This window comes from Adiantum capillus-veneris, chromosome 19 (assembly GCF_014529385.1).
Source record: "Adiantum capillus-veneris isolate H3 chromosome 19, ASM1452938v2, whole genome shotgun sequence".
NCBI classification, from domain to species: Eukaryota; Viridiplantae; Streptophyta; class Polypodiopsida; order Polypodiales; family Pteridaceae; genus Adiantum; species Adiantum capillus-veneris.
In genome coordinates this window covers 106,073,025-106,145,113 of record NC_140949.1, presented here as the reverse complement: position 1 = coordinate 106,145,113, position 72,089 = coordinate 106,073,025, and the positions used below count along the sequence as shown (strand labels likewise).

At 41.1% G+C, this 72,089-nt stretch overlaps 1 protein-coding gene across 1 annotated transcript in view; it reads right to left on the bottom strand.

Moving 5' to 3' along the window:
• Positions 1-2,159, bottom strand: part of LOC147434607 (uncharacterized) — a 2,863-nt gene extending 704 nt beyond the window's left edge. Inside the window, exons 1-3 of the mRNA XM_086489992.1 lie at positions 1,889-2,159; positions 1,223-1,352; positions 1-779 (exon numbers count right to left, since the gene is read on the bottom strand). The exon at positions 1-779 is cut by the window's left edge and continues 704 nt beyond it. Coding sequence (XP_086346118.1) covers positions 1-779; positions 1,223-1,352; positions 1,889-2,021 — 1,042 coding nt within the window. The 5' untranslated portion in view covers positions 2,022-2,159. The remainder of the gene's footprint in view (positions 780-1,222; positions 1,353-1,888) is intronic.
• Between the last annotated feature and the right edge of the window lie 69,930 nt (positions 2,160-72,089).

The window sequence follows — 72,089 nt, the reverse complement described above, 5'->3', positions numbered from 1 at the left end:
CTATATTATCTTCATCTTCATATTTCAAGGATGATGGAGAATTTGTCAAATGGTTGTAAGTGACTCCAACTCCCGGTGCTGATACTTGCAACGCTAGTGGTGGATGTTGCATAGGGTGGGATATCTGCGAGGAGTGCAACGCATGATGTATGTGCATCTCATTTTGAAGCATGTGCATTGGTTGTGAGCATGTGTATACATGTCGGTGAGTATTGGGTAGCATATAGTTATGCATGTGTAGCCCATATTGCTCATCATGAGAAATAGGGAGCATGTGTGGTTGAAGACCATCCTTACCATCGACTTGAGATGAGAAGATCCTTTGAGACTCACCTATGAGCCCCTCATGTGTGCTCGATGCATGCACATTCGTCGAGCTAATGGAGTGATCTTGCAATTGGCTAGTAGAGTTTGAGGAGTTTTCGTCGTCATTCTTTGTCGGCGGTGATGTTTGGGAAAGACTACTTGTGGCATGAGTGGTTATGACACTCCTGGGAGATGCCACAAGTGAAGCCTCCTGCAGCATGTTAAGGTAAGTAGCTGCATTGATGGTAGGGTTTGCAATATGTGGGAAGGCAAGATGTCCCGAAAAAGCTTCACCCTTTACACATGTTCTTTGGATGAAACTTGGAGATTCAGGTGTGCCAACCGTGTCAATGGGCTTGTGGGTGGCCGGATCGACTCCCATTTCTCGCAACTTCTTCTTGATTCTTGTATTCCAGCAATTCTTGATTTCGTTGTCTGTTCGTCCAGGCAAGTGCGACGCAATCTTAGACCACCTGCAAAAGAGACATGTCCATAAGAACGGGCTGGTGGTCCCCTGCCCCCAATCGTACCTAGCTAGGTATGTGGCGCCTCTTGAGCAGAAGCTCATGATGTTATGCATTGTATGAAAAACACTGAGAAAGACTCCGTTTTCCTACATGAGAAAATTTCTAAATCTTCTTGTGGTCTCTTCTTATAAGTAAATAACCATTCCATTAAGTCAAATTTTTCTAATTTCTCTAAAACAGGTGGTATTGGAGTGTCCTTGAAGATCAAAGACTAAAAGCTTGTGACTAATGAAATTCAGAGTTTTTTTTTCTTCCAAAAGTTGGGCATTTTTGTAGCTGCATGCACTATGGAAAAAATCTTTTCTTGAACTTCATTATTTTGAAAATCAGTGCAGCTAAAAACTAAAATTTGACTAGAAGAAAATGGAAAAGGAGAATAATTTATGTACTTATTTCCATAGCATGCATGGAGGTGAATGATGAGACTCTCTTCCTGCGTAGAGAACATGCCACGCTTCAAGTCGGGCCTCAAATAATTGATCCACCGCAGGCGGCAACTCTTGCCGCAACGTTGCAACCCTACAAATACCAAAAAGAAGAGAGAAAAATATAATTATGCACCGGCTAACTCTCATTATTAAACAGCTGCTATATATCTTGGACAAATTCTCATGTGCAATAATTCCCACATTGTGACTTATCTGAACATCGTGAGAGGGAGGCACCCCATATCTAGCTAGGTACGATTGGGGGCAAGGGACCGCCGGTTTGGTGGGGGGGCCGATGGTCCCGTGCCCCCAATCGTACCTAGATAGGTATGCGGTGCCTCTCGAGCAGAAGCTCATGATGTTATGCATTGCATCAAAAACACTGAAAAAGACTCCGTTTTCCTTCATGAGAAAATTTCTAAATCTTCTTGTGTATTGTTAATCAAGATGTATTAAGCAACCATTAGAACTAATTACTGCAGACGGAAAAGCAAAAACATAATTACCCCTGTGAAAAACATAGCAACCATTCAAATTAATGCATGCAGACCGGAAAAAGCATGGTAATAACTGCAGAAGTAATTAAGCAGAAATCAGGTAATCGAGGCTCAGAAAGCAAAAAAATACCTGCTTGCTTGGGAACCTCTCGCCAGCAGCCATGGCCACGTGCGGCGATGAAGGCCACCAGCTTCCTGTCCTCCTCTGCACTCCAGGGCCCCTTCTTTACCTCTTCCTTCTCACAACAAGGTTGCCTTCCCATGCTACCTACTATCACATGGAGAGAGAGAGAGAGAGAGAGAGAGAGAGAGAGAGAGAGAGAAGGGGGGAGAGACGGGTAGAAATAAGAAACGCTGCTGCCGCCTGCGTTTACTCCAGAGAGAGAGAGAGAGAGAGAGAGCGAGAGAGTTTTGGTCTTGCAGGAGGAGTAGCGGCGAGTCGCCGGCGACTGTCAGTTTTGAAATATATTACCTCGACGGGCCGCATTTTTTCAAAAAGGACAATAATAATTGTAGTGGAAAAAAATCACCGCCACAGTAAAAAGGCACTCTCAGCCTGCCATTTTGACTGGTCCACATCCGGCGCATCATGTAAACGAGGTGTTAAAACTTAAGAGCTGGTCTCACCATGAATTTGTGGTATTACTTAATGACTTTAAGGCTTCAAAAGGTGTCCCACTAGTGGGCTTTGGAAATTTTGGGAATGAAAGGTTGCATGAGCAGTAGTAATATGCCATATGTCCCATTGATCTTGATTTTGGTGTAGGGGAATCTGTTCCCCTTCAATTTTAAAGAAAAAGTCAAATTGAATAGGTAAGTGGAAGCAGCAAGGTCCGTGAGATGAGTTTGCAGTGCATTTGCTAGTGTGGGCATAAGTGACCAGCGAGGCAACGTGGCACTCGTTTAGGGAGGTAGGTGCAGCTGCGAAGCATGTCGGGCGACATGTTGTCGTAGAGGCAATGCCGATGTCGTGGGCTAGCCACGACAAGCTAGCAAATCCCCTCCCCTTTTTTTCACTGAGTGAGGTGTTATCAAGAAGCACAAATGGTTGTCATGTAGACTGATTAGCATTGAACTCGGTGGGCTGGCCACGGTAGGCTAGCAAATCCCTCCCTTCTTTTTACTGAGTGAGGTGTTGTCCAAAAGCACAAATGGTTGTCGTGCAGACTGATTACCGACGCAGAGAGTAGAAGCTATTATCCTCAATGTATTTTCAAAACCTGCTCAATGCCGCTGGTGATTTTGCTCACCATTATAGAGGGAGAGGAAGGGTGTGATGGAATTTGCATAGATTCCCATTAGTAAATTGGGAGTATAGCAAGTATGTGCCATGATCTTTGGAGTAGGTCACTTGAATGTAATTAATTCTACGTGTCCCACGATAAAATTGTAGTTTTGTTGATATTCATAGTACGATTGTGTGACCCGTCCTCTCGACCAGAGGAGAGTGGGGGGAGAAAATGAGAGGAGAATAAACGCAATCTTACTCTCTCTCTCTCTCTCACACACACACACACACACACACACACACACACACACAAAAAAAAAAGAGAGAACCATTTTGGGAGTGCAATTTAACACTATGAATTCCATGTTCTCCCTCCACGTTTTGGTCCATGCGAAGGAGGCCTTCATGATATGCGACTCTTTTGCTCCCTACCACGATCTGTTACAATTTGAAAAGATTCATGTTCTCTCTCTCTCTCTCTCTCTCTCTCTCTCTCTCTCTCTCTCTCTCATCCTCATCGCAGGGGGTGCCTTGTTGCATGTTCCCAGTTGAGATGGGTAGCGTGAGGTAGGGCACGTAGGAAAGCAAGGGTGCATAGCTAGAGTGGGGAGGATGCAGACTAGGGCGTCAAAGCATGTAGTGAGCAGTCCATTCTGAAGGATCTCATCATGTAGATGCATTCCGGTTTGGATATCCAATTTGAGAGAAGTATAGGCGTGAGAGCAGGGCGACTCGTTGTGAAAGGCACGAGAGACATAAGAAGGTGCGGGCCCAAACAACACGTAGAAGGGGAAGGACGTCCTGATGGGGTGTATGTTTTTTTTGTTTTTTGTTTTTTTTGGGGGGGGGGGGGGAGGGGGTTCACTTAATAATTATGTGAATATCACGTGAGTGCAACAGAAGGGTTTATTAAATTTGATTTTTTCTCACATTTTCACATACACAAGGGTACCATAAAATGGAATTTAAAAAAAATACAGATTGGATATGAAAGGGGTGTATTTCATGTATAAAAAATTCACAGATAAGGAGTACAAGAAATAGTCCTTGAAGCACACAATATACACAACTTTTACATAGTGACCCTCTCGAGGGGCCCATGCAAACTTCGTCCTTGAGAAATTACCTTTACTTTGTGACTTTCATTGAAGATTACACCAGGCAGGCATGGGTGTATGTGCTTAAAGCGAAGTCCGAAGTGTTTCAAAATGTCTCAAAATGTACTATGGGCACCCTCCATTATGATCAAGGGGGAGTATATGTCTTATGAATTTAATGCATTTTTCGCTAGTCATGGGATTAAACACCAATGTATACTGTCGTATACACCTAAACAAAATGGCGTTGCTGAAAGGAAAAATAGGTCGCTCACGAAAATGGCACGATGTATGGTCAAAAGTCAAGCTTTGCCACATTCGTTTTGGCTTGAGGCTATCATGTGTGCCACTTATGTACTTAACAGGTGTCCGATGAAAGCTTTGCAGTCAATGAATCCATATGAAGCCTGACATGATAGAAAGCCTTCTATTGATCACATGCACGTTTTTGGTGTACTCGTCAACCGTGAGTTTTAGGTTCTCTCACAACCAAGTATTTTTGGTGTATCCTTAACCTGGTGCTAGGTCAGTAACCCTCCCTTGAACAAATAGGGTGTAGGTCAAAAATTAGCTACCAAAAATGGAGTTTTTGGTTCACTGCCAAACCTTGGGTTTAAGGTGTACCGAGTAACCTCATGAGAAGCGGTAAAAACAAGTCGAGAAAAAAAAAACTAATAATTTGGGAGATCTTACCACATATGTGTGGCAATGTCTATAACCCGTACAAAATTTGGACATAGCTGTAATTGACATTTGATAAGGTAAAAAAGGCTATGACTCAAAAGGATAATTTGGTTGACAAAAAATAAACCTTGAAAAAGAAAATGATAACACTGAATTGGCAAAACATGTTTGAAATATGCGAGTAGAGTGGTGGTTGTAGTCGAGAAGTATCTTGATAGGAAACCCGCTCAAATGTGAAAAGCTTCTAGAGGCTTGGTAGTAAAACACACTCCAATTGATAATGTAAATTGGCCACTGTTGCCAAACTTTCAAATTTGAATGACATATTTGAATTTGTTGAATTATTGAATCGTTAATCTTCAAGCTTAATTGCCTATGTACTTGCATTTTAAATGCTTGTCGGAAATACAACTGCCACCCACTAGAAAACTTAGTCTCATACGCTTTACAGTCGAGATTGCAATTATAATGGAAATGGCCTATGAACTTTGAGAGTGGCGGAATAGGAAATTAGGTGAAGCACTTTTGAGAGATTACTTTGTGAGCATATCGGGTGAACTTAATTGATGGTAGCAACATAAACATGGAACTTAGTTAACTTGGCATGAACAATACTTTTGCAAGAGAGAGAGTTTAGAGAACATGACAGTAGTTGAGGACCGGATTCATATGGAGCCAGTCCCCCCTCCAATAGGCATTTGTATTATAGTTTCTCCCATCAAGAGAGACTTGTTACAATACAATCTTTGTGTTCCTTGTGACCTACATGATGCAATGAAGATGGAAAGCTTCATGCATCACAAACATAACATAAACTTGTAGAAAGCATTAACTATCCCAAGCCTCAGTCTCAAGGCCTTAAACACCTTCGAAGGTGGAGAGAGCTAGCGGGGAATGAGGATAGGGAAGAGGAAGAAGAAACATTCAATAGGAGAAAGAAAAAGTTCCTCACTTATCATTACTCTTCTTAGCATACATAATAGCATAGTAATGAAGATGGAGAAGATGGCAAGCTTAAGCATTGAAGCATGACTCTTGGTTGGATTTGCATTCCATAGCCAAGACTATTGGTGTAGGCTTTCACTCTCACAAGCTTGGAGAAGGAGGTGGTGTTCCTCAACTTTCACCAAGTGAGAATGGCCTTGCAAATGAGTGTGTGTGTGTGGAGTATATCCCCCAAGCACCCCCCTTCCTTGCTTTGGGTGATCTTATTTTGTGCTCTATAGTCGACACACATGTGATATGTGTCGTCTTTCTTTTTGCACTAAAAGCAATGGTGAACAAAATGAAGAGGAGCTAGACCTCACCATTCCCTTTATTATCTTTTACGAATTCATGCACTTGCCTCATGATCTCCTCTTGTTGAGCTTGTGAAACTCAATAAGGAGGCTTGTTAGGCGGTGAGTTTCTTGATAGGAGCTCCATTGCATGGTCATCATGCCTCATTTTAGAGATAGCTCACTAGGGATGTCATCAACGAAAACATCTTGGAATCCATTTAGAAAATTAGACAATTCTAATTCCTCTTGATTCCCTTTATTGCAGGGATATGGTGTTCCCCAACTCATTAGCATCTATGTACATGCTCTTTTCCCTGTAGGTGAAGTAGATTCTCCTTTCAAGGAACTTCATGTTGGAAGCCATGCGGTTAAACCATGGTGACCCAATGATAACATTCTCATGTTTGAGAGAGAAGATGAAGAAATCCTTTTTGTCCACATAGATTTGGACATGAAGCCTTAATTTTCCAATTAAGGAAGTAATTGAGATTTCTTGTCCCTTGATCTAGTTCCATTGGCTTTCAATGTATCTCCCATCTCGTGGGCTTAAATGCCTAGCTTAGTGGTCAACTCCGTGGATATGAAGTTGTGAGTTGAACAAGGGTCAAACAAAATAAAGGAATCATACTCTTGAATCTTTCCCCAAGCATAGGAAAGGAGAAATCCTTGGCAATGAGCATCCTCTTTTTGGAGCTTCAAACATAGAGGCTCTAGAAGTCTTATTGCGGGAACTTCTCTTGGGGTAAGGACGATAACCATGGCATTGCTACCCACACTTAAAACATTTGTGGTCCTTACGAAAAGCTTCTAGCTCTTTAGGAGAGAGTTTATATTTACCTTTGTAAACTCCCTTCTCCTTGGACCGATTGTTTTTGTTGTTGTTGGAATGGCATTGGGAAGAATTTTGGGCATTGGATTTCCCCTTGGCATCACTTTTGTTTTTATTTTCCATGGGTTTGACATTCCATCTAGACCCTTGTTGGAAATTGATGCGCTAAGCAAACATGGTGTGGTGGATTACCTTGGTGGTAGAACCATGCCGTTGAGAGTTGACATACTCGGCCATCTCTTTGGTTAATCCCGCACATAATTGTTTCTTTTGCACGGCAAAGTCTATCTTTTGAAGGATAGTAGTCTTGAGATGTAAATCCCAAAACTTGTCCACATATTTGTGGATAGACTCATGAGAGAGAAGCTTTAAACTTCACCATTTGGTAAGCACTTTGTCCTTTGCATCACTTGCAAGAAATTTCTTCATGATGGAAACTCGTAGAGTTTTACATGTCTTTTTGGGGCTTCGCCGTTGCCAGGAAGGCTAGCCCACCATTGATGAGCCAATTTTTGGAAGTGCATAGCTACACGGTGTAGCTTGGAGGACTCCGTAAAGCCCTCATCTCCAAAGGACGCATCAAATTGTTGGATGAAGGCCAATACTTTGTCGGTAGAACCAAAGATTCCATCATAGGTGAGAAAAGAGATACTCTTTCCTCCCTCTTTGAACTTCTTTACCTTTTGTGACCTTCGCCATGCAGGGTAAGATTTGTGATGTCCTCCCCTCTTGTATTCTCTAGGAGAATAGCCATAGCTTTCATCGGTAGAGGAGGAAGGTGAAGAAGAAGGAGAAGAGGGTGACCTCTTTCTTGCCCTTTTCTTCCTTTGTTTCCTCACTTGCCTTTTGGAGTGACGAGGAGAAGGACTATGAGTTAACCGTTTCCTCTTGGGAGGAGTTGGCGATCGTCTAGAGCGCCATCTTCATGGAGCCACATCTTTTGAGGAACCTAGGGAGTCATTACTTTCTCGTTCTTTGGATTCCTCCTCTCGTATGGGAGAGAGTCTTCTTTTGGGGGTCTCACCAAGAGGCCTCCTAAGCCATGTTAATTGAACTTATGTGTTTACTTAGTGTATGCTTTGGCAATTCAAAACCTTAGTTGCTACTCCTCTTAGCCTTTGAAAATAGGCACTTAAGTATCTACACCCACAGCTCGAATTGGTTAATTATAGAGAGTAGTGGAGTGAGTCTAACATAGCGAAGTTGCCGAGGGATAGCTCCTTTATGACTTCTTATGGCTAAATAATGGTAAAGCCGCAGGCAAGTCTAAAAAGACTCCATTATTAAAACCAAAGCTCCCGAGGTGTGCACCATATCCCATATACTGGGCTCATTAAAACCGATAATAGTTCCCAGACCCACTTACCCTAATATAATTAACAAAAACAACCATTAATAGGCTACTTAAGGACCTCTCTTCTTAAGCAAGAAAAGAGAAACCAAATTCTTTGATACCAATGTAATGGAAATGGCCTATGAACTTTGAGAGTAGCGGAATTAGGAAATTAGGTGAAGCACTTTTGAGAGATTACTTTGTGAGCATAGCGGGTGAACTTAATTGATGGTAGCAACATAAACATGGTACTTACTTAACTTGGCATGAACAATACTTTTGCAAGAGAGAGAGTTTAGAGAAGATGACAATAGTTGAGGATCGGATTCATATGGAGCCGGTCCCCCCTCCAATAGGCATTTTTATTATAGTTTCTCCTATCAAGAGAGACTTGTTACAATACAATCTTTGTGTTCCTTATGACCTACATGATGCAATGAAGATGGAAAGCTTCATGCATCACAAGCATAACATAAACTTTTAGAAAGAATTAACTATCCCAAGCCTCAGTCCCAAGGCCTCAAACACCTTCGAAGGTGGAGAGAGCTAGCGGGGAATGAGGATAGGGAAGAGGAAGAAGAAACATTCCATAGGAGAAAGAAATAGTTCCTCACTTATCATTACTCTTCTTACTAGCATACATAATAGCATAGTAATGAAGATTGAGAAGATGGCAAGCTTAAGCATTGAAGCATGACTTTTGGTTGGTTTTGCATTCCAATATAGCCAAGAGTGTTGGTGAAGGCTTTCACTCTCACAAGCTTGGAGAAGGAGGTGGTGTTCCTCAACTTTCACCAAGTGAGAATGGCCTTGCAAATGAGTGTGTGTGTAGAGTATATCCCCCAAGCACCCCCCTTCCTTTCTTTGGGCGAAATTTCTACATGTTGCAAGCTCATTGGACCCCTCTCTTCTTAGCCGATCACATGCAGCATGCAATCAAGCACATGGGTAGTCTTTTGACAGGTGTCCTCCTTACCCCTTAGAGAGAGAGAGATTGAAAATATCTAGATATTTGTTAGATGGAAGTAGAAGCTCATTGGACCCCTCTTTAGCCGAACAAATAGCATTCAAGCACACCATGTGGTTAAGCTTAGTGAGAGTCCGACATGTGTCCCATATACTCTTTAGAATTTCCCTAACTTTGAGATTTTTATGCATATAAAGTTTCTCAAGCAACTTCCTCATTAAGTGTGTAGGTTCTCTTTTTGACTCAAGCATCTTACCCCCCATGCATAGGAAGCTTCTCAAGCAACTTTCTCATTAAATGTGACAAGTACCTCAAGTACCTTAGTCATCAAGCATGACAAGCACCTTACGTGGAGTTTCTACCTCAAGCATAGCCCTAGCTTATTTAAGTTTAGGTCTGTTTCCCACCCCAAGCACAACCCTAGCTTGCTTAAGTTTAGGTCGGGTTCCCACCTCAAGCATAAACCTAGTTTGCTTAAGGTTCCCACCTCAAGCACAGTCCTAACTTGCTTAAGTTTATGTCAAGTTCCCACCTCAAGCTCAACCCTAGCTTACTTAAGGTCAAAGGACTTTTAACACTAACCATTGGAGGTCTTTAATGAAGCTAACCCTAAGGTCTTTTCAACTTCATTAGTTAACCTTTCTCTTTGAAAAACCATCTCTCATTTGGGCCTCTTTACCATTGGCCCCGTGTTGAGATAGATTCGTAAGCACATGTCTATATTCTAACCCTTGTTCCCATTTATTATCCCATATTAAATGATCAGTTTAATATGAGAAAATCATTTGGGTTGGTTAGATATTAGATATTTAATGACAATAATACTCTGACCGATATGCTGGACTGCAGGGTGTGAATGACCTCTTGATTAGAGGCCTATTACCAAAGAAGGTGGCCACTTTGAACAAGTGCATGAACACAAAAGGAAAAAAAAACGAGCTTTGTGCAGAGATGGCGCAAAAACAGCAGGACGACGCAGAGATTCTCATGGTGGGCTGTAGGGAGGGTATTAGCAAACCTGCAAGAGTCAAAAATTACTTCTCAAGCCAGGGCGTTCACGTTGATGGTGTTTGTGCTTGGTGTGCTACAGGTTGTCATGCTGCTTCTTGTCTCTGTAAGCTACGGTTCCCACGCCGTGTTGACTCACACCGAGACCAGGCGGCTATGATACCAGTTGATGGGAGAGAAGCTATGGAGGATGCTGACTGTGGACAACCATGGCAAGATGCAGGTTTCAGCAGAACGTGAGTGAGAGAGAGAGAGAGAGAGAGAGAGAGAGAGAGAGAGAGAGAGAGAGAGAGAGAGAGAGAGAGAGAGAGAGAGAGAGAGAGAGAGAGCGAGAGATCTTGACACAGCAAGAAGAACAAAAACAACACGCTATGATTAATTGATTAAAGCCTTTACATATATAGCTTTCCATGCTTGCCATGCAATGGCTATGCAGACTAGAACTGCCTGCTCTATAGGCTGTGCCCACGGGCTTGACATACCTAACACAATGCATGGGACATCCTCAACATCGCCTACATCCTCAGAATAAGGATGTACATCAATGCCTTGCACAACATTCCACACGTTCTTTGACACAAGAACACGTTGCATCATGTAAGACCACATTGGATAACTGTCTCCATCCAACTTATCCTTAACAAAAAACATCTTGAACACATCTGTGTTGTTGTTAGCCATGGCAAATTCCTTGACCTATGTGAAAACTGTCCAAAAAGAGAAGAAACAAAGTGGAACTAACGTTACTATATAGCAAAACCCAAAGAAGACGTAAGGACATGTTATGCAAAAAAATTGCACTGACAAAAGTTTTGCACAAAAGGATGAAATTGTTTGCGCAGTAGTGCATGTAGTGGAAACAGAGGCCGAAATGAGTCCGAACAAAATTTTTGAGTAGACCCAGCTCTACAAGCTAACCCAAAGTATTTGTCAACCTACTGATGCTCACCAAAGCTCACAAAAATATGAGAAAGTGAGCAGCCGTATGCTAGTGATGCTGGCAAACAAGCCCGAGAGGACGCAATCTTCTTTGATACCAATTGTTGGAAACAAGGTTGCAGGGAAATACACATAGCTTGGAGAAGATGAAGGAAACTCAAGGCACACAACATAGAGTATATTACTTCTCGGGGAGGTCACCTAAGAAAAATGTAACCTATCACGTGAGTTCAACAAAAAGGTATTTAAAGTTCTTGAAACTTACAGAAATATATATACAGAAGGACATTAATTTTCCATATTTGAAAAAAATTTACGGATTTTAAAAGAAAAGGGTACATTATATTCCTAACAAAATTTACAGAGAAGGGGTTTTACAAACATGTCTTGAACGCACGTGATATGGTAGTTCTACACATAGTGAACCCCCCGAGTATTACTTGGTGTGGAATGGAAAGATAAGTTAGCCCTAGCTGTAATAGTCGTATATAAAATGCACAGGGGAAAAAAACCTCCTAGTGAGGGAAAAAATGCATTGGCGGTCCTAAGTGTGTTCACACACATCACTACCACAGGTATATGGTAATAACCCAATGGCAGAGGGGCCATGGGGCATCCTTGCTTGATAGATCTTCTGGTAGAGGGTCTTCAAATAGGTGTGCCCTAGTAAGTAACAAGAAACTTCTTACTCCCTTTGGGGGCCTGCCCCTTCCTTTTGGCTTTCCTGAGTTCCATGTGTACATGTAGATGGTCTTACATGCTCTTCGTTGTCAGCACCTTCATCTCAAGTAGCGACGGGGTCTAGCTTGCTTGGTGAGAGCAATAGCACTTGTCAAGGTGGAAAGCCGTACGTACATACTATAGGCTTGTGTAAGTTAAGCTCGACGTGCTGTTTCGGGGACCCACCTCCCACATATCTATCATAGCCCATTTCTCATAGAGACCAACCCATTTAGTTTTTTGAAAACCTGTCAACAGGTTGGTTGAGCTTGTTCTATCCTTGCTCTTCTCCACCATATAAAAGTCCCCTATCAGTACCCACTGTCTCTCAATAGGGGAATCCCTAAGGTGCATCCACAATTTGGCCCTATCCTTGGCATTGCAGGGGCCATACATGTTTACTATGGTGATAGGTCGATCTGCCCAAATGAATCTCACTTCTTAGGACTCGGTGATTTAGGAACACTTTGGGCTCCAAGTCCTTGTCTACAATAGGATGCCATTGAACCCGTTGCACCTTTCAGCTGAGCCATAGACTCTTGATTTTAGAAGGATTCCAAAATAAAAGGGAGCCCTTCTTTATTTAAGTAGGAGCCCCATACTCATTTCTATCAATGTTTTTGCATGTAGCACACTTTACACGTGCCAAGCATCTACCTAATATTGAATACTTGGTTGACCTTTTAGACAGCTTAAAGGGCTCCCCAAAGTGTTCGGGAAAAAGCAATTTCACAAGCACACAAAATTCCATTTACAATAGATTCAAAGAGAAAATTTTCCAAAATAACGATATTTTTTGCAATTTCACTTTACTTTGAAGTTTTCAAATGGATTTTTTCCTTGTCTTCAATCAACTTTTTTGATTTTTCAATAGGCTCAAGGCTAAGTTAAGGCACACTTTTCAAGACCACTAAACGCCTTGTTGTTCAAGGGCCCTTTGCCTTTTTGAGGCCCCCTTAAAAATGGCACGCAACTCCACACATCCTCGACATGCTAAAACCCTTTTACTCCACTCTATTTTTGGAAACCCAATCCTTTTCACCTCTTGTAGCCTATCTAAGCGTTGATACTTATGAAGGAGGGGGTGGTTGAGAAGCACCCTACTTAAAATGTAGCTCAGAGAGGTTATCCCTAAATTTTGTGGATGAGGGTGCCACAAAACTTATAAACCGGTCAAGCATGGCTAGGACATGTTTTTGTGAGACAGGTGGGACAATAGAGACCCTTAAATTAAGTGTCCTCACTTGGTTTTGGTTGTGACAAATCTACTAACATAATATGGCGGAAGGGGGAGCCCTTTACACGTGTCGCAATCTGTGACCGGAAGGCTCAAGTCCAAAACTAAAAGAAGCCCCTTTGCACGCGATAAAGAGGGAGAGAGGGGGAGAGAGAGAGGCCGCCAAAAGCGACCGGCCGTACTAGTGGTTACTAAAATTATATATAGTAGGTGATGTTCTTCAACAATTGGAACAAAATGTACGCAACATTGGACGTGGGTATTCTATGTGTAAGCTTGAGTTTTTTTTGGGTCTTTGACATTCTATTTTTGGGCGCCTCTTATTCATGGACTATAATTGACATGGCTATTACAATTTATTTTCTTGGAGAATATGAAATTATTTATTGTACAAATTAAGTGTAGTGATGGGTAAAGGTTTCACTGAGAGATTTTGGGCAACTTCTCTTCTTTTTTGCTGCCTTGGTGGCTCCTTTGTCGGAGTCTCACTCACCATATGTGCATAGCACCACCAGAGGTACCACGATTGTACCATAATATGATCACAAATAATCATTGCAAATACACGCACTTGATTCAAACCAAATTATGTATGCTATGAGAAGTGATGTTTATTTTTGATGGTTTTTTTTGTTTATATTAATCTATGTGTATTGTGAGGTATGCCTTATCTTTGGTCTTTTTTTTGCCACCGCAAGCTGCAGCCACTCCAATGGAGTCTTACTAGTACCTTCAAAGGTGACATGCTAAAACCCTTTTATTCCACTCCATTTTTGGAAACCCAATCCTTTTCACCTCTAATAGACTATCTAAGCGGTGATACTTATGATGTAGGGGGTGGTAATTGAGATGCACCCTACTTAAAGTATAGCTATGATAGGTTACCCCTAAATTTTGTGGATGACGATGCCACAATACTTATAAAATAGTCAATCATCTAGACCGTCGACCCCAAGGTATACACGCCCTGGCACTTAAAGGGGAGGCTAATGGAAACAAGAAGGGGCATTCTAGAAAAATGAGTAGGTCAACATACCCTTGAAGTTCTTGTTGAACAGAGAGTGCTCGTATAACACAAGGTCAGAGTGCACTCCTTGAATTCACTGTACAATTCCAAATATAGGGTTAGGTAGTGGTTACACAATGCATGGTTATTGGTTACTTTCTGAAATAACTATGCATCAAGCACGGTTACACGTGCACTGGTTATTTGTCTTATATGCAACTATGCAAGGCTTTTGTGATTGTGCCAATTTTCGCATAGTTGCATGAGTAACATTTTACTCATAATTGATACACGCATGGTAATATCCTTAATCTCTGGAACTAATGACAGAGTGACGTGACGTGACTTGGTGTGTTTGGAGCAGTGTTCGGGAAAAACCATTTTCCAGACATACAAAATTCCTTTCCCTTGAATTTGCCAAGAGGAAATTTCAAAATATTGCTTTATTTTTTTGGTTTTTTTACTAGTTTTCTCTCTTTTGGGGCAGAATTTCTCCTTTTCTACTTGCCCTCAACTAGCATTTTTGAAAATAAAAATGACACGATATTAAGCCGAGACACATTTTTCTCGAATACTGGAATTTTGGAGGGTGGTCAAAGCACCCTTCACACGATTGGCACATCTTCTATATGAACCTTATGGGAGGAGGTGCAACAGGTGTATGGGGCCCTGCTCTTACGTTTTCAAAGTGCATCAAGCTCTTCGATTTTTGATTGGCTAGTGTTACAAAAGCAAAGTTAATACGAACAAAACCCTACAATTTCTTTTGTTGATTGTGATTTTTCCCGGTTTTCACCTTTTCGAAGTTTCTCTCTACACAATGTCAAAGTCAAATCTCAAATCTTCATTCCAACGTACTCTTCTTCCAAGTCATAAGTTCTGTGGTTACATGGAGTCCCACATTCATGTAGTCTTTTCACATGTCACGTTTTTCTCCCCACTTTCAAATATACGGCGTCCCATACGCAAGTCATAAGGGGCTCACCACAAAGATTTCATCGAGCCCGAGAAAACAAGGTGAAAATTCACTATGGTCTACATAAAGCTATTGACAAGAAATTCTTAATAAAATCCTTCTTTGAATTTTTTTTGAAAGTGACACTATTATTTTTAAACATTTATTTTCACAATAAAATATTATGTTTTTTTTGAAAAAATTTGGTAACAATGAACTATTTACATTACCATATATTTCAAAGGCATAAAAAATAATGTTTGACACAAAACTCAATTGCTCCTCTTTAAAGAGAGAGAGAGCTACCCAAATGTCAACACCCTTTGACAAGCCAGTATAGAAAATAATTTAAAATCATCGTTAGCTTGTCATGTGACATTAATTGACAAGCTTTCTTCAATGGTCCATATTTGCACCCAAAAATGGACCCTTCACTAAGGACTCCTTATGTAGTCCAAAAAGAGTACACTTTAAACTTCTCGATTTTTAGGTTATAATTAGAAGCATTTTCCACGAGGGTCCCTCAATGTCAGTAAAATAAAAATCCTTTCAAAACATCTCAAATGAAGGGTGAGTACTTTTGTGCTGCTGTCATACACTCGCAAGGTGGCTTCCTTTGTCAGTCGGTGTAGTAGCTTCTTTATGCATTGTGTCTTGGATGCCATGGCTCCGAAGGAGCATGGCTACTATGTAACTTTTTTTTTGTTTCGTAGTATATCATACTCATAATTGTGAGTTTGGGAAAAAAAATGGAAAATAAAAAGCCTTATGAAATGGGACTTTTCATCTCCATGTAAAGAAGTGGTCAGCTATCCATTTCTTCTTCCTTACGTTGCAAGGTAAGCGAGAGCACGATTGAGTGGGGTAAGCGGAAGCGAGATAGAGCACAAGCCTGCTAAAGGGGTTGGTCTAAATCACATTTACGAGCGTGGGGTTGAGGCTGACAATAGGCTATTGGCTCTGCACAGAGTAGGTGTGGACTGTTCATTGAAATAGGGCCTAAGTGTGGACATGCGGAGAGTAGTGCCATCGAGGAGTGGAGCTTGTTCTGTGCGGTGTGCCTTTGGGAGGTGCAACATATACGACCATTGGTGTGCAAGCCCACGGATCGCGATCCATCCCAAAGAATTGTGACCCGTCACCCCTGCAAGGCTTTTTTTTTTGGCTAAAAGCACGCTTTGGTGGTGCAAAAAGGACTGTCCTTGACAGCACCTTTGACAAACCTTTGAGTTACAATTTTTACATGTCACATGAAAAACTACTTATCATACTATATATCACTGGACATATCTTCCAAAGAAGAATATAAAAACACAAGGTCCAAAAAGTTTTGACCTAAACTACAAAAAATTTACCAGTCCCCACTTTTTCACTGATAGAAGTAAAATAGGTCCTTTTTCTGTACCACCAAACCACGCTTTCATCCTTTTAAACTGAGTGAGTAGAAGGCGAGTACAATGGGTGTTGCTCGTGAGCCACATGCAACTGATTTTGTGATGCTTATAGTGGGTGTTGCTCGTGAGCTAGAGAAGGTTGTGTATTGGGGGTCCTTAATCGATCGAGATCCATTGGGGGGTAAAGCATTAGCCAAGGATCGCGATCCATCTAGAGGGCCTCCTTTCTCCAAAGACTAGAGAATAATTATTCGGGTCACACACTCTTCCTCTCGGGTGGGGTGGGTATGGAAAACTTACATAAGCCATCATACGCCGAGGTAGTGACATGGGGCCATGGGGAGGCGAAACGTTCCACATCCGACGTGACATATAAAGACCTGAAAGAAGCCAAATCCCAGCAAAATAGGGGCAACATTTTAGAGCTAAGCAACGAAGAATTAAAGGGATGCAAGGCGCTTATCGAGAGACATTTGGCCAAAATTCTTATCTCGCTATCCTTGAATAAAAGGACGCTCGAGGAAGCTGAGGCTATTACCGGGCCTCTTGATGCTACCAAGGGAGGTAGCCCTTTCAAGCTTTGAATAAAACGCTCCTGGAAAGTGTTGAAGTGGAGGATGCACTTATCGTTACTAGCCCCCCCCCCCCCCGACACACCCTAATCAAGATACAGCTTGCCGAGCTTGCAAAACCCACACTGGTCTTTGGATTCATGGACAGGGTGTCCGCCAAATCCGAACAAGTCAATTGGCTTCACAGCTCTAACTTCCTGAGTTAGGGAGGTTCGGTGTCTAACGATCGATATTTAGCAAAAGGCTTCTTCTCGGTGCAATTCAAAGACGAGGAGGTGGTTACCAAAGTGCTCACCAAAAGCCCTTTATTCCTTAAATAGTCATCGATTTGCATCCTCCTTTGGGACCCCTCATTTGAATCCTCTGCATCATTCCAAGATTTGTGTCCGGTACTGGTGGAGTTTGTCAACCTACCTATGTGGGTGAGAAGCAGCTTAAAAGACTTGGCAACAACCCTCAATACTCTGTTGTTCCATCAATAAAAGCTATAGGAACCGCCACCAACAACAAGATGTATTTGGTAGGATATCAAAAAGCCCCAGCCCAAGAATTTAGTCATTAACGTGGGGGCCGGTCTTAAGATCATTCCTCTGAACTTTTCCACCTTCTTTGGTGTGTGCTTGAAGTGTAACAAATTTGGACACTTTGCTAGAGCTTGTCCAGTTGGCCATGGGCCCGAGCCGGACATTTGGTGAAAAGGTGATTCTTGAGACGCTCCAGGTGGATTTTGAAATTGCAACTCGTCAATCAATGATCAACGATAGGGCACAAGAAGGTGGGCCTTTTGAAGCAAGGAAACCCTAGAGAATTTGGAGAAACCCGTCAATCCATCATGTCAACAAAAAGGCCACCTTAAAGTACCGCTTTACGTTCGTTCCCCAAAAAAACGACATCTCCATTATTCGAGAAGATTGTTTTGTCACCCACTCTCGGTAAAAAAGATGAAGGATGGCAAGGAAACCCTAGAGAATTTGGAGAAACCCATCAAAGTCCATTATGTCAACAAAAAGGCCACCCCGAAGTACCGCCTTACGTCTATTGCCCAAAAAAACGACATCTCCATTATTTCATAAGATTGTTTTGTCACCCACTCTTAAGATGAATGATGGTAGCAAATCTCTAATATATCATGCGAGCAATTCAAATCTTAGGCGTGGGTGACTAGACAGATCAAAGCAGTCTTGCTAGATATCCCAAAAACCCCCTTCTTTTGTAGTAACATCTTTGAGATTATTCAAGATACCAACCCGAAAACCCTCATGGTTACTAAGGAGAAGGATAAAGGACCAATAAAATAAGACAGCATGAAAGAAGGCATAGAAGAAGAGTTCCTTGAAGGGGAGGAGTTTGTACTCCTCTCTCAATAATGGAAGAATTTGTTTTCCAATCTTGGAATGTGAAGGGTCTCAAAACCTAGAAGAAGTGCTCATTATTTTGAAAGGGAGTCAGAAAAGGTAAGGATATAAATTTTTGGGCTATCTAGGAGCATCACCTGGACGCCACAAGAAAACTATTGGAAATAATATAGTCTTTTATGGAGAGGGTGCTGATGGATTCAATGGAATCTTCTCTATTGTGGACATGGATCTTGAGCCAAAGATGGCTCTTAATCATCCTCTGGAGGGCTCTTGGAGTTAATATCAAGTGGACTAATCAACATAATACTATCATCAACGTGTATGGGCCTTGCTCAATGAAGGAAAGGGCTAAACTTTGGGAGCACTTGAAAGATATCCATAGTGATAGTGAGTGGCTCATTGCGGGTGGCTTCAATATGGTGGTGGATAAGAGAAGGGACATAACTGGTGCTTCAATTATGCTAGTTTGATTTGAAAGATCCAAATGGCTTAGCCTTTGTGAGAAATGGGTATTGGTGGATAAGTGGGAGGTAGTCCCTTGGAGTAGCACATCGTGGTTCACATACACCAACCTACAAGATTCTGGTATGGCATCTAGACTAGAACGCTGCTATTGTTCTCATCAAGCCGATTGGTTTCCCTCATGGCTTGAACTAAAGGTAGTAACTTCACAGTGTTTGTAGAATCACCTACCTTTAAGCACAAAATTTACAAAAATCAAAGGAGAATATCACTGTCCCCTAGTGTCTAAAAGGTTAATTTGGACAGGGGTTCACCTTTTTAAAGAGTTGCAACCTAGCTCTCAAAACTTTGAGTAAGCTTTGGAAAGATGAGGACTTGGGAAGTCTAAGGCCTAGGATATTTTTGCCAAGAATATACAAAAAGCTATTAAAGCTGCAGGCCCTAGAAGGAAGAAGCACCAAGTGGTATGGTGTAAATAGCTCTTGACGAAGTTGAGCTTCTAACCTCCAAAAGACAGGAAGGGTCTGCTTCAAAGGCGGAGCACAGAAGATGACTAGAAGTTAAAACAGACTTAATTGATCACAAACTTGAGGAGGTGAGGAAGGAAAGAATCCTATCGAGAGAAACCTTTCTTCAGCCAAAGGAGGCCAACCATGCATACTTCTTTAGGGCCTCAAAGTAAAAAGAAATCGGGGACCTGGTCCACTCGATCACAGATGTGGATGAAAAGGATATTAAGGATCCTGATGAAATGGCTCAATTAATGTTTAACCACTTGAGGTAGATTATAGGTCAGTCCAAGGGTTACTCTCTTGAGATGGACTCCATATCTACTCTTCTTGGGAGCATCAAAGGTACAATATCCCTCTTGAAAGCCAACCTCCTAGAGAGGGAGTTCACCTAGTAGGATGAATGCTCTCTTGCACTACAAGCTTCAGTGGGCAAAGAGATATCCACTAGTTGGGATGGTTTGACTACTGAGCTGTTTAAACACGTTTGGGATGATCTTAAGTCTCCGATCACGAGAATGCCTAAGCAAGATATGCTTGATGGAGTCATGGAATTGAGCATCAAAAGAGGCCGCATTAAGCCTATCCCCAAATAAGTATGCTACTCCCAATTGAAGCATTGGTGCCCCATAACCATGATGTCTATAGCCTATAGAATTATCACCAAAACTGTAGCCCTCAAGATTTTCCCCCTTCTTGAAAATGTCCTCACTCCCCACCATCATGCACACATCAAGGGAAGGTCAATTTATGATAACATTCTGATAGAAATTGTCGGCACTGAATATGATGCTTTCACTAAGCAAGAATGCATCCTATTGCAGTTGGATTTAGATAAAGCCTATGACAGAATAACATGGTCGTTCATTGAAGATGTCATGAAGTCATTAGGTTTTGGTCCGTGAATGTGCCAGCTGGCTAGCACCCTTGGTGTAAGTAGCTAGTTAGAGCTCCTCTTTAATGAGAGAATTGTGGGCACATTCAAGGTCAAAAGATCTATAAAACAAGACTGCCCACTTGACCCTCTATTGTTTTCCATTGAATCCCATCCTCTGTAACATTACTCAAAGATAGTGCTGCTAAAGGGGAGATTCAAGGGCCGGCTCTGCCTAGCAACAACCAACTTTTGGAAAAGCTTTTTGCGGATGATTCCGTGCTTTTCTTTAAATCTTTCCTTGATGTTATCAGGAAGGCTCTAGAAATTGTGTGAACTTGTGCCTTAGCTTCAAGGTGGAAGTGTAGTATTGAAAAATCAAGACCGATCTCTCTCTTCGCTCAGATCTTTTGGCACCTAGGAGTCCCTTTAGGGGTGGACATAACTCAGAAGAAAATATTCCTATGGGTTATGGAGAAAGAAAGGAATAAAATGCGAAGGTGGGAGTTTGGGCTTCTACCCTTTCCAAGAAGAATGAAGGTAATCAATACATTTATGCTCCCTTATATACCCTATAATCATCCACTACTTAAGCTGGCTAAAGGAAACTCGAAAGAGTCCTTGAAACAAATAAAGAGATTTCTATGGAAAAATAACACTAAAGACTTAATGCCTTGGTAGTGGGCTAAATGGGAGACAATTGAGAGACCTATGGAGCAAGGCAGTCTTAGGATTCTTAACCCTAACACTCATGTGGAGGCCTAGTGTGCCAAGTTTGGGGTAGCACTAGCAAAGCAAGACCAAGCTTTGGTTATTATGGCAAAGGCTATGATAGATAACTTAGAGTATGCTCACAAAGTGGCCAGTGGATAGGGCTTGAGGTGCTCGCCAAGCTGTTGGCCCTCCATGGGACGTCCTAAAACTTGGAGGTACAATAGGTGAGCTCACTCGAAAGTGTAACAGAGCACCCGAGTCCTTGGAATGGAGAAAGCTATCAAGGTACTTTTACAATTCAATGAGTCATTGGTCCTCTTGGCTCTTCAAGATTGGAGGCATCCTGTCATAAAAATTAATATCTATCCAACCCAAATGATTTTCTCATATTAAACTGATCACTTAATGTGGGAGAATACACGGGAACAAGGGTTAAGATATAGACATGTGCTTATAGATCTATCTCAACACGGGGCCAATGGTTAAGGGGCCCAAATGAGAGATGGTCTATCAAAGATCAAGGCTAACCAATGGAGCATAAGACCTTAGGGTTAGCTTCATTGAAGACCTCCAATAATGTGTGTAAAAGTCCTTTGACCTTAGGCAAGCTAGGGCTGAGCTTGAGGTGGGAACCCGGTCTAAGCTCGAGGTGCTTGTCCTGCTTGAGGTGCTTGTCGTGCTTGAGGTGCTTGACATGCTTGAGGTGCTTGATTAAGATGCTTGAGGTGCTTGAATGGCTCCATGATTGAGGTGCTTCACTTGCTACATGATCAAGGTGCTTGAGGTGCCTTGAGATGCTTGCCTGAGATGCTTGTGGGAACACCCCCTAGTTCAAGTGCTTTGTCATGCTTGGTGAAGTAAGGTGCTTGATCACCTAAAGTCAAAAGCATTCCTACAAGAGGGGGGGCGAGCCCTTTTCCTAGGGGCTAGAGAGAGAACACCCACTCACACACACAAGGGAAGCCCCAACTTGAAGAGGCAGCAAGGACACATGTCAGGCCCCTACCCATGTTACCTTCATGTGTTGCTTGAAGCCTATTGGCTAAGCTTCAAAGGGGTCCAATGATAAACTACATGAATTATCTAATTGTTTTAGCATTTATCAAGTCCTCTCTCTCAAAGGAGAAAGGGGGACACTTGTCCCAAGGCTACCCCTGTTGCTTGTAATGGCTCCTGCTTGTGATTGGCTAGGCCTGGAGGGGTCCAATGAGCTTCAAGCATGAGCTACAAGGGGGGGTCGACCCAAGAAAGCTAGGGGGTTGCTTAGGGGGTATACTCACACACACACACACACACACACACACACACACACACACACACACACACACACACACACACACACACACACACACACACACACACTCACAAACACTCTCATGGTGTACTATGCAAAGTGCAAGAGCTCCCTCTCCTTCTCCAAGCAAGTAGAGGTTGAGAGCCTACACCAACACTCTTGGCTATGGAGTGCAAATCCACAACCAAGAGCCATGCTTCAATGCTTAAGCTTGCCATCTCCTTCTTCTTCATTACTATGCTATTATGTATGCTAGAAACAAGAGTATGATAAGTGAGGAACTAATTCTTTCTCCTACGAAATGTTTCTTCTTCCTCTTCCCTACCCTCATTCCCTGCTAGCTCTCTCCACCTTCGAAGGTGTTTGAGGTCTTGGGACTGAGGCTTGGGATAGTTAATGCTTTCTACAAGTGCATGTTATGCTTATTGCAAGAAGGCTAATGGTTTATTGCAAGTAGATTAATTACTTAATGCAAGTAGATTAATTGTATTGCAAGGTAGATTAATTACTTAATGCAAGTAGATTAATTGTATTGCAAGGTAGATTAATTATTGCTTTAAGCACAAGTTGATGCATAAAAGTATACATCTTCATGCACTCAAATGATTTAGGGAACACAAAGATTAATGATGTTCACAAGTTCTTGATTGTTTCCAAGCTAAGATTGATAGTTGAAATTATGCAAAATCTTGGTGTGTGAACCTTCCATCTTCATATTGCCAAGGAGGTCTCAAGGAACACAAAGATTGTATTGTACCAAGTCTCTCTTAATGAGAGAATCTATAATACAAATGCCTTTTGGAGGGGGGACCGGCTCCACATAAATCCGGTCCTCAACTGTTGTCATATTCTCTACACTCTCTCTCTTGTAAAAGTATTGTTCATGCCTAGTTAATTAAGTGTTAAGATAGAGTTGCTACTACCAATTAAGTTCACCCTCTATGCTCTCAAAATTGCTCACTCTAATTCTCTTAATTCCGCTATTCTCTAAGTTCATAGGCCATTCCCATTACACATCCTTTTGACCCCTTTTTGAAGTGAAGCTACCAAAAAGATAAATAACAAATGTATTAGACATGTTGGCCAACTTAAGATCATTAATCATTAGAGCCCTAGAAAGGCTTAATAGGTGGTATTTGCTGAATTGTGAATCAAAGTTCAAGTGTAAAGCTTGGCAGTGACCTAAGGATAGACATTTCCTAAAACCACAAACTAAGAATGTATACCTCACCCTTATGAATATAAAGATTTCGTTCTCTGTGCTTAACAAGTAGTAAGGCAAAACTTGACTGAGGTCATTTCCTAAAACCACAAACTAAGAATGTATACCTCACCCTTATGAATATAAAGATTTCGTTCTCTGTGCTTAACAAGTAGTAAGGCAAAACTTGACTGAGGTCAAGATGGGAGACGGTCGTGAAGAACATCTGGCACCCTCAATGGCCACATAGGATGAAGGTCTTCTTATGAAAGGTTCTATGAAAAGCCTTGACAACTGGGGTGAGGACTCTTGCTAGGGGAGTTGTTCTAGATGGATGGAAGCATGGTTTGGTGGTACAAAAATTATTGTCCTTCACACTTCTTGTGAGGCACTTGTGGTTGGTGTTTTGTGGGCAATTTTCCAAAGCTAAAATATAAATTCAAAAATTTTCAAAGACGTAGAAAAATTTGTCAACTAATATAACGGTTCTTGATCTAGTATCAAGGAAAGATTGTCTGCCGACCTTTTGCCAAAGAGCTCTCTCTCTCTCTCTCTCTCTCTCTCTGTGGAGTTCCCTCTTCACGCTCTATACATAATTGACCTGAAGGTTGAGCTCAATGTGTGTGTGTGTGGAGCTCCCTATTCTACACTCTTGCACATTAATTGAAGCTTGAAGTTGTAGAGGGACATGTTGGAGTTTCCCAGGTGTAGAGATTATGGAGTAGGAGATGTTGCAACAGGAGATTGGGGAGGAGATTGCAGTAGTAGAGTTGTCCAAGATTGGGCCAAGTTTCCATGCTGGGTGGCTGGACATTGATGGTGATGTTACCTGTTTGGAAGAGGGAATTGTGCATGACTAACTACCTCCATGTAGAATGTAGGGATCTAGGTTCTCCCAGTAGCATGCATAATACAATCCATTCCATGGTGACATGCCTCACAATTACCATAGGGAAGACTTGATCACAATTTACCATGAAGGCACTCATCCGATGCAACAATATTGGTCCATGAAGAAATGAGAGAGCCATAGGAGACAAAGAGAAAGTGATGCATTGTGTTCATGTTCAACATATCATGTGAATCAGGTTTGCATGAAAGTCTCAAAGTGCTAGCAGGAAGCAACACAATGCATGGCTTGTGATGCTAACAAAATGGCCTTTGAATGTCTTCTTCAACAACCAACTTTTAGACATGCATTTGAGATTCCAATACTGTCCAATATTCAAGGCACCTTTACTAAAGTCAAAGCATCCGTGTCTGAAGAGGAGTCTAAGCTCAAAAGAGATGTCTGCATGATGCTGGTGACTAGTGAAGGAGATCCACTAAGGTCTAGTAGCATCTCCAAGATGGCAAGATTCACTGGATTGCATCAACAAAACTTTGCAACAGCCAATTCACGGTTAAAACATGTTGAGGCTGGCACATTTCCTTTGCAATTATGTAGTCATGAACAATCTCAAAGTCCTACCGTCAACAAGATATAAAAGATCTTGTTTTTTCCTTTTGAAGACAAGAGTGTTGCCAAACAAAAAAGATGTGTGCCAGAAACAATTGGGAAGAAAAGCTTACATAAAGCATCTGCTTGATAAATCACAGGTATGCTCCTAAAGTGCTGAAATCATGTTGTTATCTTACATGCAATAATAGAGGTTCTACATTACACTAGTAATTGCTACCAGACAGACCCGAATGTCCAGTCAAAGCTACTCTTTAGGTAGGTGAAAGGAGGTTCTACATTACACTAGTAATTGCTACCTGACAGACCCCAATGTCCAATCAAAGTTACTCTCTAAATAGGTGCAAGAAGCAAAAGTTTTTCTTTCACTTTGGGATAGAAGGTAGCATGAGAACAAACAATTACTCTTAACACTAAAAATGTTCTAGCACTCTTCTAGCTAGGAGAACGTTGATGGTAGATTTAAACTTGAGGATCTCCTAAAGAAACTATAGATAGGTACAAAACTATCATGCTAAAGGGATTGGTGCTTCAAAACCACCATTGTAAGCTCATAGGTACTATATACATGCACTTAAAAACCACCAATGTATACTCGTACGTAGTTTTGAGCTGCTTGGAATAATTGAAAGTACTTTTTTGCTAGGTAGCAGATAGCATGAGAACAAACAAGTTCTATTACCCCTAAAAGTACCTTAGTGATAAACACTCAGGAACTTTATGGCACCAACCCTAAAGCTATAGGTACTTTGGAGATAGATAATAGCATTAAGAGTACCTAACAAAGGTAGTAATGGAAGCACCATGAGAGTGAAGAGGTTCCTTATGTACTTTGTAAATATAAAAAGTCTTAGAATAATTCTCAAAGGCACTTATGGAAGTACCACACAAGGGTTTTCTAGGTAGTTTTTAGGTAGAAAAAGAACATAGAGTGCCTTCAAAAGTACTCATGGAAGTATCATGACAGTAAAGGGGATCTCTAGGTACTCTAGAGATATAAAAGTCATAGAGTACCCTCTCAAAGGTAGTCATGGAGTTTTGTGATGTGTGAATAAACCATTAGTTTCACGTGTTCTCAAAGGTACTCATGGAAGTACCATGACAGTAAAGGGGCTCTCTAGGTTTTTCATAGAGTACCCTCTCAAAGCTAGTCATGGAGTTTTGTGATCATTGAATCAACCATTTTCCTCACATGTTCTCAAAGGTACTCATGGAAATACCATGACAGTAAAGGGGCTCTCTAGGTACTTTAGAGATAGAAAAGTCATAGATTGCTTTTCAAAGGTAGTCATAGGGTACCATCTCAAAGGTACTCATGGAAATACCATGAGAGTTTAAATGGGTTCTCTATGTAATTTGGGGGTAGAAAAAAGTACATAGTTCCTTTCAAAGGTAGTCATGGAAGTAACATAACAGTAAAGGGGCTCTCTAGAACTCTGGAGATAGAAAAGCCACATATTACCTCTCAAAGGTAGTCATAAAGCATCGAGATCTTTGACTTAATCATTAATGTGACATGTTCTTTGCATTCACCAATTGCACATGCACATATTTCTCCTATAGGTATAAGAGTCATACATCTCTGGCACTTGAACCATCTAAATTTACTTTGTCCTTTGTTTTTATCCCTAGCTCCATTGATTTTCATTATAAGACTTTAATGGGTTTCAATTTTTCTTGCACAAGGGGATCTTTACAGGAGGTTCCCAATGCAATACCCACACATCAAGATCTCTCGCAGATGTTTTGAGGGATTGAAACCCTGGTTTGTCTGTAAGTTGAAGGACCATTACACGTGCTGTTGAGGTTCCCAATGCAATACCCACACATCAAGATCTCTCGCAGATGTTTTGAGGGATTGAAACCCTGGTTTGTCTGTAAGTTGAAGGACCATTACAAGTGCTCCTGTATCGCTCATATTTAGATGATGTACCTCAAGGAAGCATTCAACCACATGAGACAAAACAAAATTAGAATGCACGGTGATGGGTGTGACTGCATGTGTGCTATATGATTGCCATAAGAGGCTCCAAGTAATTGTCAAGCTGCAACGTACACATACACTAACGTGAACATACTAATTGAGATGGTGCTATGTGCAAAACCAAGTGGGTCTGCATTCTATAAGCTACCTTGCTTGAACATTAGGAGAAATATGGACTTTGCATTGGCCTTGTAAGGAACCCTAATTTTGAGGGATTAAGACTAATGTTGTGTAGAATTAAGGGGACAAGGGTATTCAAGAAGCTAATTTTGAGTAGGCTTTTCTAACCTCTTTTTTAGACACATGTAGGATTTGGACCTAAGAGGTCACTTTCTCTCTCTAGGTTCTTGAAAGTGAAGGGAGTAAAAGGATGTTTCCACATCAGCAAAAACATGTCAGTTTACATATTTTTGACTTAACACTCCCCCCCAACATATATACATATCAAAAAACCATTTTTGGACCTTTTTTTAAACCTACAAGCACTAATAGTCCACGTTTTCAAAAACAATTCCCCCCCAAAAAAAACATTTGTTCTCTCCTCCTCCTCCCTCCTCTCTCCCTCCCTGCCCCCTTCTCTCCTCCCATCTTCCTCCCTCTCCCTCCCCATTCTTTGTTTTCATCCTTTGCTTCCTCAGGCAACAACTACCATGGTGCTCACGGACATCACAAATTGTGTGCCTCCATCACCATGTACTCCGCACACCAAAAGAGTATATATTCTCTTGTCCACGGCATTTGCACCGAAGGCCGGATGTGAGAGTGATCAGAGGTCATTGCAGGAATGTTGTACCATTGGTGAGACAAATGTTGATGGTTCTTCAATATCTTGGGAGGGGAGAAGCATGCTTGTTAGGCTATTGCAATTGGTTGTGTATGGGTGCAGGTGCTTCTTTGCATTTGTGGATGCACGAATGTCAAGCTTATTAGCTCAAAATAGTGGCATTACAAGAAAGTATTGCCTTTTTGGAGAGGGACGTTGAAACTCTCCAGCAACAATTGCAAGAAAAGGATGTCCACTTTATCAAGCTTGTTAATAACATCACATATTTTGAAAGAAACACTCCTTGGTGAAAGGGAACAATATATTTCTTACTTTTGGCTGTGTTTTTCTTATCATAGGCTTTGAAGATTAAGGTGTTGCCTCTACGTGTTTTGTAGTGCTTTGCGCACAAAGGTTGCTTTTGTGATGAAACTAAAAATAGTGAAAGGTCGAAGGTTAAAGAGGTCAAGTGTCACTACTTTTCCTCTGAAACAAGCATCTTTGTTACATCTTGCAAGTAGGTGCTTCAAATCCATGCTTATTAGAGGTGGATAATCTCATCCTAATATATATTTTAGGATTGTTTATTCCCAATTGGAGGGAAATAATTGCAAATTTTTATAGCATATACTTAACAAGTGTCTTTATTATATAGCTTGCAAATGTTGAATTCATACATGTTTTTGTTTGAAGAACAGGTCTCTGATGCATGATGATACAAGGTGACATCTTACTATGCTAGTTGAGTGGCGGTGTTTGCAACAATGGCTCCAGGAACATGCATAACATGAATCTCTTACGGTGGCACAAAGCTCTCCTCAAGCAATGTGGCTCCCACTACACCAAGAATCATTATGCTAACATGGAGAGATCCCTAGTAGGACAATACAACAACTTTCCATAAGCAACACTCCCTTTCCTAAAATGAGGGCACCCCCACCAAAGATATTTTAATGTGATAGGTCACCCCATGAGCATACCATGTCATGGAACGGATGCAAGACCTATGACCTCACTACCACTTGGAAGTTGTTCATGAATGCATGTTTATCAAAATTAATGAGAAGAAATTTGGACTTCTTTGTTTGTTGATGTGTAAGAGCATTCTAGGTCTACCATATTTTAGATTGTTTGATAAGTTAAATAATATTTGTAGTCATTTAATGTGTATATTTGTTTTTGTTTTGGTAAGATTGTACATGAGAAGACATGATAAATCACAAGAGATCTTTACGGAATAAACCTCGGTGAGATTCATTTTTTAAAATGTTTTTAATAGCAAAACTCACAATTGTGAGTGAATTATATTAATCGACCCAAATAATTACAAGGTCTTGTCATGCTCGTGTTGAGCCATGACATCATCCAGGGACCATAATTACATCGGCTATCAGGCCAACCCACTCGCCCCCTTATCCTTGATACATAAGGTACATTATCACTTTCTTCTGAGATCTTTTAGTTACCGATAGCCAAGATTTTTCCCCATCCTAGGCATACCCTGTTAACTGAGTCAATGTTAGTTAACAGAAGCTGCTAAAGACCGAAGACGTATGAATGCACATTGAGGATGAATGCAAAGAAGAAATAAAAATTGGAGTTACACATTTTCCACATTTTTCCAAAATGGTAACGTATTGTAAATTTCCGATTTATTTCAAGCCATTGTAATATTTCCAATGTGTTACGGGCTCAATGGGAGTTCCAAGTTGTAAAGAATAGGTCACTTACTATGCCTAGGTTGCAGATTCAGTAAGTGGTGAGCCCTAAAGGCCTTGGGCACCCGGACATTGCATATTTTTAACTTAGGTATATAAGGCAGTGTGTAAATGAAATTAGGGTTCTCAAGTCATTTGTTGAGAGCACTCTTTGGTGAGAGCTCTTGAGATGTGTGGCTATGGAGTCCTTGAGATTCTCCTTGCTCATGAGACTTGATTAACACTAATCAATGATTCATTCTCTCTCACTATGCCTCTTTCTTACTTCTTATGATTGCCTATGATGCTTAGATTAACTAGATCTTAACTAATTAGTGGTTAATCCCTCTCTAATCTTGTGTGATTGACCTCTTTTTCTTGTGTGTGCATGTAGGTTTGATTGGAGTGTGGTGCTCGATAGATCTATGTGTGTGTCCCTGAGATTAGTGTATTGCATGATAGGATTAGTGCCGTGTGCATCTTGCAATCGTAGTGTGTGTGATTGGGTTGATTAGAGGTGAAGAGAAGTGGATATGGAGATTGCCCTTCATTGCGGCTTAGCTCCTCCATAGGCCAAGAAGCTCACCTCGTAGAGTTAACCATTTGTGTTGCTACGATTAGCTCACTAACCGTGTGAGTGTTTCCATGCCCTAGCCGGGTAGCTCATCCCTCCGGATTGATAATTTTATTCGTCATTGGAGCTGTTGCAACGATGGGACTCCCAACATTTGGCGCCGCTGTCGGGGACGATGGCCTACACTAGTGTAATTGTGGCATAAACGAATGCGTTCCCTCACTAATTTCACTACTAATTTCACTTGTGTGTTTATGTTTTTGTCGATTTTGAATGTGTATGCATGAAGCATTGTGTTCATAATTCCCTAATGTGTGACCGTATTTTGCCAATTGTGTGTTTACACACTCTAATTCCTTGTTATTTTGACTATTTTTTTGCTAATTTACTAATGTGCTATGAAGGATTGGAGCAATCGACCATTCAATTGAGCTTCAACGGAAAGGTAATTAAAGTGGTATTCTCAACCTCCCTAGAATTTAGAGATGTGTATAATTGTGTAGATATCCCACCAAGATGCAATGTAATGTGATGCAATGTAATGCTATGCTATGTTGATGCAATGCAATGTTGATGTTAGGGATGGAAAATTTTACGATTTTTCATTTTCACGCCGTCGTAATGCCGAAATTTTTAAGAATTGGCGGCACATGGATTTGATAAGTTTCAATTACTAATTGATGAATGTGTGTTGCTAATTGGGTGCTTAATTGAGTTGATTGAATTCTTGGATGGTCAATTTTAGGTGTGTGTGCATTCTAATTGAGTGTGTGTATGCTAATTTTAGGTGTGTGTGCACTATTTTGCCCATGTTTGAGCACCTAGAGATCAATGTGTGCGTTATCATTTTTGAATTGTGATGATTTGGTATGTGTTGTGCACATGCCCAACTATTGATTTGTGAAGTCATATTGCAAATTCGACAAATTTCACCCTTTTGTGTGCGCACCTAAAGATTGGCAAAAACTGCCAATTTTTTAGTGTGTGTGTGCCTAAAAAGTGTGTAATTTGCATGGTTAATTCAATGTTTTGATTGCATAAGTGATGTGTGTAATGATGAAATGCTACGTTTTTGTGCTCAAAACATGGATTTACACACTCTAATTGCGTCAATTTTTGACAAATTTTGTCGATAATTTTGCCGGTTTAATTGCCTATTCTTGAATTTATTGATAAAATTGTTGGCGATTGAATTGATGTGATTTGTGCATTTTTATTTGGTTGCACCATTTTCCAATGTGTGGAAAATCTGTAGAAAAATTTTGGATACTTTTCAGATAATTTTTGCAAATTTTTGCATTAATTTTTTGATAATTCCGTTAAAAATTAATTTTGCAATCTTTACGAGCTATTTTGTGTGTGCAAATTTATGGCATCATTTTGTTCGCAGTTGTGCCCTCCGTGGTCGAGTTTTGAGCGTTTTGCTATTTCCGGGGGCGAGGTGGACAATTTTGTCGAATTTGGCGTTGTCGATAAAATCTACTATTTTCGGTGTGCTTTTGCGCGACGAAAATGCTCGAATGTGAATTACAATGATTTTCTAAGGTTTCTAGAAATTTTCGGATTTTTTTGGCAAATTTTGGGATTTTTTGGCGATTTTTGGAGTTTCGGCTAATTTTTGGCCTATTTTTGGAAATAAAAAATAAAAAACAGAAAGCTGGGTTCGACTCTCGCCTTGCCTTGCGGCGCATAAAATTCTCCGTCAGGTAGAACTTTCCGGTCTCTTGGGACAGTTTCCTTCGACGTTAAGAAATAAAATAAAAAAATCTTCTTCTTTTTCCTCTACCGTCTGCTCTCGTCTCGTCCTTCTTTTTCCTCTACCTTCTTTTTCCTCAACCGTCTGCTCTCGTCTCGCTCTGCGCGAACTCCCGTCACACTCACTCTCTCTCTCGTTGTCTGTGCGCGACCAAGTTTAAAAAAAAGAAGAAGAAGAAGAAAAAAAGGGGGATCCAATGTATTTTAACCGGTTGGAATCCTAAAATCCCGGTTAGATTTTGAGCTTGCCTTCAAGAGAACCAACAATTTTCACGAGTTTTAGTGTAATTACTGGCGAAAGCTTCAAATTTGACCTAAAATAGGAAGAATTCCGAGTTTGCCCTTATTCTCTCTGTGTGAACCCTCTCCCTTAACTCTCTCTCTCTCTCTCTCTCTCTCTCTCTCTCTCTCTCTCTCTCTCTCTCTCTCTCTCTCTCTCTCGACGAGCTCTGCGCATGCAAGCTTGCCAGGCGGTCCCTCCTCTGGCCCTCCGCAGGTTTCGCTGACCCGCCCTGCTACACGACAAGCCGTCGTCTTTCTCGCTTCTCTCTCACGGCCGCTCAGCGCTCCAGTCCACGCGCTCTTGCTGCGCGCTGTTGCCAGACCCGCAGACGACAAGGGTCAACGTCCTCCAGGGTAAGTATAGTTAGTCCAGAGTAAGGTTAGGTTAGTCTAAAGTTTCTTTAATTTATTTAATTTTTGTTTTTTTAATAAAAGAAATCAATAAAATAAAATCCCAATAATATCAAACAAAAAAACTCAAAAAAAGAAAAAAAGAGAAAACATTCACAAAAAATCTAAAAAAATCATAAAAATTTAAAAACTCATAAAAAATAAAAAAAAAGTTTTAAAAAATCATTAAAAAATAACAAAATCATAAAAAATTAACATAAAAATAAACATGTCATAGAAAATCATAAAAATTTTAAAAATTGTCTCGAAAACTTGAAATTGATCAGGAAAAAATCATAAAAATATTTAAAAACTTTAAAAATTCAAAAAATTACAATAGAAAAGAAAAGCATAAAAAATTCACTAAAAAATAAAAACATCTTTAAAAAATCTATAAAATAAAAAATGGAAAAGGAAATCACAAAAAAGTAAAAAACTCACAAATTAATTAAAAAATTCACAAGAAAATAAGAAAACACATAGAAAAACCATAAAAAATCTAAAAGTTTACAAATAAATAAAATAAAATAAAAAACTGACACAAATAAATACCTAAAGTTTAAAAATTTTATAAAAACTCAAAAAATTCATTAAAATATCTAAAATTGATCGAAAAAAATCCCAAAAAACCGTAAAAATCATAAATTTTTCTTTTAAAAAAAGAAAATTTACAGAAAAATTATAAAAAAATCAAACTTTTCCAAAAAAAACATTAAAAATACCAAAAAAATTTAAAAATTCAAAATTTCACAAATAACGAGAAAAAATAAAAGGAAACTCGTTGGAAGTGTAAGAAAAAGACAGAAAAAGCTAGGAAGTGCCAGAAAAAACCAGAAAAGTAAAAAAATACATGCCGAGCAAACGGCACAAAAGAAAACAAGTCGAAAAGGCAAAGCCAGGAAGAATACCGCACACCAAGCAAACCAAGCACATCGTGCAAAGCGGATCAGATTAGTAAAAAAAGCAAGCAAAACGACCAATTCGAAGCAATAGAGCGTCAAATAAATTTCAAAAATTCTGCATGCGAGAACCGAGCAGGTGTAAGTGTAGCAGTGCAAATTAGCTTCCAATCGAACGAACAAGCCACAGCTCACACGTGATTGCAAATTAATCTATTAAAGGCCCAGTTTTTCATCGTTTCAAAAGGTTGCAATTAATTTTGACACTGTCGAGCTAGGGTTAATCAACTCTTGCGAGTCTGAAGAGCAGTCAACTGCAAAAGTGCTTTGACACAAGCAGTTTTATCAAGCCGGATAGAAGAAATTCTGCTAATCAATACCAAAATCTGCTAGCAGACAGTTTTTACATAACCATTCGACATGGACTCAAATCGAACTGAGAGTTCAAGTACAACAGAACATGCTAGTAGTAGTGGCAACACATGCACAACTGCAAGAGAGCAAATTTTGCAGCTATATGGCTACAATGGGGATAAGGTTTTGTACACAGATACAAAAGGTCATAGGTATCTTATGAGCAGTAAAAGCAGCACAGGAGCCAAGATTCTATTGATCAGAGTAAGCTAGATTCAGAGAACTCCCAAATGTTCACAGACTTCAGTGGAGCCAGGTATTGCAAACTTAAAGATGAAGTGCAGATAGAGGCTCAAAAAATCAACCGAAGTGGTTATCTAGAAATCTGCACAAGTTCGCAAAACATACATTTAGTGCATATGCAATCAGGGTCATTGTACATGGATTACAATGGTTAAATCTACAATCGAGTGCCAGAATTGCAAGATCCAACAGATCAACCAATAGCAGCCAGTCTAATTGGAGAACCAAGCCAAAGAAGGTACAAAGGTCAAGATGGAGCAGTCTATAGCTTGATGCTCAGTGTTTTGAAAGAAGATGCCGACAACCTGGCAAGCATAGAAGTAGAAGCTTCTCAACAAGATCTTGACATGACAGAACCAAATGAAATACCACCAGTCATGACATATTGCTAAGATTGTGGACGAAAAGGTGGACATTTTTCTGAAGATTGTCCAAGAAATCCTGACAACAGGGATACATCAACTGCCAAGCAAGGTACATATCAAATTGGAGATGCAAATCTCGATGTAAGTGCAACTGACTTGTCACTTTTAATGCAATCAGATGATTCTGCATTACCATTAGAAGCACCAGTAAAAGCATTGCAAATTCAAAATGAGCATAAAGATTCACAGACACCTGAAAAGCTTAAAATTGATTCTTTGAACAACAAATTCTTTCGTAAAGGTGTCGAGATATCACCAAAGGATGAAAAGACTGTTAGATTTGCAAATGATTCTGCATCCATTGCCACAAGTGTGCAATCATTCACGAGTCTAAGGGACACATCGAATAGAATGATGTTAGCTTTGTATGGTGCACATAATTCATATGCACACTATGTAGACCAAAAGGGGAAATTGTACAAAAAGGATCAACCAGTGTTTGAATGACCCACATACCAGCTCATAGAAGTATGTCCAATGATAGATCAGAAAGGATGGTTCATTTCAGAGGAAAGAATCTATTATAGTCCATCCTCTCTAGAGCTGAAGGATATTACCCGAGTGAACCCAGAGATCTGTTCAGAGCCAAACTCTCCTCCATCGAAAATCAAGCTTCGATGTTGTGACCAAACGAACATATAGACGAGAGTCTAGCATCTATGATGCATTCGGTACTGAAACCACAAAATCTCATATCATAGGAGACCCATGGGATAGACAATATCAGGGCAAAGATAATGCTATCTACAGCTTAACTTGGGGAATCATTTGTCATGTTTCACAAAGATACATAGGAAACTATGTAGAAGGTTTGCAGATGCCAAATGTCAATAGTGCTACCCAAAGTGTACCTTCACAATCCCAAAAGGTGAGGCTAAACGAGAGCCAAACAACTTTGAACTCTTACAATGAAGCAGGCTATAGTGATCACCCTAGGAAAGGGGTAGCTGTAAATCTATTAAGCTCAGCTTATGTACCAGGAAATGCTACACGAGCTAGAAGCCCTAGAGCTTCTAGCCAACAGACCTCTTCAAAGCAGAAACCATTGAAAGATCATATGGTTGTTGGAAGTTTCCAATTGACCCAGATTCCATCAGAATCTGCAAACAAATGCTTATACGAAGATCATCAAGGACAGAAGTTTCGGTTGATCTTCACAAGTCAAAGCCAAAAGCTGACAAAGCCCATAGTGTTCAAACAGTTACATGTGATCAAGCTCACATATGTATATCAAGATGCACATGGTAATGAATATCAACAAGATCACAATCTTGTACAAACCCCTATCATATGGTACAACAGAAGTCAAAGACTATTTGAAGATGATGCAAGGCCTCAAGCTACCAGAACATGTGACAGAAAAGTCAAAGTCAATGGGAGATAAAGTTCAGAAAGCTACACAAAGGTCACCACCAAAATCTCCTCCGAAGAGACAAATATTTCCAAAAAGTATAGTAAATCTATTAAGATCAAAGGTTACTGAGATGCAGGTGGACAATTCTCAACAATTGCGTGCAATATTATAGCAATATGAGTCGATATCAATGGAAGTAGGTGGTCAAACCAAAGAAAATGTAGATAAAGTTCAACCAAAGGACAATGCCACAACAAAAGCAGTCAATTCGAACAAGAATCCTAAAATGATCAAGTGCAACATCATTGGTGAACACGAAGAAAAACTGTCAAGAGAAGTAAAGCTGGATTTTCAGTTAGATAAGAACCTCATGTCTTTTTCGCACTTGGAAAAGATGTGGCCAACCACAGCCGGAAGATGCTCCTAAATTTGTGAGCATATCAGAAAACAAACGAGCAGAATGTTGGGGAATCATTTCCACCACCATTGAAGTAAGTTCACAGATCATCATAGCTCAATTCTACATGATCACAACAAAAGATATGCCATACGATATCATAACGGGAATACCAATGGCCCAAAAAGTCCTGGAGATATAGAGTTCAATGAAGATGCAATCATCAAAGACAACAAAGAATGAAGACCAAGACTGGGGCACCCGCGGACGACAGTACAAAGTCCTCAAGCACAATTCAAATGGAAGATCTTATTGAAGATGATTCATCTCCATTGAACAAAAATTCAGAAGAGCTTAAAGAAAATCAGGCAATAGCAACCACGATAGCTATGGAGCAAAAAATGCCACCAAAGCTAGAAAGCACGAAGAAAAATCTTGCAGACAAAGGTAAAGCTAAAGTGGACCCTTCACCGACTAGCAAAGAAGGTGTTACAACATATGCCTCTACATCAAAGAACCCTCATGGATCTGCTTCTTCAAGCAAGTCAGGCTTTTAAAACTTCAAGTCAAATGTTGACCCAACAGAGACCTCTAAGGAGCCACCCAGAAAAGCAAAGATATTTCAGCCAAAGTAATCAAGAAAGCAAAGGAAAGTCAAGCAAGTGTTTGTATCGAGCAGTTTAGTCAAAGTCAACGATCAGATTTGGATTAAAGACAGGAAATCAACACAGAAAAACAAACACATGGGATGGATAGCATCACAATGGAGCTTAAAGGAACAAGACTACTATGGAGATAACAGACAGATATGGGTACCAAAACCACAGGTTAGAGCATATGAAGTGACTTCAAGTCGCTCCCATGAAAGAAGGCCCACAAGGTATCAACCTCGACAATATCCTAGGATACCTATTAGTAGTTATACAACAAAACACAAGAGAAGCAAGTCGGGCAGCCAAATTGAAAGTCTAAAGAATTTTGAACCATGCAGATACCAAAAGAATCAAATGATCCAAGTGGTGGCAATGCAAGGAAATTCTGAATGAAGCTACAAGTGAAGTGCATGAGAGGAGAAGCACACCCATTACGTCTTTTTTAAACCTCCTAGAGACACCCCTATAAAAGAATGTAAATGTGAAAATTTGAGGGCTTTTTTGCCTGAAGGTGTGATTGAAAGTGGCAAGCCTGCGTAGTGCAAGGCTTGCCATTGAAGCTACATACTTGACTGTACTATTCTCCTATGCAATAATACCAAATATTTGCCCCTATCTCTTGTGTTGCTTCTCCCCATTCCTCGCCTTTTCTCTCGCTCTTTGTGTATTGGCCAGTGCGTGTAGAGGGTTTGCCTGTAGCTTGAAGGGTGTTACCAAGAGGGCAGAATCGGGGTGTTTTGTGAGTCACAAAGGGTGAGTTGAGCTGGGTGGGTGCATTTGTGCTGCAAGGTGTTTTTGCAAGGTGTGAGATAGTTGTTCTGTGTGCTACAGTGGATTTGTTAGTGCAAACTAGCCAATTTGAAGGTGTTATTTGAGACGTTAGGGGTGCTGTGGAATCCTTGGGCTATAGAGAGGTAGACATTAGGTGTGCTGGGTGTGTTCCCTATTCCCCCTCTCCAATAGGGATATATATTTTGATCGAGAAGGAATGATGTACCTAATGGTTCATAACCCTTATATTGTGGATAAATGGGAAATGACCGGCACCAAGGACAAAGTAGATAATGAGTCGGCCAATGCACCAACCAAAATGGAGAAACAAAACGTGGTACTCAGACGCATCAATAAGATAGAGCTCCTTAACACAGACAACACATATGTGGGGATTTAGAAGTTCAATAATGGAGAACAAACACTCTATTACAGATGTGACGAGCCCTGCTTTAAAGAATTAACGGACCGGAAAAAATTGTATGTTTACACGTACATGGAGGGCAGAAGTATTCAGGTGGTGATAATGGACAAGTATGAATGAAAGTACTCTCCAATGGATCGGAAGGAGTTAGAGAGATATGCATATTTTGGAGGACCACTCCACCAATACTATGTAAATCCAGAAGAGGTAAAAACCACGACTACTCACATCAGACCTGAGACTGTACTTGAGAGCCCCTTGAGAACCAGAGTGGAGGATTCTTATGGACATGAACAAGTTCCAAGAACAGAACCTTTAGGGTCGATGGCGACTAGGGCTTCCATGAACACACATAGGGGTAGTACTGTTCTTGAATTCACTTACACCACGGGAATCCCTCCGACTATTACACGAGATTGACTTGATGAACGTATGGCGGATAGGATATCACTGTTAGTACCAAGAGGAGATTACAAACCAAGAGAAGCCACCCCAGGGGGACCAGGAGTTGTTAGAATGGTTGTAGAGGCCAGGCGTATGCGACCATCTCATGTGACAAAATGCTTAGCCAAAAAGTAAAATGGATCTAGGGATCCATATACCCATGTTTCAATCTTCAAACAAGTATTGAGAGCGGAACAGGTAATTGATTTCCACACTCAATATGAAGGATTTGGGTTGACATTGAAAGGTACTACCCTGACTTGGTTTCAACCATTAAACAGCTTGGAATTCCCATGTATTGAGAAACTTCTCCGAGAACTCCCTGAGGAATTCTCAAAAAGAGGGATCAAGCATAACACTGTCTCCCGGATCTATGCATTTAGGCAAAAGGAAAAAGAAAAAGTGAAGGAAGCATCTCTTCGTTTCAAGCAGTACATAGAAAGATGCCCTTCTCGAGAACTACCTCAGGATGAAAGACTATCAATCCTCTTCATAGAGGGATTGCAAAATGACACACTCAAAAAGGACTTGCACCTGAAATTATGTGTAACCTTTGAGCAAGTCACAAAAGAGGCGTTGTATCTTGTAGATAACTGCAAAGCATATGGGGAGGTGACTGAAGACACATATCAGGAGACTAGTAGCACCTCTTCAACCACGAGTGAGTCCACGACAAAATTGGGAGGGAAAAACCCAACTGTGTCGGATGTTGATCGAATGATCGAGGAAGTGATCAAGAGGATAAACCAAGGAAATAGGACAAACCCAAACACGCGACAACCGCCCACCCAAAAATGCGATACTTATGGAGGTGACCATCCAACCCAGTGGTGCAACCTTCAACAAAGGCCAGGAGCGAACGCACATCGAATATTAAAATGGTGTGCTATAGGACAAAAATGGACAAACCACGAAACTTAGGAATGTTTCTGTAATCGGAACTATGTTAGAGAGAGACAATACGGACCACATGGGGGACCACCACTTCCGCCCCCTCCAAGGTACCAAGTGGGGCCAAATAACACAATCTTGGGTCAGGAAAAAGCTCAACATGTGCTGGGACATCAACCTCCTTTACCCCAGGAAAATAGGGCTATGGTAAGGATTTCTGAACCCATAGAACCACCTTCTGATCAGAGTATGATCCAGGTAGTCTCATACTGAGAAGATTCAGACAATACTTATGAAAGGGAAATTGATAGGAATGCATATGCTCTAGAGGGACATAATCCATGGATAACTCTGAAAGAAATTCTTGAGCCGTCATACATAGAATAACCAACCAAAAATCATTACTTGGTCGTTGAGAATATGCTCATGTTTATGTTGAATCAGGGCTATAAACCTAGAGGCTACCCTCCTAGAACAGGACAACTGATGGGATCTCCACAAGCTTCTCCACCACCTGTAGGACCATGCTGTGAATGTGGGGGTGATCACTGAGCTAGAGTTTGTCCAAACAAAGGAGAGCGGGTGAAATGTTTTGGATTCTATGACGGATGCATGACCGACCATCTTATTCCACACTGCCCAAAAAACCCCAAAAACAAAGGAAAAGCAACCATGAACCAAATAGGGATTGTGCCAAGCTCAAGTGGATCAGAAACATAACCGAACATTCCGATAAACACGGTCACTAGAGCTCAAGCACATGAGGTAGCAAGGAATGTCCCGGCTAGCCAAACAGAGAGAGACAATTTGTCTGTCCGAACCCCTAGAAAATCCTGGAAGGCGATACGAAACAAGATGAAAGCCAAAAGAGAAAAGGAAAAAACGGCATTGGAAACCAAATTGCGGAAAACAGAGGAACAACTTCAAAGGGAAAGAGACCTTAAGGGCAACAACGAGATAAAGAAACCGTCAGAACTGTCATCAGGAGGGGTAGTCTTAATAGACAAGGTGTTTGAACCTTTGGACGCAATTCTAAAAGCTTACAAGGCAAAGCTAAAGCCTAACCAAACCCAAGAGGATAGGTGGTTAACATACCCTCATCCAGGCTATGAGAAAGAGAGTCTAAAGATGTGCAAAGATCTCATTCAAGCCGCTCAAGCGCTTATGGAACCATCAGTTCCTATGACTCCAAAAACCAAGGTACTCATACGAGAAAAGATTTAGGAGTTAGAGGAGAGGGGAATTGAAGTGAATAACGTACCCAATCTTGTAGACGAAACACCTTTGGATACGAGGGTGATAGCCAATACAACAGATGGAATGCATTTGCAAGTACCACTGCCAACTCCGGAGGTAGAAGAACAATGGCCTCAAGAGCTATGGGAACAGATTAGGAATAGAAAAAATGGAAGTGCCACACTTGTGTCAGATCCTATCCCAGAAATCCACCTGGAGCATGAGCTCTACCCGAATGACATCCGATCATTGTATGGCGATGCAGGCACATCGATATCGAAAGACAGTAAACCACAGTCGTTGAATACTTTACCTTCATTTATTGGTAACCCTGAAACTCGATCTGAGGTAAGGAAAGTTCCATCTCAATGGAAAGCCAATCCTAAGATGATGGACACTAAAACTCTTCACGAGTTGATGTCATCCCCTATCCATTGTACACTGACTCTGTCAGAGTTGCTGAATATTAGACCGCATCTTTGGGATGAGGTCTTGAAAATTTTGGAAAAAATAGGGCTTGTAATTCCTTCACCCGAGGCTTCTCGAAACACGCTAAAGACACAACCCTCGAAGCAAACTAAACATGAGCCAGTGCCAGTAAACAAGGTAGGGGACTATTGTGAAGGTGAAGAAGGAAATATTATCCTACCGGTATAGTACAAGGATGTAAAATCAATAGCAATATGTTAAGTATGGAGCCTGATTTACCCTTGTAATTTTCTAAGGTAAAAGCGCACATTTGTAAGGCCCCCATTATGAGGAGAAGCCATCGTGCGTGAAGGAAAATCACTCGCCGGAAAACCAAAATTTTCACGGCCAAAAATCAGGGGAAACTTTAGGGGCCAAAAAATTCCCTTTTCCCCCCCCTCACCGGAATATTCCTTTTCGTCAGAATATTATGGCCGGACCGGCCGGAAAGTGGTCGGAAAACAACCGTCGGTTGGCCGGTGGCCGGTAGTCAATGGCCGGTGGCCGAATTCAAAAACGGACTTGTCTTCTCAAGGGCGGCCACACATGGGCGGATTGGAGGGTCCGATTGGACTTATCTACACAAGGGCGGCTACACATGGCTGCTTCTCATGAGAGAGGGTAGCCCTTTTGGCCTATAAAAGGAGGCCATTTCTACACACATTTCATAGTGTGAAGTCGATGCAACAAGGTGAGTGTGAGGTGGTGAGAGTGAAGCAAGGCGGGAGCTCCATTAAGGGTATAATCTCTTTGTAAACTACTTCTTGTTTTGAAGTACTAAAGCCATTGAGTGGCTGCTTTCCCGTGGACGTAACCCACATTGGGTGAACCACGTATATCATGTGTACTCTCTCTCTCTCTCTACTCTATAATCTCTTGTGTGTGAAATCTATCTCTCTCCATTAAGCAATCTACTCAGATATCTATTTAGCTACGTCTTATTTCCTAACAACTGGTATCAGAGCAAGGTTTGCTCGTAGCTAAATTATCTCAAGGAAAGAATTCCTTGAATTGAGTAGGAGTTATGGCGGAGGAAGGGAAGCTCAAGATTGAGAAGTTCAACGGCAAAAACTACCAACATTGGAAGATGTAGATTGAAGACTATCTCTACCAGAAGGACCACTATTTGCCACTAGGCGGTCTTGCGAAGAAGCCCGCAACAATGACAGATGAAGCATGGATTGTCCTTGATGGAAAGGCATTGGGAACAATCCGGTTACGCTTGGCGTCAACGGTGGCCTTCAATGTTTCGAAGATGAAGACCATGGAGGACTTGATGAAGTCACTTGACGCCTTCTACAAGAAACCATTGGCATCCAATAAGGTATTTCTTATGAAACGCTTGTTCAATCTAAAGATGACAGAGAATGGTTCAGTTTTGCAGAGCACCTAAATGACTTTAACACAAACATAAGTCAACTTCGATCGGTGAAAATCAATTTCGATGATGAAGTGCGAGCTCTCCTTATACTATCATCTCTACCATATAGTTGGGACAGCTTTGTGATGGCTGTAAGTAATTCTATCTCTGGTACAAATACTCTTAAGTTTGATGATGTTGTGGGTGTTCTCCTAAGCGAGGAAATACGAAGGAGAAGCACTGGAGAATCATCAAGTGAGTGGAAACAAGAGGAATGCCTAAGGAGAGGTTCAAAAGCCAAAAGGGTTGTGATCGCTCAAGACGGAGCAAGTCACACACAGAGTCAGTTCTTGAATGTTGGAACTGCGGCAAGAAGAGCCACGTCAAGAAGGATTGCTGGTCCAAGAAGAAGAAGGAGACTGAGTCTCAAGACAACAAGACAAAATCGGAGGCCAATGTGGCAGGTAAAGTAGAGCAAGATGCTCTAATTCTCTCATTAGACAATGTGTCTAATTCCTGGATAGTAGATTCCGGGGCTTCATTCCATGCGACACCACACAAGAAACATTTCCAAGACTACACCAAAGGTAATTTTGGGTATGTATACTTGGGAGATGATGAAGCTTGTGAGATTGTCGGAAAAGGTACAGTTTTTGTCAAAACTGCTAATGGAAATGAATGGAAGCTTAAAGATGTTAGGCATGTTCCTTCTCTTCGCAAAAAATTGATCTCTACAGGACAATTGGATGATGAAGGTCACAACATTGCATTCGGAAACAAACGGTGGAAGATCTCAAAGGGATCTTTGGTGGTTGCCAAGGGAGAAAAAGTCGGTACACTTTACTATTGTACTGTTAGCATGCAACCTTCAGCTTGTGTAGCAACTACAGAAGTTGACAGCGTGGTGTGGCACTACCGACTTGGGCATATGAGTGCCAAAGGAATGCAAATCCTTCAAACAAAGAAGCTTCTACCAGGTTTGAAAGAAGTGGACTTAGAGTTCTGTGAAGATTGTGTTTATGGTAAACAAAAGAGGGTAAAATTTCAAAAATCAGGAAATGAAAGAAAAAATAAAAAACTTGAGTTGGTTCATTCTGATATTTGGGGTCCTACAAGTACACCATCACTTGGTGGCTCATTGTACTATGTAACATTCATAGACGATGCGACTAGAAAAACATGGGTTTATGTCATGAAGAATAAATCCGATGTATTTTCCATATTTCAAAGGTGGAAAGCCTTTGTGGAGAATGAAACAGGTACCAAGGTTAAATGCCTCAGATCCGACAATGGAGGCGAATACTGCAGCCAAGCTTTTGAAAGCTTTTGTGCTAGCAATGGCATTCGGAGGCAAAGGACAACCCAAGGACACCTCAACAAAATGGGATTTTGGAAAGGATGAACATGAAAATCATGGAGCGAGCACGAAGCATGCGGCTACATGCAGGCCTACCGCTTGAGCTTTGGGCGGAAGCTGTAAGTACATCTGTGTACTTAATCAATCGATCACCCTCAACGGCTTTGGATGGGGGAGTTCCAGAAGAGGCATGGACAGGTAAACCGGTGAATTATGCATTTCTCAAAGTGTTTGGCTGTGAGGCTTTCATGCACATAGATAGAAGCCTAAGATCAAAGCTAGATGCAAAGTCCAATAAGTGTTTCTTCATTGGCTATGGAGAAGGTGAATTTGGGTATTGCCTATGGAATCCTGAAGATGGTAAAATCTTAAGGAGTAGGGATGTAATTTTTAACGAACAAAATATGTAAAAAGATTACTTGGAAAGAAAACAAACAAAAGAAACAGGTGATGAGTACATGGAGCTTGAGGACGGTGAAGACTCAAGGACTGCAAACGGTGACAATGTGCAACAACATCAACCAAATGAGGAGCCTCAACCTATTCCTCGAAGATCTACAAGAGCAAGTAGACCTCCAGAAAGGTTTGTTCCTTACTTCAACCATCTCTTGATCTCAGATTCTGGAGAGCCAAAATTATACGAAGAAGCTATGCAACATGAATCCAAAGAAGAATGGACGAAGAGCATGCAAGTGGAGATGGACTCACTACATCGTAACCAAACATGGGAGTTGGTTGAGTTGCCTAAAGGTAAGCGGGCACTTCAAAACAAATGGGTGTACAAGCTGAAGGAAGAAGAAGGTGGGAAGAAAAGGTACAAGTCTAGGCTTGTGGTAAAAGGGTTTTCTCAAAAGAAAGGTATTGACTTCAATGAAATATTTTCTCTTGTTGTAAAAATGAACTCAATTAGGCTTGTCTTAAGCCTTGTGGCTGCTCATGATCTAAATCTTGAGAAAATGGATGTAAATATGGCATTCCCTCACGGTGACTTAGAGGAGGAAATATACATGCTTCAACCAAAGGGGTATGAAGTAAAAGGTAAGGAGAAAATGGTTTGCAGATTAAAGAAGAGCTTGTATGGTTTAAAGAAAGCATCAAGACAATGGTACTTGAAGTCTGATCGATGGATGTTGGATCATGGATTCACAAGATGCAACTCGGATCACTGCGTCTACACGAAGAATTTGGGAGATGGGTAATTCATCATCCTAATGTTGTATGTTGATGACATGTTGATTGCAAGTGCTAACATGCAGGACATCAAAGACCTAAAAGAGGAGATGTCTAAATCTTTTTCAATGAAAGATTTAGGTGCTGCAAAGAGGATACTTAGTATGAAAATATCAAGGGACAGGACGAAGAAGACAATAAAGCTATCTCAAGAAGATTACATCAAGAAGGTACTAGAAAGGATTGCAATGCAAAATGTAAAACCAGTTTCTACACCTTTGGCTGGTCATTTTAAACTAACGAAGGATATGTGTCCAAAGACACAAGAGGAGATAGACTATATGTCTAAAGTTCCATATGCTGCAGTGATAGGTTCTGTAATGTATGCTATGGTTTGGACAAGGCCAGACATTGCACATGCAGTGGGAGTTGTGAGTAGGTTCATGGACAACCCAGGTAAAGAGCATTGGCAAGCTGTGAAGTGGATACTTAGGTATCTAAAAGGGACAACAACAAATGCTTTGTATTTTGGAGGAACTGATATTTTTTTAGAAGGGTATGTTGATGCAGATATGGCAGGTGACAAAGATACTCAAAGGAGCACTACTGGCTATGTGTTCACGGTTGGAGGCACAACAGTAAGCTGGGCTTCAAAGCTGCAGAAAGTGGTTTCACTTTCTACCAGGGAAGCAGAGTATGTAGCAATGACGGAGGCAAGAAAAGAAATTTTGTGGCTTCACAGATTCTTAGAAGAGCTTGGATTCAAACAAGACAATTGTGTCTTGTACAGTGATAGCCAAAGCGCTATCCATCTTGCGAAGAACTCAGCCTTTCATTCAAGGACAAAGCACATTGAGGTGAGATATCACTTCATACGCACTCTTTTGGAAGAGGGACAACTAAAGCTAGGAAAGGTACATACAAGTGAAAATCCTGCAGACATGTTTACAAAGGTGGTCAACAAGGAGAAGCTGAGCTTTTGCTCATCTTCAATTGGCATTCAAGGATAAGAAGCCAGACTGGAAAGCAGTCACAGGTTTGGTTTGGAGATCAGTCTCCAAGTGGGAGATTGTTAAGTATGGAGCCTGATTTACCCTTGTAATTTTCTGTGGTAAAAGCGCACATTTGTAAGGCCCCCATTATGAGGAGAAGCCATTGTGCGTGAAGGAAAATCACTCGTCGGAAACCAAAATTTTCACGGCAGAAAATCAGGGGCAACTTTAGGGGCCGGAATATTCCTTTTTTCCCCTTCGCCGAAATATTCCTTTTCGTCGGAATATTATGGCCGGACCGGCCTGGAAGTGGTCAGAAAACAACCGTCGGTTGGCCGGTGGTCAGAAGCCAATGGCTGGTGGCCGGTGGCCAAATTCAAAAGCAGACTTGTCTTCTCAAGGGCGGCCACACATGGGTGGATTGGAGGGTCCGATTGGACTTATCTACACAAGGGCGGCTACACATGGATGCCTCTCATGAGAGAGGGCAGCCCTTTGGCCTACAAAAGGAGGCCATTTCTACACACATTTCATAGTGTGAAGTTGATGCAACAAGGTGAGTGTGAGGTGGTTAGAGTGAAGCAAGGCGGGAGCTCCATTAAGGGTATAATCCCTTTGTAAACTACTTCTTGTTTTGAAGTACTAAAGCCATTGAGTGGCTACTTTCCCGTGGACGTAGCCCACATTGGGTGAACCACGTATATCGTGTGTACTCTCTCTCTCTCTCTCTCTCTCTCTCTCTTTACTCTATAATCTCTTGTGTGTGAAATCTATCTCTCTCCATTAAGTAATCTACTCAAATATCTATTTAGCTACGTCTTATTTCCTAACACGATATTGGATAGTGGAGCTGGAATCGCCATAGCCACCAAAGAACTGTGGAGAAAATGGGGAAAACCCGCTTTAAGAAAAACTAGAATGAAACTTCAACTAGCGGATGGGTACCTGGAGAGACGTATTGGCATCTTGGAGCAGATTGTAGTAACCTCTTGTGGAATTTCATATGAACACACCTTTGCTATTATGAATTTCAATACTATATCTATCTCAGGAACAAGGATGTCACTACGAAAATTAGTGTCATAGGTCATAGATATAAAGACGTAGAAAGAGCCCCAGGAGAAGACTTGCATTCCACAACGGACTAGGAAGGAGGAATAACAGCTTGGCTCCAGAACAAAGCTCACCAATGGACAAGAGAATCTTCGGATTGTGTAAGTCTAAAAAAGGAAGACTGCATTCTTGATAGGACTGCACAAGATGAAGCATACATACTAGAGCCTTTTCTAGAAGAGATGTTCGAACCGTTTGGATGGCAACAAATACTAGCTACTCTTGATGTTTGTGTAAACGAGGTGACCCTCACCAAATTTTGTGATGAGGAAGGGTATGATATCATTCCATTCCAGATGATGAATGTCCGCCTAACTCCGAAGACAGAGGAAGACATACTTGACAAGGAAGGGGTAGCGAGTGCCGACGCATAGTGGATGAAATCTTTGTAAGGGACCTTGTCCAAACGAATGAAGAAGAAGATTTTCAATACTCGATTGATAAGACGCTAGAGGATAACGTGGACGATGAGCTGTCTAGTAGCTCAAGTCAGAGCATCAAATTGAAGGATCGACGAGTGATATACTATGATTTCCAAAACCAAAACCCTCGAAGACAACACATGTATCGAGATAAATGTAGAAACAACCACAACAAGCACAACGAGGACTTAGTACCTCTATTAATTGACAAAATGCAGTACTTGAGATTAGTCAAAGCCACTGACTGCCTCAAGGATAGGATATCAAAGCGATATATGCAACCTGACTCAACCAAAACAACATCAAAACAAAAACCAAAAAAGAGAAAAATACCGAAAGACCGTTTAAGTTGTCCAAGATGGAGTGCAAAGTCAAATACAATGATTTGAAACGAGACCTGAAAGAAGTTTGGACAACAAAAATGAAAACTGACGAGCAATCAAATGATGATAAATTCGATGCACCTTCCCACTATAAGAAGTATATCATTCAAGATAGAAAGATAGTGGTGCAAAAACCCAAACGAGATCCCAAAGAACTAGGAACTTCATATGATGGGCCTGAAAACACAAAAATCATCAACTTAGCACAACCTAGTGAGGAGCCTAAACCTTCATATATTGCCACAAACCTTATTGAAGAGGAAGAGCAACTTCTAGTCGATACGCTCAGGCAATATACAGATGTCTTTGCATGGTCATACAAAGATCTAAAGGGGATAGATCCTTAGATATGTCAGCACACGATTCCCCTTAAGAGTGATGCCAGACCACGCAGACAACATCCTTACACGTACAATGAAACTTTTGCCAAGAAAACCAAGGAGGTAATAGACAAACTAAAGGACACTGAGTTTATCTACAAGATTGAGCACACCAAGTGGGTGTCCCTGATTGTGGTGGTACCCAAAAAGAATGGCAAACTGCGTGTTTGTGTAAACCTCAAATAAGTAAATGCAGTCACTATTAAGGATAACTACCCACTGCCAATAACCGATCATGTTATTGAGACGGTAGAAGGGAAAGAGGCCTATAGTTTCTTTGATGGGTTTTCAGGCTACAACTAGTTGACGATTAAAGCAGAAGGTCAGCATAAGACAGCATTTGCAACATAGCGGGGTATATATGCATACACCATAATGCCTTTCGTCTTGACCAATGCCCCAGCCACATTGCAAAGACTAATGACCCACGCATTCAAAGAATATCTTAGACAATTTCTGGAGATCTACATGGGTGATCTTTGTGTTCATTCCCATCGACAAAGTGACCACATCACTCATCTGGGAAAAGTCTTTGAAAAATGCAGAACGTATCGTATTTGCTTAAACCCAAAAAAATGCGTCTTCATGGTAAGACATGGTAGAATTCTGGGCCACACAGTGTCCAAAAACGACAATTCAACTGATCAAGAAAATGTGCAGACAATTTCTGCACTATCGAGACCAACAAAGATAAAAGAAGGGCAAGCATTTATGGGGCATTGCGGATACTACAGGTGTTTCATATATATGTATGCTATAATAGCTAAGCCGTTGTACTCCCTCATAACTAAGTTCGAATGGACGGAGGAATGTGAGCAAGCTTTCCAAAAATTGAAGCAAAATTTAATTTGAGCTCCAATTTTGCAAGCCCTTGACTGGAGCAAAATCTTCCATGTCCGTGTGGATGCATCAGCCTATGCCATCGGGTGCATATTAGCTCAGCCAAGAGAGAAGAAAATGGATTTTCCCATTTGCTACTCTAGTTGGCAACTAAATAATGCAGAGAGAAATTATAACACTACGAAAAGAGAAGATCTGGGAATGATCTATGATGTCAAGAAATTTAGACACTACCTTCTAGCAAACAAGTTTGTCTTCTTCGTGGATCATCAAGCACTGCTATATCTAGTAGACAAACCTTGCAGCACTGGAAGAATTTTTCACTGGTTTATAGTGTTGCTTGAGTTTGACTTCACAGTGGTCATAAAAAAGGGGACTACACACCAAAGAGCATATCATCTTTCACGACTATTTCATGGGGAAGCACCTGAGGGTTGATGATGACCTTCTTGATTCATATCTGTTTAACATAGAAATGTTGCCAAGAATGAGCGAAGCGGTCATTCCTCTACTCACAATTGTCTCTTTGCAGATAGAAAGACAACCATCAATTATCCATCAAACACGGAATCTCATCCTTTTAGTAGGATGGCTGTACAAACACGATAAGGATGAGATAATGATACTACGTGTACACTCTGAAGATACCACCTGCTACCTCAAACAAGCTCGAATACAAAATACGGGATTTCACACTGGTGAAACACAGATAGGCCAATGGTTACAAATACTGGGCGTCTATTGGCCAAACATGGAATACAGTGTCCATAAATATGTAAAATCTTGTGGTAGTTGTATAATACAGCCCCCACTGGAACATGCCACAATGTTTTGTGTAGTACAAGCACCTAAATGGAGTGCTCACATAGTTGAGTACATAAAAAACAAAACCTTTCCAGCGGAATGGGACAAAGCAAGAATGAAAATTCTCGAGGAAGAGGCCAAACACTATCTCCTCATTGCCAACCAACTGTATAGGCGGGGAAAGGACAAACAATTACGGTTGTGTGCTACAGAAAGCGAATATTATGTCATCCTAGATCAAGCACACTCGGGACAACCTGGGGGACACTCGCCGATAAAATGGCAAGGCTAGTGCTACACGCAGGCATATGGTGGCCAACCCTGTTCATGGATGCAACGACATATGTCAAATGACGTGATGAATGTCAACGCACAAAACCACCTCAGAGGAGAGATGAAATGCCACTGAGGCCAATGATGGGTGTACGTGCTTTTGCCAAATGGGACATTGACTTCATTGGCCCCATCAATTGTCATAAAATCTAATATCTAACCAACCCAAATGATTTTCTCATATTAAATTGATCACTTAATGTGGGAGAATAAGCGGGAACAAGTGTTAGGATATAGATATGTGCTTAAAGATCTATCTCAACACGGGGCCAATGGTAAAGGGGCCCAAAAGGGAGATGGTCTATCAAAGAGCAAGGCTAACCAATGGAGCATAAGACCTTAGGGTTAGCTTCATTGAAGACCTCCAATAAATGTGTGTAAAAGTCCTTTGACCTTAGGTAAGCTAGGGATGAGCTTGAGGTGGGAACCCGGCCCAAGCTCGAGGTGCTTGTCCTGCTTGAGGTGCTTGTCGTGCTTGAGGTATTTGTCATGCTTGAGGTGCTTGATTAAGATGCTTGAGGTGCTTGACTGGCTCCATGCTTGAGGTGCTTGACTTGCTGCATGATTCAGGTACTTGAGGTGCCTTGAGAAGCTTGCTTGAGATGCTTGTGGGAACACCCCCTAGTTCAAGTGCTTTGTCATGCTTGGTGAGTAAGGTGCTTGATCACCTAAAGTCAAAATAATTCCTCCAAGAGGGGGGGCGAGCCCTTTTCCTAGGGGCTAGAGAGAGAACACCCACTCACACACACAAGGGAAGCCCCAACTTGAAGAGGCAGCAAGGACACATGTCAGGCCCCTACCCATGTTACCTTCATGTGTTGCTTGAAGCCTATTGGCTAAGCTTCAAAGGGGTCCAATGATAAATTACATGAATTATCTAATTGTTTTAGCATTTATCTAGCCCTCTCTCTCAAAAAGGAAAGCGGGACACTTGTCTCAAGGCTACCCTTGCTGCTTGTAATGCCTCCTGCTCATGATTGGCTAGGCCTGGGAGGGTCCAATGAGCTTCAAGCATGAGCTACAAGGGGGGGTCGACCCAAGCTAGCTAGGGGCTTGCTTGAGGGGTATACTCACCCACACACACTCACAATCACTCTCATTGTGTGCTATGCAAAGTGCAAGAGCTCCCTCTCCAAGCAAGTAGAGGTTGAGAGCCTACACCAACACTCTTAGCTATGGAGTGCAAATCCAACCAAGAGCCATGCTTCAATGCTTGAGCTTGTCATCTCCTTCTTGTTCATTACTATGCTATTATGTATGATAGCAACAAGAGTATGATAAGTGAGGAACTAGTTCTTTCTCCTATGAAATGTTTCTTCTTCCTCTTCCCTACCCTCATTCGCTGCTAGCTCTCTCCACCTTCGAAGGTGTTTGAGGTCTTGGGACTGAGGCTTGGGACAATTAGAGCTTTCTTCAAGTTCATGTTAAGCTATGATTGTGATGCATGAAGCTTTCCATCTTCATTGCATCACCTAGGTCACAAGGAACACAAAGAATGTATTGTAACAAGTCTCTCTTAATGGGAGAAATCATAATACAAATGCCTATTGGAGGGGGGACCGGCTCCACATAAATCCGGTCCTCAACTGTTGTCATGCTCTCTAAATTCTCTCTCTTGCAAGAGTATTGTTCATGCCAAGTTAACTAATTGCTATGATTATGTTGCTATCTTCAATTATGTCTACCCGCTATGCTCACAAAGTTATTTCTCGAAAGTATTCTCATTAATTTCCGCTATTCTCAAGTTGAATAGGCTAATTCCATTACATTGGTATCGGAGCATTTGGTTTCTCCTTTATTGCTTAAGAAGAGAGGTCCTTAAGTAGTCTATAAATGGTTGATGTTGTTAATTATAATAGGGTAAGTGGAAATGGGATCTAATATCGGTTTTGTTAAGCCCACTATGTGGGGGATGGTGCACACCTCGGGAGCTTTGGACTTAATAATGGAGTCTTTTTAGACTTGCCTACGGCTTTACCATTATTGAGCCATAAGAAGTCCGAAAGGAGCTAGCCCTTGGCAACTCTGCTATGTTAGACCTACTCCTCTACTCTCTATAATTAACCACTTTGAGCCGTGGGTGTAGATACTTAAGAGCCAATTTTCAGAGGCTAAGAGGAGTGGCAACTAAGGTTTTGAATTGCCAAAGCATACACTAAGTACATACATAAAATTTTGTTAACATGGTTGACAATAATCAAGAGAGTAGAATGAACATTGATAGCTTTGATTTTGCACATGAAGGTGCTAATGATGATGCTCCCATGTTTGTGAATTATCTTGTGACTAGGTTGCAACAAGCTATGGGCAACCCTACCTTGCAAGCCGAAGTTACTCAACAACTTCGTGCCTATGGAATTTCCCTTCCTCTCCAAGAGGAGAGAGAGCTTAGGAGGCCTCTTGAAGAGACCCCCAAAAGAAGACTCTCTCCCATTCGAGAGGAGGAATCCAAAGAGAAAGAAAGCAATGAAAGTCTAAGTTCTTCTGAAGATGTGGATCCACGAAGAAGGCGGTCTAGACGATCGCCTACTCCTCCCAAGAGGAAAAGAGCAACCCATAGTCCTTCTCCTCATCACTCTGAAACGCAAGAGAGGAAACAAAGGAAGAAAAGGGCTAGGAAGAGGTCACCCTCTTCTCCTTCTTCTTCACGCTCCTCCTCTTCCGATGAAAGTTATGGCTATTCTCCTAGAGAATACAAGAGGGGAGGACATCGCAAATCATCTACTGCATGGCGAAGGTCACAAAAGCTAAAGAAGTTCAAGGAGGGAGGAAAGAGTATCTCTTTTCTCACCTATGATGGCACCTTTGGTGCTACCGACAAAGTGTTGGCCTTCATCCAGCAATTTGATGCGGCCTTTGGGGATGAGGGCTTCACAGAGTCCTCCAAGCTACGTCATGTAGCTATGCACTTCCAAAAATCAGCTCGTCAATGGTGGGCTAGTCTTCGTGGCAATGGAGAAGCCCCAAAGACATGGAAAACTCTACGAGTTTCCATCATGAAGCAATTTCTGCCAAGCGATACTAAAGATAAAGTTCTTACCGAATGGCACGGCTTGAAGCTTCTCTCTCATGAGTCTATCAACAAGTATGTAGACAAGTTTTGGGATTTACATCTCAAAGCTACTGTCTTTCAAAAGATAGACTTTGCCGAGCAAAGACAACAATTCTGTGCGGGATTACCTGAAGAGATGGCCGAATACATCAACTCTCAATGGCCCGGTACTATTACCGAATTAATCCACCACACCATGGTTCCATCAAGGGGCTAGACGTAATGTCAAGCCCATGGAAAACAAGGATAAAAATGATGCAAAGGGGAAATCCAATGCTCAAAATAACTCCCAAGGCACTTCCAACAACAACAACAACAACAACAATCGGTCCAAGGAGAAGGGAGTTTACAAAGGTAAAAACAAACTCTCTCCTGAAGAGCTCGAAGCTTTTCGCAAGGACCATAAGTGTTTCAAGTGTGGAGAGCAAGGACATGGCTATCGTTCTTGCCCCAAGAAGAATACTCGCAATGAGACTCCTAGAGCTTCCACCATCGAAGCTCCAAAAGAGGATGCTCATTGCAAAGGATCATCACTCTCCTATGCTTGGGGAAAGGTAAGAGAGCATGATGCCTTCATCTTGTTTGACCCTGGCTCTACTCTTAACTTCATATCAATAGAGTTGGCCACCAAGTTGGGAATTCAAGCTTTTGAGATGGGAGATATAGTAGTCGCTGATGCAGCTTTCAAGGGACAACAAGCCTCCGTTACTCCCTTGATTGGGAAGTTGAGGCTTCATGTCCAAAGCTATGTCGACAAAGAAGACTTCTTCATCTCTCCTCTCCAACATCAGGATGTTATCCTAGGGGCACCATGGTTTGATCGCATGGCTGTCCACATGAAGTTCCCTGAAAGGAGAATTTACTTCACCTACAGGGGAAAGAACATGTATATAGATGCTAGTGAGCATGGTCGCACTATTCCACTTGTAAATCCTCTTTCTTTTGATAAGTCAATGAAGAGCTCAGGTTCTGCGTACATGATTTTTGTCAAAGAGTCTCCAAAAGATACTAATGTTTCATCAAATGTAAATGATAGGAATCAAGAAGAGTTAGACTTGTCTAATTTTCTAAAAGGATTCCAAGATGTGTTCATCGATGATATCCCTATGGAATTACCTCCAAAACGAGGGGATGATGACCATCGTATTGAGCTCCTTCCTGGAAGCTCACCACCTAACAAGCCTCCTTATCGAGTCTCACAAGCTCAGCAAGAGGAGATCATGAGGCAAGTACAAGAGCTAGTAGACAAAGGGATGGTGAGGCCTAGTTCCTCTCCCTTTTTTTCTCCAGTCCTTTTAGTGCAAAAGAAAGATGGTACATACCGTATGTGTGTGGACTATCGAGCACTAAACCATATCACTATCAAAAACAGATTTCCCGTACCTCGGGTAGAAGATCTGTTTGATAAGCTACAAGGATCTACCTACTTCAGTAGGATTGACCTTAAGAGTGGCTATCATCAAATAAGGATAGTGGATGAAGATATCTTAAAGACCGCGTTTCGCACAACGTTTGGTCTTTATGAATATCTAGTCATGCCTTTTGGCTTGACTAATGCACCAGCTACGTTCAATCGTTTGATAGAGAAAATTTTTAGACCATATCGAAAATTCACTGGAGTGTTCTTTGATGATATCATCATCTACTCCAAGTCTTTGGAGGAACATAAGCAGCATCTCCAAGTGATTTTTCAAGCATTGAGGGAGAACAAGCTTTATCTCAACCAAAAGAAAAGCGAATTCTTCCTTCAAGAGATTCAATATTTAGGTCATATTATCTCTAAAGATGGTATCCAAATGGATCCATCAAAGTTAGAGGTAATAAAAGCATGGCCTAACCCAAGAAATCTACATGAGCTAAGAAGCTTTATTGGTATGTGTGCATACTATAGACGCTTCATAGCAAAATTCTCTCAAGTAGCAAGACCACTACACGACTTAACTAAGAAGAACGTTAAGTTTGTATGGACTGCTAAGGAGCAAAATGCTTTTGAAAAACTCAAAGAGAAGCTTACTTCCCAACCATTCCTCGTGCTTCCAGATCTCTCAAAGCCATTTGAGGTCCAATGTGATGCTTGTGGTGATTGCCTTGGAGCGGTTTTGCTTCAAGAAGGGCATGCCATAGCATATGAGAGCCGAAGTCTCAATGGTGATGAACGAGTCTTGGGCATTTATGAGAAAGAGCTTTTAGCTGTTCTACATGCCCTGGACACATGGAAGCACTACCTATTGGGGACTCCATTTATCCTACGAACCGACCACCAAAGTCTCAAGTATTTCATGACGCAAACCAAGCTTTCCGACAAACCAATGAGGTGGGAAAATTTTCTTTCTCAATCTAATTTCCATATTGCTCACATAGCTGGTAAGCACAATCAAGTTGCCGATGCACTTTCACGACGACCAAAAGTTAATGCGGTGTCTATAGCTACTCACAATGATCTATCCTCTATGATAGATGAGTATGCTACTGACCCTGACTTTAGAGACATAATGTCAGCCCTTGCTTTGGGGAAGAAAGAGGAACCATTCACCTTGCAGGATGGTTATCTTCTCCACGGCAATAGGCTATGTGTTACTCATTCCCTTCGTGAGAAGGTTATGTATGAATCCCATGCTCCTCCATATGCAGGGCATAGAGGTATTCAACCTACTCTCCGAGGAGTAGAGACGTATTTCTATTGGCCTACCATGAAAGTGGACATACAAGAGTATGTTTCAAAATGTGTCGTATGCCAAAAGACCAAGTATGATAGAGGGAAGCAACCTGGATTACTCTAGCCATTGCCTATTCCAAATTCACCATGGGAGAGTATATCCATGGATTTCATCTTTGGATTGCCCAAGTCTATCCATGGGAATACAGGAATATGGACAATAGTCGACAGGTTTAGCAAGCAAGCACATTTCATTCCTGTCAAAAAGACTATTAAGGCACACCAAATGGCAACTCTCTTCATATCTCAGATTTTCAAGAACCATGGATTACCCACATCCATCGTGTCAGATAGAGATCCTAGAATGACCAGTAATTTCTGGAAAGGTCTCTTTGAAAATCTAGGAACAAGATTGAATTTCTCTTTGGCCTATCACCCACAAACGGATGGCCAAAGTGAGATAGCCAATCTTACGATACTCGATCTACTCAAGACTTATGTTACCAAAGTAGATCAACTCTAACAATGGAAGTACTTATCTCTTGTAGAGTATGCATACAATAATACTATACATACTTATACGGGAAAAGCACCTTTTGAGATCATTGAGGGAATATCTAAAAGTCCCTTGCTACTCAAAGTACATGGGAGATATATCTTTGCCGCCGATGAGTATAGCCGTGACCTACAAGAATATTTTCAAAATATTAAGGAGGCTATAGCCATCTCTCAACAAAGGCAAAAAGCTGCTGCTGATAAGCACAGAAGAGCCTTAATGTTCAAAGAAAATGATTGGGTCTTACTCAAGTTTCCTAAGGCTCGATTATGGCAAACGACGGGCAAAAATCCTACGGGCCATCAAAAGTATTATGCTAAACTAGCAAAAAGATACTATGGTCCTTTCCAAATCTTAAAGCCTATCAATGAGATGGCTTATCAACTCAAGTTGCCCAACCATTGGCTTATACACAATACCTTTCATGTAAGCTTACTTAAGCCCTACAAAGGAGATCCACCAATTGAACCAATTATTGAAGACCCTCCCGAAGTCGAAGACCAAGAAGAGGTGCTACAACCCGAAGCTGTCCTTCGGCATGAAGACAAGGTACTACGACATGGTAAGATAATCCGACGGTATCTTATTAAGTTCAAAAATTATCCTTTTGAAGATGCTAAATGGATGCAAGGAGTACAACTTAAGGATAGTATGAACCTTGTCAATGCTTACAATGCTACATTAGAGTAAGCAAATGTACAAATTTCTTTTAAATGACTCATTTTTTTGTCTTATATGACTAGTCCTCTTTTTAATTGTGCACAAATTTAACTAGTATGCATGCTTAGAATCATGTTTGTGATGACGACGTCTCTCAAACACCAAGTAGAATTTGTCACTCTACTTTGCGAGAATGAAATGGACTAAAGAGCAGACATGCTTGCGGCACCTATGTCTCCCAAGCACCAAATGGATTAGTCATCCATCTTGGAAAGATGTCATAGGGTAAAAAGGGATCCTTTACCCGCTAAGTACGATTGACTAATGACAAAGACTTTATCTCTTCTACCTCATAGTCGAGGACGACTATGATTTCAAAAGAGAGGTAATGTCATAAAATCTAATATCTAACCAACCCAAATGATTTTCTCATATTAAATTGATCACTTAATGTGAGAGAATAAACGGGAACAAGTGTTAGCATATAGATATGTGCTTAAAGATCTATCTCAACACGGGGCCAATGGTAAAGGGGCCCAAAAGGGAGATGGTCTATCAAAGAGCAAGGCTAACCAATGGAGCATAAGACCTTAGGGTTAGCTTCATTGAAGACCTCCAATAAATGTGTGTAAAAGTCCTTTGACCTTAGGTAAGCTAGGGCTGAGCTTGAGGTGGGAACCCGGCCCAAGCTCGAGGTGCTTGTCCTGCTTTAGGTGCTTGTCGTGCTTGAGGTGTTTGTCATGCTTGAGGTGCTTGATTAAGATGCTTGAGGTGCTTGACTGGCTCCATGCTTGAGGTGCTTGACTTGCTGCATGATTAAGGTACTTGAGGTGCCTTGAGAAGCTTGCTTGAGATGCTTGTGGGAACACCCCCTAGTTCAAGTGCTTTGTCATGCTTGGTGAGTAAGGTGCTTGATCACCTTAAGTCAAAAGCATTCCTACAAGAGGGGGGGCAAGCCAGTTTCCTAGGGGCTAGAGAGAGAACACCCACTCACACACACAAGGGAAGCCCCAACTTGAAGAGGCAGCAAGGACACATGTCAGGCCCCTACCCATGTTACCTTCATGTGTTGCTTGAAGCCTATTGGCTAAGCTTCAAAGGGGTCCAATGATAAATTACATGAATTATCTAATTGTTTTAGCATTTATCTAGCCCTCTCTCTCAAAAAGGAAAGCGGGACACTTGTCTCAAGGCTACCCCTGCTGCTTGTAATGCCTCCTGCTCATGATTGGCTAGGCCTGGGAGGGTCCAATGAGCTTCAAGCATGAGCTACAAGGGGGGGTCGACCCAAGCTAGCTAGGGGCTTGCTTGAGGGGTATACTCACCCACACACACTCACAATCACTCTCATTGTGTGCTATGCAAAGTGCAAGAGCTCCCTCTCCAAGCAAGTAGAGGTTGAGAGCCTACACCAACACTCTTGGCTATGGAGTGCAAATCCAACCAAGAGCCATGCTTCAATGCTTGAGCTTGTCATCTCCTTCTTCTTCATTACTATGCTATTATGTATGCTAGCAACAAGAGTATAAGTGAGGAACTAGTTCTTTCTCCTATGAAATGTTTCTTCTTCCTCTTCCCTACCCTCATCCCCTGCTAGCTCTCTCCACCTTCGAAGGTGTTTGAGGTCTTGGGACAATTAAAGCTTTCTTCAAGTTCATGTTATGCTATGATTGTGATGCATGAAGCTTTCCATCTTCATTGCATCACCTAGGTCACAAGGAACACAAAGAATGTATTGTAACAAGTCTCTCTTAATGGGAGAAATCATAATACAAATGCCTATTGGAGGGGGGACCGGCTCCACATAAATCCGGTCCTCAACTGTTGTCATGTTCTCTAAATTCTCTCTCTTGCAAGAGTATTGTTCATGCCAAGTTAACTAATTGCTATGATTATGTTGCTATCTTTAATTATGTCTACCCACTATGCTCACAAAGTTATTTCTCGAAAGTATTCTCATTAATTTCCGCTATTCTCAAGTTGAATAGGCTAATTCCATTACATCAACCCTCCAGGATACAGGATACAGGACACACACACAATACATCATCGTAGCAACAGACTACATGACGAAATGGGTGGAAGCCAAAGCAACCCAAAAAAATGATGCAAGGACTACAACTTAGTTCTTTTTTGAAAACGTCTTTACGCGGTATGGACTACCAATCAAAATAGTAAGTGATAGAGGAACACACTTTGTGAACGACGTCATTGAGAGCCTCCTTTACAAATTCACGGTGGTCCATCACAAGTCAGCACCCTATCATCCGCAAGCCAATGTATAGGCAGAGATTACCAACAAAATCCTATGCACAGTGCTGACCAAGATAGTCAATGACTCAAGAAATGATTGGGATCAAAAGTTACACACCGCCTTATGGGCTTATCGCGTAGCTTTTAAAACATGCAGTGGAACGACTCCCTTTAACCTGGTATTCGGGATTAATGTGATACTAGCATTAGAATTCCTAATCAAATCCCTCAAAATGGCAACATGATTAGGATGGAGGGGCCATGAGCTATCGGAGAGACTAAACACCCTAGAACAATTAGATGAAACTAGACTTAGAGCGATAACTGGGATATATGCTCTGAAAAAGCAAACGAAAGCTTTTCATGATCAACACATGATTGGTAAGGTGTTCCAAAAATGGGATTACGTTCTTATGTATACCCTAAAATAGCACTCCAAAAAACTCAAAAAGCGAGGAATGGGGCCTTTTGTGATCCAGATATATCGCAAAGTGGCGCCACCAAACTTGCAACATTTGCAGGAGAGGAGATGCCTAATTGGACGAGTGGTTGCAGGTTAAAGAAATATCTTCTTCCGCTGAAACCAGAATAACTCGCAACACTACATGCATCAGCTCAACGTAGATGTCAAGCACAGGACATTCGGGAATAAGCACAATAGGAATCCAAACTCAAAATATTAAAATGCAGGGAACAAACAAACTTCGAGAGGAAAGAACAACAGGACTTGGCTATTCATAATGCTCCGATAGCATCCATAAAAATGGCGGCTTCATGGTTAGGAGGAATGGATCTACGCATTCAGTTACAACTTGTCGATGTCACCACCGAAAGAGCGTTAGTGGACACAGGGGCCAGAGCTAATGTAGTTAACTACTCCACTTTTAGAAAAATCACAGAGGAACCTCTAATACCCAACACTATGGGGTTCAAGGTCACAAACAAAGGTACTATGGAGAGTCTAGGCCACATAAATTTGGCAATCACCATTGATGGGACAGTTTATCTACATCAATTTCACGTGGTCGAAGATCAACATCTGAACGAAGTAGTTATTCTGGGAGTGCCATGGATGCGCACTTATCAATCCACACCAAACTCGTAGGACAACACTTTACACATCGAACACAAGGGACAATATTTAGCCACGCCATTCATATAAACGGACCATTAATGGGAACCTCTACCATAGCCACATGCGGCAGCTTAGCGATCATCCACCACCATGGTCACGAGAATATGGGTTAAGAAATCAATCATGGAAACCAAACCTAGGCAATTGTGGATACCTAAATGAAAAATCAATACACCTAAACCTACATTGCCTACACAGACATTAAGCCACCACGAATTGCCCACCGCTCTTGTCAAACGGTCCAACCGGATGGACCACTCTCTTCGACATCCAGCCACACTCAAATGGGTATGGCAACCAAAACAACCTCGCCTTCACAATGCCTCTTCTAGTGGATCCATACCTAAGAAATTTCAATGGCAACCCAAAAAATGCCAAAAATCAACCCCACCAGCAGCATCAAAACTTTTGCAGGTCACAGTCAAACACAAAGCGTGCCTTCAACAATTACTATTGTTCGGACCACGCAGATTCCAAGGAGCCTCGCCACCAATAGCCGCTGAACATATTCTTCAACACCTATCTCTTGCACAACATTTTGTTTTCCCATGCATATCCTCCATTGGCATCATAGATCCACACTATATGGCTATGCATACACACACGCTTTATTTCCACGCACTCTGACACATGTTCATCGCAGATGACTCACTCTAGGAAGGGGGGAAATGCGGATGGATTATCATTTGTATATACCATTATTATCATCTTACTCCTTTTCTTTTCTTTTCGTTTCCTTTCCTTTCCTTTTCTTGAAAAAACACAAGTTTTTCAGAGCATGACAGACTCTTAGTTGGCATAATCATGAGCCATACCGTCACCATCTAATGCCAGAATAAGAGTATGTATATAAGAGAGATGACACTAATTTTGGCTATGCATACACACATGCTTTATTTCCACGCACTCTGACACATGTTCGTCGCAGACGACTCACTCTAGGAAGGGGGGAAATGCGGATGGATTAGCATTTGTATATACCATTATTATCATCTTACTCCTTTTCTTTTCTTTTCGTTTCCTTTCATTTCCTTTTCTTTAAAAAACACAAGTTTTTCAGAGCATGACAGACTCTGGCATAATCATGAGCCATACCGTCACCATCTAATGTACATGACCTCCCATGAAAACCAAAAGCAGATGAGCGCATAACATTAAATGCCAGAATAAGAGTATGTATATAAGAGAGATGACACTAATTTTGGCTAATATTTGGCCGACTAATAATCATTATAAATAATTTTCTTTTACAAAAAAGAAAAAAATGACAGGTAATCAACAAAAATTTGATAAGTCAAGCCAAGAAAGTCAGAATCAACTTTTGAAAGCAAACACCAAAACTTCAAAGCAAGGACTTCAAACATGGAAGATATGGAAAAATTCAACACAAGATGAATTTTGATCCAACTTCTCAAGGATCAAAACTACAGATTGAACGCCATTTGTAAACCGAGTGTCAGAATGATGAATGGTTCAAACCGCAGGTGATGTGCCCAACAAGATATGAGCAATGAAGGTAAGTATAAATGGGGCATTCCGGGTAGACTGGGATCATATAGTCAAAAGGGGCAACAAAAGCTCATTTGCATTCAGAGAGAGAGAGAGAGAGAGAGAGAGAGAGAGAGAGAGAGAGAGAGAGAGAGAGAGAGAGAGAGAGAGAGAGAGAGAGAGAGAGAGAGAGAGAGAGAGAGAGAGAGAGAGAGAGAGCCACATGAGCATAGAGTTCTCAGAGTTTCTTTTGCCTGCTACGGCCACCTCGGTGGATCTCACTACACCAGATTTGACAGGTATGATCATTAACCTTGCAAGAGCATGTGCGTGTGACCCATACTGCATCAACAATACCAAAACAACAAATCAAAGCAGTATAAGGTCACAAAATCGGTAAACTAATAGGGCCAATGAGGAAGTCCAAAACCCATAAAAAACAAGAAAAAGTTCATCAGTAGACCCCAACTAACTGACAGAATCAGCCAAGCTAAAATTAATAGAAAAAGGTGCTAGAACATGGGTCGCGATCCATGTTCCCAAAACCCTAAAATCAGGGAAACTTCTACAGGAGCAACAATAGAGGGTCAGGAACAAAACCCCATGACTGTTTTTGCAAAAAGTATCCCAACATGGATCGCGATCCATGTACCTTTTTGCCAAAATCAGGATACAAGTGGCTCACTAGCTGGACAATGTACAAATAGTACTGGTGTTACAAAATGATCACAAAAAGTGCTCTACAGATCATCAAACCCACCTGGATTTCTACTTTGAGTTTGTAAATGTTCTTTTGGTCAAAATTATTGCTAAAGTAATTTGGGAAACTTCACACTCTCCTCGAAGCCTATCAACAAGCAAATGTAACCTAAGAATGGTGATGGGATTAAAACCAAGCAAAAGTTTACTTGCAAAATGGTGAAACTTGCAGGATTCAGTTTGCCTTCTCAAAAGAATTCAATGTCTGGGGGAAATTGCCAAGGAACCAAGCAAAGCTATGAACTACAGACCTCAATCATCAGAAATCAAAGCAAGGAGAGATTTCAGGCAAAACATGACTCCAAAAGTGGTTGCCAGAAACAGATTTGGTCAAAACGGAAAAAATATGGCCATAAACTAAAAAGTGGGGAAAACTATGGAAAAACATGTCCAAAGTTGAAAAAATTTCACCAGTGTACTAGTAAAACCTATAGGAACCAATGTGCACAAGAACTGTATCAAAATTCTTCCCAACATGGATCGTGATCCATGTACCTTTTTGGTCAAAATAAGTTAAACCCATGCCATATGATTCATTATGATCAAGAAAGCCAAGCCATGAAGTTTGAAGCCATTTGAATCCCAAAATCCACTTCAAAAAGCCAAAATCTTTAAATCTCTACATGATTTTCAAAATTCAGCCCAAGTGTCAAACCATTGATCCAAATCCCAAAAATTTTGGACCAAGTCATAATCAAGATGAACCCTACCAGATGTTATCATCAGATTTTCAAAATATTGCCCAACATGGATTGCGATCCATGTACCTTCAGCCCTAAATCCAGAGAAAATTGCTAAGTAGCATCCCCTTATGCCCAGGAGCAACTTCTCAAAGTTAGAATTTTCAAACGCTTTCCAACGTGGATCACGATCCATGTTCCTTTTTGCCAAAATCCATATGTTACATTACAGTCTTGTGCATATAGTAATCCTAGGTGCACTGGTGAAATTTGGACTAGTTTTGACAAAGTTAAGCTCACTTTTTCATTTTATGGTCAAGTTTACACTTTCCGAAAATTTTGATCAATGGCTAAAACCTGATTTCACTTGCAAATTGGCAACAAGATGACTCGAAGGAAAGCACGGAGGGAGTGGAATGTGGCACCCTATGAGATAACCGATATCTCATCAAATGAGAAAGCTCACCTCAGCGAACAAGTACTTGAAGCAATTATGGCAAACATTTTCATCGGAAGGTTCCAAGCAGTAGACGGAGAAATTGTAAGACCACCGTCTTTCCACAGGAAATGTGGACTTTGCACCAGAAATGAGAAGTGCAAGTAGGGGTCAGGTGCCTACAACTCGACAACTTCTTATGATTGCCTCCTTGGGGAACAAATTTCAAACGAGCTCATGAGCTCATAAGTTCAGCTCAATACAATGGGGAAGCAACTCTCACAGACAAGGATGGGGCAGTTGTTAAGGTAAAAATTATAGCTGAAATCATCAATAAAGCCCTCCACCTGCCCGCCGCAGGGACGCACAATCTATTGCAAAAAACGAAGGCAATAGACAATGACAAAGCCTTTTTGAAGCAACGAGGCCACAAGCTGACATATCAAGACCTGATCTACTAAAAAATGGAACTGCCATTGCATCTTATGTCACAACATTTCAAGGTGCAGAAGCTGCCTAGATCTATTGAACCCCTTGTTGCATATGGCAGTGGTGATGGCGATGGGCTTGGCTGAAGGCAGGGTGGTCAGTTGTGACTTTGGTAACTATCGTCTTGACACAATTATGGAAGCAAACCTGAAGGGCGGTCAAAGAAGTAAAGCTTACATGAATGGAGGACCAATTCACACGAATAGCCTATCAAGCACTGGGCATGATCGACGATCTACCACTTGTCGAAGTGCAGATAGATCTAATCCACAGGTCCAAAATAGCTGTAAGACCAGTGGCAGGACCTTCTACAAGGCCGAACCCAGGAGTCAAACAGACAAGGCAAAGTGAAATTCTAAGGGGTTCTGACAGTGAGAAAACTGAGTCAAATGCTGGGAGTAGCCAGGAAGAGGGGTCCCACCCAAGAGATACTCCTTTTGAGTACCAATTGGAGGAAGAGCAGGATAGCCCATACACCCTGGGATATACCCAGTTAAAGAAAAAGGTTGCACATTTGGCAGAAGCTATTCCCATCACTCATGCCAGGAGGACAATGGAAGAGGCTTAGGCATTGAGGGAAAAGCTCAACCAACAAAAGAAAGATCAGCATCAAACCCAAGAAATAGAAGCGGATGACGAGAAAGAAGACGATGAAGTTGAGAATGCTCCGCTGATACGCAAGCAAACAGAGGCCTTGGAAAGTCAAGCAACAAAAGAGGAAGTAAGCTGAAGAAAAACGGGAAATTGCCAGCGCCATGCGGTAACGAATTCACAATGAGCTCAAGCGAAAGATGGAGCAGAGGCAGCAAGAAGAATCAATGAAGCAATATGTCAATGATATAGAATCATTTGACGAATCTGATAAGAGTAAAAAAGAGGAAAGTCACTCGCAAGGAGAGGGACAACACGACACACAGGACCAACAAGGTCAAGACCTTGGTTCTGCCAAGGATGCTGAGACACTTTCGGAGATGTCAAAAAAAGAGAAAGGAGAAAGTGTAGGACGATCAAAGCAAGGGGTTGACGAAAAGCAGGTGGAACAACAAACGGATCAAAAAATAGAATCACAGACAAATTGTGCCACAACCACTGATGCATTAGAGGATTTGAAACAAAAGTAAAAGCAAGCTGAGGTGGATGAGCAATCGGATTAGAGCCAAAAGGACTAGAATGGGCCAAGAATGCCACGTCCGCACACAAGCGGCCATAAAAGAAGGAGCGGAGATAGTTAAGTTATTTGACATTGACGATCACTTAGAGCAGATAAAATTGCAGTTCCAATGTCAAAGAGCTCTTTACAACCTCAAGGAGATCGAGTTAGAAGACAACAAAAAGAAGGCATCTAGAGCAACAGCAGAATCCTGGCGGTTAAAGCAACAAATCAAAGCACTAATGAATGCAAAAGTCCAGACGCAATTGGAGTTGCAGAGAGAATGAGAAAAGGAAACATAGTATTACAAAGAAGTGCAACAATTCAACGAGGCGAGCTCCGTGTTGCAGATCGAACATCAACGCCTCGAGGAGGAGCTAACCAGAGAAAAGGAACAAAATGAGAAGCTACAAGGCTTGTATGCAGTGGTTAGTAGGCTCTCGCTCAGCTCCTGGCCATACAAGAGACACCCTCCTCTTCAACGATGACTGCAGGATCTACTTCCTTGAGCCAGGAAATCAAAGAGTTGAAAGAGGCCCTAAAACAAGAGAAATATAACAGAGAGATCATGATGACAGGTCATAGGGCCCTACAACAGGACAAGGATGAGGAAATCGATGACTTAAAGAGGCAACTGGCTAAGGCAATAGGGGAAGTAGAAGCTTTGAAAGCCAATCAAACAAATTATCAGCAGGACCCATGAGAATTTGAGCAGGGAGAAGGATTCAAACAATCATCATTCAAAACCCATCAAACAGAGATTCCCACTCACAGGAATCTACAGATCCATCCACGACATCCACCTTGGAGTCGAAAAAAGATGTAATTCAGCGCTGGATCTCAGAAGTAAAGGACCCTTCACACAAGGCGTATATGCAATATGAACTAAAAGTGCTGGAATTGGCTGCCCTCGCCATGATCAGTCCACATGAGGTAGCAAAAAATCATGGGCACGAGATGATTGCACTACCATTAATGTGGCAAGAAGTTCAATTATGGCAGCAAAAGATGCTCCCAAAAATTGAACCAACCAACAGAGGGGACTACAGAGAGGTTCCGATTACGAACCTTCAGATTGAAACCATCCTCAACAATCAACCACTCTGGAGAAAAAAATGGTTCGATCAGTGACCAACTGACAAAACATATTACAAGAACGCCCCCCATCATCTCAGGATCGACCCCACTTACTATCCCATCAACAGACGGCGATCCTGGGATAGTTTTTATAGTTGGAAAAACAAAAGATTGGCAGTGCTGAACTACTCGATAATCACAAAACCGCTTAATAACAACCCCCCATCAAAGCATTACATGGTGCAAACTCTAAAAGGAGTAATCAATATGATCAAAGAGATCCCATATCTCGCTTGTCAAATGCTAGTAAAGATTGCCAAAATGCTCATCACGTGCATTACAACTTTCAGAGACATTGAAGCAACAGAGCATCCATGGCAAGTTTTTGTCGAGGGTACGCGGGGTATTTGCTGGAATATGGAGACAGAAATCCCCAAAAGAAATGTTATCATGGGATTATATGCAAGAGTCATGTTTCTGCCCTCTCATTATATGCAGACGTTGAGCATTGAGATTGGACGCATACTGATTGTCTAACTAGGAAGAAATTGATTTTCTTTTGTCGTAGAATGAGTAGCCCTTGAGTTCACTTTGGTGAGATTGACACTCTCATTAAGACTCTGTGCCCCATCCCGAGTCGCTTCCTTGCATATTGACATTATGTTAGTGCAAAAGAGCTATGTTACAGACGTCTGTCGCGGTGACCCGCTAATAGTGGCCTTGGTTTCTGTTGGAATATTTCTCACAAAACTTGTAGTCTTTAGGGGCATTCAAGTTTGGCTATACAGTACCAAGTTGTTTTTTTTTTTGCCAACAATCACTCTAGGCCAAATAGTACCAATTTGGTACTTTTTGGGTAGCAATCATTATAGGTACCATTTCCTAGCTCCATAGTACCAAGTTGGTGCTTCTTTGGATTTTTCATGGTACCAAATAGGATGCACAATAGAATTTTTTGGTTGCAATTCCCGAAAGTAGGGACGCACATTCTCAATTTGGTACTTTTGATTTCCACCCACACTTGGTAGTGTAATACCAAATCGGGTGTTGGAAACAAACCTGGTGCCTTCAGTGTACCCTACAAAGTACCAAAGTAGAGAGATTGTACCAATTTTGGCTCTTTTTTGTATCTACAAAAGCTCCCAATTTGGTACTCTGGATCCAGTTTATAATATGCAGTATACCAAAAAGTACCCAATTTGGTACTATGTAGGTTACTTTAGGTGTGTCCGCATACTACCTAAGGGGATTCATAGTAGCAATTTGGTCTTTTTGGGCACTTATTGCACTTAAAGGTATCGTACCAAATTGGATTTTGGAAACAGATTTAGTGCTTACAGTGTTACCTGTAAAGTACCAGACAAGATTCATAATACCAATTTTAAAGGTTTTTTTAAAAAAGGGAAAGTAGCCCATTTGGTACTACTGATCTCACTTGGCACTATGTAATACGTAGAAAAGTTTTTGTTTGGTAGTATGAATTCAGTTTGGTACTATGAAGTGTAAAGAAATGTACCCAATTTGGTACTATGCATGGTGCTTTGAGTTTGCATGCATAGTACCTTAGAGACTCCATAGTTTCAATTTGATACTTTTGGGCATCACTCATACTTGGTAGTATATACCAAACTGGGACTCGGTAGTATAATACCAAACTGGGTGTGGAAATAGATTTTGCCTTCAGATTATCTTGCAAAGTACCAAATTGGGTACATAGTACCAACATTGACGCTTTTCTCTAGATGCAAAAAATCCAGATTGGTACTAGGGATCCAGTTGGGTACTATGTTTGCAAAAACATACCGAATTGGATACTATGCAAGATGCCTGCATAATACCTTAATTAGGGGATCCATAGTATCAAATTTGGTGGTTTTATGTAGCTTGTTACTAATTCTGAGCTCTAACATGCACCATTTTTTGTTTCTAGGTGGAGCTCTATAAAAGATTCAAGAGCACATATCCCACGGTGAAGTTTTCACTTAGGTCACCTTTGAGACACTCAAACCATTCTTCATGTGAAACTTGAAAGAGCGCTATACTTGCTATTGCATTTACCTTATCTAGATGGTATACTTCAAAGATGCTTTCAATCAAATGCGCCAGCAGAAGTTTGGGCATCACGCAAAAGAACATCCATGTACATGCTCCATTTGTGGTACACATAGTGATGCATGTGAATGTTCTGCAAACCAGGCATTTTTTCAGCACACATAAGTAACTTGCTAGATTCCATATTCTGTCCTCACCATATGGATTATTAATATCATACAAAGAGATGATTTCTTGGATAGTACTCTAAATATGTTGTAAGAAAGTTGTCATTCTACCCATACAAGATTGCACCAGATAGCAGGGAAGTGACTGCTAAGGTATTAAAGGATGTGGGTATCGGACAAGTTAATGCCAAAGGAGTAGAGAAGAAGAGAAAGTACTTGGTCGTGGAGATGATGGAAAGTGAAATTTTCATTTATCTTTTTTTAGATCATCTGAAAAGCTTCATCAAGCATAACTTTGGGTTTAGGTGGCATGCCCAACAATTTAAAGACTACTTGCTTAAGTTTTCCAAAGATGTTGTGTTTTTTATTGTTGATTTTGCAAAGAATTACAGCTTTAAAGTGCAGAACAAGATCCAGTCCATGCATTGGTGGTCAACACAGGTAACAATACTTGTGTACATCTCTTATAACAAGAATTTAGTAGGAGCTATTGAGAAGACTTTGCATTTTTTCATATTAGATGATCAGATCCGCGCCACGCTCTTTGTTCAACATTGTTTTATACTACATGACAATCATGGATTTAATATTTACGTAATTTCCACAAATTTTGTGTGATCAGAAGGTCTTATTGACACATTTACATGATTATGTACTTAACATGATCACAAAGAATCTGGTTTAGGGCGACCTGGAAACCCACTCAAATCCCGTCGAGCTTTTAAGTTTTCCATGCGGGCACGTCGAGGAAACTAAAAAGCCCGACGGGTCCGCAGAATTATATATAGGGCCCCGATCGGGCCCGCTGGGTGTTATTGTTTGAGTCATCTTGAGAGAGAGAGAGAGAGAGAGAGAGAGAGAGAGAGAGAGAGAGAGAGAGAGAGAGAGAGAGAGAGAGAGAGAGAGAGAGAGAGGACCGTCTTTGCAGGTAGGTTGAGAGGAGAGAGGAGAGGGAGAGACAGGGTCGTTTGGGAGTGTGCTGCATTGGAGTGCGCGGCAGTAGCAAGGTACCTAACCACACGACCCGGGTATGTGTTGTGTGTGTGTATGCATTGTGTGGTAGCCTGTCTTTTGTTGTATTGGGTGGCACTCATAAGGTACCTTACCACACAATGGGGAGTGTGTGCGTAACGTGTTCTATGGAATAGTGCTTACCACGGGGGACATCACTTCGATGACGTGGGGAAGATGGTGTCCTTGTGGTAAGTATTGGCTTACTGTCTGGGTACTACGTGGATTACATGGCGAATCTAGTATCCTTAAGGTATTCTCTTCCCCTTTTTTTCAAAAACATATGGGCATCGATCGGTAACGCGGCTATATGATGCTCGTATGCAAGCCATTATTTCTCCTTAGATTCGGGCGGCACTCTATCAATAACGCGGCTAATTGAGTGTTGTTTGTTATAAGCATCTGTTTTTGCATAAATTTGGCATTCAGGTCATTAACTCAGTCGTACAAACGTCATATAATTTGTATGTGCATGTGCATTTCATTTTTTAAAAGTATTAAGTATATGAAATACTTGGTTGGTAACGCGGCTGTGCAGAGTATCTCATATACAAATGTTTGAATTGTTTAATTTTGTTGTTTTTTAGTGTTCCTATGTAATTATATATTAGCTAATCATATTCAAAAGAATGCTTTATTCATAAATCATCGCTGTTTTAAATGCTACATTAACATAAATTATATTCAAAAAAGTATTTGCACACAATTTGCATGTTAAGTATTCATTTTTATCTCTTAAAAGGACCTCGAGCATCATCGCTATTTTAAATACTGCATTTACATAAATTCTCTATAAAAAAGGATTTTGCACACAATTTGCATGTTAAGTATTCTTTTGTATCTTTTTAAAGAGCATCCATCATCATCACTATTTTAAATGCTACATTTACATAACTTCTATGTAAAAAAGTGTGAGAACGCAATTTGCATGTTAAATGTTTATTTCTATCTTTTTAAAGACCAAGACATTCTTTGCAATTTCCTAGACCAATTTGTATACTTCTAATGTTTTAAATGAGCTAAAATAAAATTGACAATATATACATCACGATGCATGTATCTTCAAAGAGGCTTTGAATTGTTTTAGATTTTTAACATGTTTTGTTAGATCTGGATGAAGTTCTTATAAACCCACTTGTTTGCTCTTCATTTTACACGTGTAACAAATTGCAGTTTAAAGTGAAGATTGTTTTCAATGTTTATCAATATTTCCATGCACATTTATTAAAGTCTTCAAGTCATGGTTGAGGGTTTGCCTAAAATAGTGTGAGAGTGTTAGTGCAGTGTGCAACCATGAATTTGGATTTGATATGTTGTTTTTTATTGTCCAGTGCTAAAATGATGCCACATCAAAAGAAAAGTATTATGCGTGCCATTCGCAAAGAATGTATTTTGGCAATATCATCATGTGGAGATCGTCGCATACAACAGATTAGTGAAAGCGGCATCTTCAGCAAAGACCTCACTAGCGCTACATGGGAAAACACAGAGCACAAGCTGCGAGGTGAAGGCCAATACAAGTTGTTGATTCTAGTAGGGATTTGAGAATTTGACCCCCACCACAAGGTTAGGATAGTCTTGGGCAATATGAAAGTATGTTGCAGAGAACTTAAAAGAAGATATTCCTCGTACCTGCGACATGTCAAAAGTAGAGCTATGGGATAAATTGTGGGAGGAACAAAAGGTAAAGATAAAGTGTGTGAAAGTGTAGGATCAAGCAGCCTTACCCAAAAAATTGAAGATGGCCCAAGATGCGCAAGAATCTTTGGGAGGTCGCTCAGATGCCAGCGATACCGGCACAATCATGCGCACGGCTATGAATGCCAAGTGCGCTGATCTTGTTGGCATCCCTCACAAGGCCTTGGTAGAAGGTACGAGGGTTGGAGCAGGATCCTTTTGTATGTGCACATTGTACACCATCAAAGACATATCTTTCTTTTCGGACCACATTACATATGTGGGAAAATGCTACAAGGGAGGGAGTGAGGAAAAATTTTACAACTTCCAGACAGAGCAAGGAATGCAAACGCTTCACCCCTCCATTGTAAGGTGCATTGGATTTACCACCGAAGCTCCTTGGATCACAATATTACCATACTACAATGGTGGTACTGTGGGGGACATGATGTGCCGCTTGCCATTCGCCCACAGATTGTTCAGACGCCACATGCACAGGCTACAACACGGATGGAGGTCATTGCCTATAGAAAATCTACTTGTACAAGAGATAGACATGGCACGGATCAAAGCAACGATGGATGAAATGCCATCTACTTGTCATGTACTAATCGATGGCATTGTGGCTGCCCACTCGATCGGGATAGTGCTACACCAGTTCAACATAATGTTGGACTTTACTCGCACAAATAAAC